The 72,089-nt window shown below is 42.8% G+C and overlaps 1 protein-coding gene and 1 non-coding gene across 2 annotated transcripts; one reads left to right on the top strand and one right to left on the bottom strand.

The window, feature by feature from the left end:
* The first annotated feature begins 11,882 nt into the window (after window positions 1–11,882).
* On the top strand, window positions 11,883–45,306 carry Zbtb10 (zinc finger and BTB domain containing 10). Its single transcript, XM_051158312.1, has 6 exons — window positions 11,883–12,857; window positions 26,958–27,840; window positions 36,858–36,956; window positions 40,923–41,099; window positions 41,295–41,467; window positions 41,720–45,306. The coding sequence occupies exons 1-6, from the start codon at window positions 11,883–11,885 to the stop codon at window positions 42,023–42,025; spliced, it is 2,613 nt and encodes an 870-aa protein (XP_051014269.1). The 3' UTR covers window positions 42,026–45,306.
* Window positions 45,307–51,055: 5,749 nt separating this feature from the next.
* Window positions 51,056–51,162, bottom strand: LOC127208111 (U6 spliceosomal RNA). Its single transcript, XR_007833063.1, has one exon. It is a non-coding gene; the product is annotated as a U6 spliceosomal RNA (small nuclear RNA).
* Window positions 51,163–72,089: the final 20,927 nt, after the last annotated feature.

The following is a 72,089-nucleotide window of genomic DNA, read 5'->3' as shown; positions in this document are numbered from 1 at the left end:
AACTCAAGAAATTGAGCTGGTGCATGCCTTTAATCCCATCACTTGGGAGGTAGGGCAGGTGCATTGCTGTGAAGGTTAGACGCCAGCCTTGTCTACAAAGTCCAGGACAGCCAAGGCTACACAGAGAAACCCTGTCTTGAAATAACAAAACAAAAACAAAACAGAAAAAAGAACTCAAGAAATTAAACACCAAAACCAAATATACTAATTTAAAAGTGGGGTACAAAGCTAAACAGAGAATTTTCTTTCTTTCTTTCTTTCCTTTTTTTTTTTTTTGGTTTTTCGAGACAAGGGTTTTCCTGTGTAGCCTTGGCTGTCCTGGACTCACTTGAACTCACAGCGATCTGCCTGCCTCTGCCTCCCGAGTGCTGGGATTAAAGGCATGCACCACCACCACCCAGCTAAACAAAGAATTTTCAACAGAGGAATCTCAAATGGCTGAGAAACACCTAAAGAAATGCCCAACATTCATCATCATCAGGGACATGCAAATAAAAACAGCCTTGAGATTCTATCTTACATATGTCAGAATGGCTAAGATCAAAAACTCAGGTAACAGCACATGCTGGCCAGGATGTGGAGAAAGGGGAACACTCCTCCATTGCTGGTAGGAGTGCAAACTTGTACAATCACTTTGGAAATCAATCTGGTGCTTTCTCAGAAATTTGGGAATAGTGCCACCTCAAGACCAAGTTATACCACTCATGGGCATGTACCCAAAAGATGTTCCACCACACAACAATGACATTTGTTCAACTATGTGCATAGCAGTTTTATTCGTAATAGCCAGAATCTGGAAACAACCTAGATATCCCTCAACCCAGCACCTGATGGAAACAGATGCAGAGACCCACAGCAAAATATTAAACAGAGCTCTAGGAGTCCTATGGAAGAGCCAGAGGAGCTACTGAGGGGGCCAGAGGGATCAAGGGCTCCATAAGAAGACCTACAGAGTCAATTAACCCGGGCCCCCAGAGGCTCACAGAGACTGAACAACCAACCAAAAAGCATGCATGGACTGGTCCTGGGGCCCCTGCACATACGTAGCAGATGTGTAGCTTGGTCTTCAGTCTTCATGTGGATGCCCCAGCAGCTTCTGACTCTGATGCCTCCCTTTGGATTCTGGTCCCCTAACTGGGCTGCCTTGTTTGACCTCAGTGGGAAAGGATGAGCCTAGTTCTATGCAACTTAGTGTGCTAGGGAGGGGCGGGGTAGGGGGAGGGTAGGTGAATAGGGTGACTAGGAGAAGAGGGGCTCTGCAATCAGGATGTAAAGTGAATAAATAAATACATTTAAAACATTTTAAAAAAAAACCAGCTATATGGCACAGACCTGTAATCCCAGCACTCTGGGAAGCAAAGGCAGGTGGATCTCTGTGAATTTGAGGCCAGCCTGGTCTACAAACTGAGTCAAGAACAGCCAAAGCTACAAAGAGAAACCCTGTCTCAAAAAACAAAAAGATAAAAACAAAAAAAACAAAAAAAACAAAAAACAAAAAACAAAACCAGCCAACCAACCAACAACAACAAAAATCCTAAAAGTAAATAAATAATACATATTGTAAAACAATTTACTTTTAAATACAGAGAAACTGAAATCATAGGATGTTTAGCTTAGCATTAATTTTTTTTTTTTTTTTTTTTAGATTTATGTGTATTCTTTGCCTGGATATATGTGTGCACATCGTGTACATGTCTATTGTCTGTGGTGGTTGGAAGAAGGTGTAGGATCCCCAGGAACTGGAGTTAACTTGGTTGAAAGCCCCCATGTGGGTGCTGGGATTTGAACTCAGGTCCTCTAGAAGAGCAGTCAGTGCTCTTAACCACTGAGCCATCTCTCTGGTCCCAGCATTAAATTTTTAACATTTTTTAATGTAGAATTTTTTCATTTTTTTAATTAAAAATTATTGTGTAGCTGGGCACGGCGGAGCGCACCTTTGATCCCAACACTTAGGGAGGCAGAGACAGGAGGATCTCAGAGTTTGAGGCCACCCTGATCTACAGAAATAGTTCCGGGACAGACAGCGCTACATAGAAAGACCTTGTCTCAAAAAACAAACAAAAAAGGTGCATGTATGGCAACATACTTGTGTCCCAGTGAATGCATCTGTAAGACCAGAGGGGGCGCCTTTCATCCCCAGCATTTGCAAGGCAGAGGCAGGTGGATCTCTGTGAATTCGCAGTCAGCCTGGTCTACAAAGCAAGTTCAGGACAGCCAGGGCTGTTACACAGAGAAATCCTGTCTCACAGCCAAAAACCAAACCAAACCAAACCAAAACCGGAAAACCAGAGCGGAAAGCATTTGGGAGCTGGTTCTCTCCTTTGACCTTTATAGGGGTCCTGGGAATTGAACTTAGTTCTTGGGCCATCAGATTTGTGGTAAGAGAGCTTTTATTTACCAAGCCATCCCATTGACCGCCCCCCCCCCCCCCCCCCCCCCCGCACACACACTTTCTAGTCCCCAAATTTAAACTGAAAACAAGAATTCACAGATAAGGTGCTGTCTGTGTATACAGGAGCCTTCTGTTGTCTTGAAACAGGGTCCCACAGTTGGCCATCCTCCTGCCTCAGCTTCCCAAAGGCTGGAATTACAGACGTGTGCTACCATGTCTGGCTCTTTCAAACATTTGGATATGCTGGCCACGGACAAGAATGGGAAACCTTGTAAGGTTTCCGGCCTGAAGGGATGAGGATCCCGGGTGGGTGGGTGGGGTGAGGGGAGCACATTTGCATTTTGAAAGATTGCTAGCTTCTGTAGAGAGTGGATTAAAAGGCAAGGGGCTGGAAGAGTACATTGTGGTGTTTCCCTGAAAAAAACGTGCATGAAGCTTAAGCTTTTGCGAGATAAGTAATGCTTTAAAGGAATAAAGAGTCCTCTCAGAAGAGAGACACTGCTGTGTTTGGTTTTGCCTCTTTTATGTATGTGTTCTTGTGAAGGGGAACAAGGTAAAACTGGTTCCAAACTAGTGGAGAAGAGGAAGGAACAGTATCCCCCCTCCCCCCCCCACCCCTCCCCTCATACCCCTCCCCCTCACACCCCTCCCCCTCACACCCCTCCCCCTCACACCCCTCCCCCCTCTGCATAAAAACCTTGGGGAATCACTAATTACTGCATTTAATTGTTATCTTTTTTTTTTTTTTTTTTTTTTGCCAAAAAATGAAGGTAGCTTTATCTTTACATAATGTACACTTGGTTATTATTTTACAATAGGGAGGTAATGTAGCTAGTTCTGTGGTACAGAGCTTGTCTAGCATAAGAGGCACTCTGTTCGACCCATCCCAGCCCAAAATATCTGTCTGTCTATCCATCCTTCCACACACTAGACTACAGAAAATACGTTTCTTGCTAGGCGGTGGTGGCATACGCCTTTCATGCCAGCACTTGGGAGGCAGAGGTAGGCTGATCGATTGCTGTGAGTTCGAGGTCAGCCTGGTCTACAAAGTGAGTCTAGGACAGCCAAGGCTACACAGAGAAACCCTGTCTCATAAAACAAAGCAAAACAACAACAACAAAAAAAAGAAAATACATTTCTTTGAAAAGCCAACTTCAAAGATGGAATCCCATCACCACTTTGGAATCTGAGGCAGGAGGATTGCGGACAGTTCAAAAAACCCATCAGGGCTACAGAATAAGACCATAAAAAAGTCTCCAAAACCCTCATAAATAAAAAAATAAACACCTGGGCATGGTGGCACACACCTTTAATCCAAACACTTGGGAAGCAGAGGCAGGTGGATCGCTGTGAGTTCGAGGCCAGCTGGATCTACAAAGTGAGTCCAGGCCAGTCAAGGCTAACACAGAGAAACCCTGTCTCAAAAAACAAAACAAAAAACCAAACAAAATATGAAAGACAAAACCAAATGTGATGATAGTGCCTGTAGTCCTAGCACTACATGGGGACCTGAGGCAGGAGGATAACTATATTGAGGCCCATTTGAGATATATAAATAAAATCTCTTAACTTGTGCTTAGATTCATAAATAGATTTATGTATGTGTTCTTCTAATAAAGGCAGTTTCTTTACTACATATTGCTCAAGAGGCAGAGGCTTTCTTTATTTTTATTTTTTTTCCTTGAGACAGGGTTTCTCTATGTAGCCTTGGCTGTCCAGGACCTGCTATGTAGACCAGGCTGATCTCAAACTCTTGATCTGCCTGCCTCTGCCTCCCAAGTGCTGGGATTACAGGCACGGGCCACCACTACCTACCTGCCTTTGTTTTACTATCTTTTGTTTTGTTTTGAGACAGGGTCTCTATGTCATTCTACTATCGCACTAGGTTGACCAAGATGACCTAAAACTGAAAGAACCTGCTGTCTCTAGCTCCCAAGCACAAGGATTAAAGCCCTGACACATAGCACCTGGCCTAACTTCTCTCTCTTCCTCACTTTGTAGCCCTGGCTGGCCTGGCATTCTTAAGGTGGACCAGAAACCCACAGAGATTCTTAGATTAAAGGTGTGTGCCAGTCACACCCACTCTGATTACTTTGATGGAATTTCCTGTAGCCCCGGATTGGCATAACTAAGATTGGCCTTGAATTCCTGATCATTCTAGGTGGCCTCCACTTCCCAAGTACTGAGGTTACAGGTTTGAACCTTCACATTTGACACTATTCTCTGCCTCTCATCTTTTTTGTGTTCTTGAGACAGGGTTTCTCTGGTAGCCCTGGCTGACCTGGAACTCGCTCTATTGACCAGGCTGGCCTTGACTTCAGAGACCCGCCTGCCTCGGCCTTCTGAGCGCTGGGAGCTCGGCTCGATACCAGTCTTTTTAAAAAGATATTTTAAGATTTATTTTACTTTGATTTTCTGTATTAATGTGTCTCACCTGAGTGCAGGTAGCCCATTGGAGCTGGAATTAATTACAGGCAGCTGTGAGCCACCTATAACGGGTATTGGGGGCTGAAATCTTGTCTTCCGGAAAAGTAGCAATACTGAGCCATCGCTCCTGCCTCACAAAGACATCACTTCTTTTTTGGCTGTCCTGGAACTCTCTTTGTAGACCAGGATGGCCTCAAATTCACAGAGATCCAACTGCCTCTGCCTCCCAAGTGTTGGGATTACAGGTGTGCCCAGGCCATAGTTAGTACTTATTTTAGTACTTATTTTTCTTTTTGGGTAACTGATACAATCCTTTGCGAGTTTTATTCTATTATATTTGTGTTTATTCTTTTTTTTTTTTTTTAATGAATTTTGTGCTTTTAGCTTGGCCTTGAATTTCCTCCTACCTGTGGCTTCCAGTGCTAAAGGGAGACCACTATGCCCGGCTTAATATTTGTGTTCTTAAAATTGACTTACAATGGTGCTTTGTAAATCAGTAAGCCAGCTTTTGTCATGTATATATGCAAGATTTCTTTTTCCTTTTTCCTCAGCTTTCAATAAAAACAAATCTTCCTTCAGGGAGCCGTGGAACTAGCTTAGTAAGTGATGCTTTGTTGGTTTTTATGGAGCAGACTGTGTTTGTTGTTGTTTGGAAACAGTCTTTTTAGCCTCTACTGGCCTTGAGAACTTCCAGCAAATTCTCCTGTCTCAGCCTCCCAGGTGTGGTGGATCACCAGAGGTGTGGTGGTGAGGGTGTGTTGGGATGTGCTTGCAATTCCTGTGCTGCAGCAGGCAAACCCTGGGACTTACTGGCCAGCCAGCCTACTCCACTTCATGAATTCCTGGCCTGTGAAAAGATCCTGTAAATAAATAATACAAAAACAAATAAAAACAGGGCCCCAAGGCCAGGCTCAATCATTTGGTGAAAAGAACCCACCCCAACAGGCTGCCCTTTGACTGCCACACACTTCCTGTGATACACATATGGGTATTAAACACAAAGCAGCAAGTGCACATCAACACACACACACACACACACACACACACACACAATCTCTTGATGGTGGAGGTAAGGAGGTAACATATGTGTGTGTGGTGTGGTGTATATGTGTTTTTTGTTTTGTTTTGTTTGCATTTTGTTGTTGTTGTTTTGAGACAGAGTTTCTCTGTGTAGCCTTGGCTGTCCTGGACTTTGTAGAGCAGGCTGGTCTTGAACACACAGAGATCTGCCTACCTCTGCCTCCCTTAGTGCTCGGATTACAGGCATGCGCCACCTCGCTCGACCCTTAACATTTATCTTAAGGAAACAGAACAGGGCCTTGGAATGTAGGTCATTTATTTGGTAGAGTCCTAGCATGTTGGAGCCCCTGGGCTCTATTCATAGCACCATGAAAATGAATGAATAAATAAAATACTATACACAGTGTTGTTCTTTCAAGGGCGTTCATTAAAGATAAGTGATTAAAATGACACTTAGGATATTTAATGATATTAAATGCATAGATTATTAAATATACAAACAAGATCCAACTCACAAATATCAAAACAAAAATGCTAAGTTCAGATATACCATTTTCATCATATTGCTTAAATCTTGGTACTAGAAATAGTGACTGAGACTTTCTTTTCCTCCTACAACTATATTTGAACAATAAAGTTTAAATTTTAATGTAGCAGAGCCTGGCATGGTGGTGCATGCCTTTAATCCCAGTACTCGGGAGGCAGAAGCAGGCAGATCTCTTGTGAGTTCGAGGCCAGCCTGGTCTACAAAAACGAGTCCAGGACAGCCAAGGCTACCCTGAGAAACCCTGTCTTGGAAAAAAAAAAACCCAAATAAATAAATAAATAATCTATAAAAGAAAAAACAATATGACTTATAACTCTATTTGTGTATAGTCCGGTTACAACAGTTGTGAGGAAAGATGTCTGTCGTAAGCATTTCTTAAAAGTGTTACTCTTTACTTGCTTTTGCCAGGCCCCTCTTTCTGGGACACAGAACAGGACATTGTTTCTGAATCCTAAACAGGCAGAGTGTCTAGTGGCAGAAGCCCTCTTCCTAGAAGACAGTCCAGTCTGTGCAAGGACCAGCTGAGCCACATCCAGGAGTTAATCCCACAGTCCTCTGGGGCAGCAAGAAGCATTGCCTCCTTACCGCTTACATAGCTTAGAGTGAAATTAGGGGGCAGATTGCTTGGGATTGCCCCATTCTTCAGGGGTTCCCCTGGTAAGCATCGGGGGGGATTCCCTTATATATGGTAGAACCCTAACAGTAAGTATGGGGGCTACAGGAGGGAACAGGTCCCTGCTTGTTACTGGGGGGAATTCCTAAAAACTCCTTTTACAGAGAGGGAGATCCCCTTCTTAGTCAAAGTTCCCTTGGCACTGGGTATTTGGAGGCAGAGACCTGATTCCTTCAAGGTTTCTGATCTCCTTTAGGTTTTAGAGAAAATAAAGTCGATAACACAAGCACATGCCACAGCTACTGTGCTCACCGCTACAGCCTAGCTAATTAGGTCTCATGGTCACAGAATTTAAAGCACTCACATGAATCTAGTATAATCATCATCAGCATCATCAGCATCGCCTTTCTCTTGAGACAGGAGCTCCTGAATGCTGGGCTGGCCTCAAACCTTATGTAGGTAAGGATGGCTTATGAGTCTCTTCCTCCATTTTCCAAGTGATGGGATCCCAGGTATGTGCTAGCATGCCTGGCTTATGAGGTCCTTGGCATCTAATCAGGGCATGGTTTGTGCTGGATAAGCCCTCCACGTTCACATACCCAGCCTTAGTATCTTCACTCTTTTAAAAATTATTTTTATGTGTGTGTTGGGGGCAGGTTGACTGTGGAGTAGAGAGGAGGGAACTGGACCCTCAGGAGATAGAGTTCTAGGCAATCAGCTGAGATGCTCAGTAGATCCCCCTCCCCAAATGTCACTCATTCTCAGTCAACTTGTATTTAAAGATGATTCCAGAAGGAAGACAATGTGGAAACTAATTTTTATTTTTGGTATTTTTTTTTGAAACAGGGTTTCTCTGTTGGCTGCCCTGGAACTCTCTCTGTAGACCAGGCTGGCCTTGAACTCACAGCGATCTGCCTGCCTCTGCCTCCTGCTCAGATTAAAGGCGTGCATCACCATGCCTGGCTTATTGTATTGAAGTATTTGTTCATACCTGGGTGGTGGTGGTGCACGCCTTTAATCCCAACACTTGGGAGGCAGAGGCAGGCGGATCATGTAGTTTGAGGCCAGCCTGGTCTACAAAGCAAGTTCAGGATAGTCAAGGCTACACAGAGAAACCCTGTCTCAAAAAACAAAAAAAGAAAAAAGAAAAAAAAGAAATATTTGTTCATTGATTTATTTTTTGAGACAGGATCTTGAGTTGCTTAGCCTAAAGCCTGTTATGTAACAGAACTAGCTTGAACTGATCCCCCTGCCTCAGCTTCTTCGGTCCTGGGATTGCAGTAATGTGTCACCATACCTGACGACAGTGGAGACTTTATAAAACATAAGGAAGGATGTGTGTGAGAGGAAAGGTACTCTGTAAGTGCCACTAAGGATTCAAACATTTTTTATTGACTGTTGCTTCTAGAAAGCAAATACTAGCATAACTAAATATAGCTCCTATTATATATACATTAAGTAGGGATACAAGATTGGGATAAAGTAAGATTTATTAGTTTTTGAGTAAAACAGACATACAGATGACATTTCTCAACATCTTAATCTTATAACTCATTGATGTCAATAACCACTTTTTAAAGGGAAAGTGGCCACGATGGTTAAGAGATAATGATGTATTTATTTGCAAAATGCCTAGAACTTAAAAAAAAAAACATGGCAAGCCAATCATGTCATTGTTGTTACGTTTTTCTACACTGCAGCAGCCACTGCAGGCAGGTTTCTCTTCTTACTCCAAGGTAAAGGAACATGCAGGCTGCAGTACTGTCTTAAAATCAACAACCAGAACTCAGCAATGGTACAGATCTGAGGACCTTTATCAGAGTAAGTGGCCTAGAGCACCTGATGGCCAGGTGACAGTGTGGGCGGGTAATGATGTGTGTATTGCTGGGAAGATAACTTGAAGTCCTATCAGTCTGCACAGTGAAATTGTGTTGCCTGTTATAGGTGATAGGCAAACGGATACAAGGAAACACAGCTCGCATTAGGATTAATGAATTTTATTTCATATACAAAACCTCAATACCCCAGGTACTATAGTCAAGGTGAGCTGAGTCAAAGTGGCTTTGAAAGATGTAGATCAACACATACATTTCAACATTCATGCTTGAGTTTAGTTCAACTGACAATGTTAAGGCGACTGGGCATAGTGGCTCTTACCTTTATTTATTTTTATTTATTTAATGGTTTTTCAAGACAGGGTTTCTCTGTGTAGGCTCTCACCTTTAATCCCAGCACTTGACTGAGGCAAAATTGCTGTGAGTTTGAAGGCAGCTACATGTATACAGTGAGTTCTAGGACATCCACAGATATAAAGTGAGACCCATCTAAGCAAAATAAGCAAACCAAAAATTCCATCGAAGTAGCTGGCACGGTGCAGAACAATGAACTCAAGGCCAGCCAGGCTGTGTAATAAAGCTGTCTAAAATATATATATATAAACAATTAGTAATTTATAGCGTTTGGGAAATTTTGCCTTAAATTACACACACACACACACACACACACTGTGTAAGCCAGGCAGTGGGGGCACATGCCTTTAATCCCAGTGTTTCGGAGACAGAGGCAGACAGACCTTTGTGAGTTCGAGGCCATCCTGGTCTACTGAGTGAGTTCCAAGACAGGCAAGGCTACACAGGGTAACCCTGTCTTGAAAAACCAAAGGAGGACGAGGAGGGGGAGGAAGAGAAAGAGGGGGAGAAATAAATAATAATAATAATTGTGTGCACAGGGTGTTGTTCCTGCACATAGGTCTGTACACCACGTGTGCCTGGGGCCTGGCAGCAAAAGCGGCTGACACAAACCCTGTAGCTGGACTTACAGGTCATGAGCTACCTACATAGGTCCTGGGAACTTAATTCTGGGTCCTCTGGATGAGCAGCCATCTATCCAGCCTCCAGCATCTTAATTTTAAAACTTGAAAGAGGAGAGACCCCCCTACTCAGAAGGGGAAAAGGAGCCAAGTACGGTGATGCATCCTTCTGGAAGCTTCAGGCGGATCAATGTCTGTGGGTTCCAGGCCTAGTGAATTCTGGGACAGTCAGGGGCTACACAGAGACTCTGCCTTTAAAAAAGAAAAACAAGTTAGGAAGAAAGGAAAAGGAAAGCCTGAAATAGGCTCAAATAAAGGATTTTATGATTTATCTTGTGGGACATGGTGGTGCACACCTGTGGGATGCTGAGGCAGGAGGATTGCTGAGTTCTGGATCAGCTTGGGGTAGATATTTCTTTATTTTGAGATTAAGGTGTGTGTGTGTGTGTGTAGGGGGAATAGAGGGTAAGTTTGAGGGCTCTTGATTGGCAAGCCTCTTTCGGGAAGGAAAAAAACCTAGATTAGTATGACTTCAGGAGGTTCATTTCCAGCTTAGACAGTTCTAATCACTGTAAATTCCATACACGATGCCAAGAGCTTTTCTCAAAGTCCCCAAAATTAATTCTCATCTGCACACGCTGTCTTCGGGGCGCTGCACTCCTTTCGAAGCCGCACGCAGCGCCCGCAGGAACTGGCTCCTCCCCGCTCGTGGGGAAAACCCTGCCTAATATTTATAACGCTATGACATACTGTAATACTCACAAGGTGGTTGTAGAAGTATAAACACGACTGGAGCCATCTGATTGGCTGCTGGTGATGTAACACCCATGTCAATACTTCCCAGTGAACGCACGTGTTCGACCTTTTATTTAAATTTCCATTTCATCACAGCAATAAGACACTCGGGGCGGTGCATTTTCTGTGAAACGATCGTTGCCCGGGGCCAGAGGTGCTGCCCGGCGCACACAATGCGCTCAAGGAGGTGTCCTCGCTAGGAGGGCACCGCCTGGTCCAGTCTTTTGTGAAGGAGCAAAATAAGTTCACTTCCTCGGGCACGGCCACCCGTGTCCCCCCCGCCCCAACACACACACCCAGCAGATGACAAGGCTGCTGCGCGTTCCCACCCACCGCAGTTACTCCTGGAGTCCCAGGTGGAGTCGTGGCGAGAGCAGGGCACCGTGCGCCCGGCGCGCGGCGGCTGCGGCCGGCCGGGCGGCCCCTGACACCCGCCAGCTGTTTGTCCTGGCCGAGCCGGCCCCGCCCTGAGACCCCGGCCCCGCGCCCCGCCCGCCACCCGCTTCCTTCCCGCGGCCGCACCCCCGCCCGCAGGCCCGAGCGGCCGGCCCCTTTCCCGGTCCCCGGGCGCCCCCGGCCCAGCCCAGCCCGGCCCAGCCCGCCCCCTCCCCCGGCCGGCCCCCACCCTCTCCCCCTCCAGCGGTTACTGCTACCCCGGTGCATTGTGGGCGCACGGTCCGTTGTTCATTTGCCATTCGACCTCCGCCAGGGCCTGGTCGGACGGAAACGCTCCGCCGGCTTTATTGTCGGCTCGCTATGTGGCGGAGCCCGGCGGCTTAGCGCGCTCCTCGCGTCTGCGCCTCGGCAGTCGGCGGCGGCGGCGGCGCGGCTCCCCGAAGACCGAGAGCTGTTGGCGGGCCGGTGTGCAGTCGCGCGGCGCTGAAGCGGGGCAGCGGAGGGGCGCCCGCACTCCTCCTCAACTTCGAAGGCCGCACGCCCCCCCCCCCAACCCCGCCGGCTCGCCGCTCCGCCGCCCGCCCACCGCTCCGCGCGGGACGCTGCCCGGAGCGCGGCGGGGCGGGGGTGGAGAGGACGCGGCCGGGACAGGGGCGGCAGCCGGCAGCGGCAGCGGCGGACGCGTGCGGCGGCGGCCAGGGAGCCAGCGCGAGGGTGAGGGTGAGGCCGGGCCGGCGGGAGCGCAGAGCAGCGCAACGCAGCGCCGGGGGCGGGGGCGAGTCGTTAGGGGAGCCGCGGCGGGCGGGCGGGCAGGCGAGCGCGCGGGACGCGACCCGAGGCCGGGCGCGAGCCGAGGCACCGGGCGGCGGCGGCTGCGCGCGCCATGTCGTTCAGTGAAATGAACCGCAGGACGCTGGCGTTCCGAGGAGGCGGGTTGGTCACCGGCGGCGGCGGCGGCGGCGGCGGCCCCACGAACAATAACGCCGGCGGGGAGGCCTCCGCCTGGCCTCCGCAGCCGCAGCCGCGACAGCCCGCGCCGCAGCAGCCCAATGGGCGCGGGGCCGACGAGGAAATGGAATCGGAGGGCCTGGAGCCCCAAGACTCGGAGGCCTCCGCCGGGGCGGCCGCTGCTGCCGCCGCCGAGGACGCCAAGGAGTTGCTGCTCCCTCAGGACGCGGGCGGCCCCGCCTCGCTGGGCGGCGGCGGCGGCGGCGCGGGGGGCCCCCTGTTAGCGGAAAGGAACCGTCGGACTCTGGCCTTCCGCGGGGGAGGCGGCGGGGGTCTCGGCAACAATGGCAGCAGCCGCGGCCGCCCGGAGACCTCGGCGTGGCCCCTCAGGCATTTCAATGGGCGAGGGCCGGCGGCCGTGGATCTGGAGCTGGACGCGCTGGAGGGGAAGGAGTTGATGCAGGACGGCGCGTCCCTGAGCGACAGCACCGAGGACGAGGAGGAGGGGGCGAGCCCGGGCGACGGCAGTGGGGCGGAAGGCGGCAGCTGCAGCAGCAGCAGGCGGTCGGGAGGCGATGGCGGGGACGAAGCGGAGGGCAGCGGTGTGGGAGCTGGCGAAGGAGAGGCTGTCCAACACTTCCCGCTCGCGAGGCCCAAGTCCCTCATGCAGAAGCTCCAGTGCTCCTTCCAGAGCTCTTGGCTCAAGGATTTCCCTTGGCTGCGGTATTCCAAGGATACTGGCCTTATGTTTTGCGGCTGGTGCCAAAAGACCCCCGAGGAGGGGGCCAGCGTGGACCTTCCCCAGGTGGGGCACGATGAGCTTTCGCGAGGGACCCGCAACTACAAGAAAACCCTGCTCCTGAGGCACCACGTCTCCGCTGAGCACAAACTCCACGAAGCCAACGCCCAGGTACAGTAGATCCGGCTCTTTGCTCTTCATTCTTTTTCGTCTTCTTTTTTTCTTTTTTCTTTTTTTTTTTGAGATCCTTTGGGAAAGGCTTATCAGTGGGAAAGACTAAAACTGAAGCAAAGAAAGAAAAATAAAAAAGGATCCGGGTGAAGGCCTCATTCCAATCAAGAGAGGTTCGGGGGAGCTTATGCGTAGGGGTTTAGAAAGCCTGGGAACAAAGTTTTCCGAAGTTGTGGATGTACTTGGGGAGGGGGTGGGACGACAGTTAGCTCTGGATTTATTTTATTTCTTATGAGTTTAAGGTTTGTCTGTGAGATTGAATCCGAAAGAGGTAGGAGATTTTAACCATAGAGATTGACTTTCAGTCAAAAAAGATCTTATTTATTTATTTAAACCAGCGGAGATTTTTAGAACAGCCTACTGCCTTGTTCTACCGCGAAGTGCTAGAAGTAGTCTGAAGAATGGATTAAACAGTTTCCTTAAAGCTAGGTCCTACTGGCTGCCTACTCTTTAAGTTCTCGTGTCTGGTCGAGATGATGTGAAAGGCACATGTAAATGTGGAGGAAGCTAGTTGAATAGCATGAATCATTTTTACTATGTCCATCTCTGTTGAGCTCCTATTTTGTAGTTTTAATTCCCCCTTTTAAAACAGTCCTATCCTCTGCACAGGAACCTAACCATTTTGATAGCCCTTTTCAAGTCAGACGGATGCTGCTCCGGTCCTCCTTTTTATGACTCAGACAACCTGTGGTGGTGGGTGGATTCATTCTTTTGTATTGCTCCGCCAGTCATTGATTTTAGAAAGTCAACACTCAGGTATTAGTACCTCACTGCGGTGTTTATGGGAGCGATCCTGCGGCTCAGCACACATACAAGTAACCCAGCTTAGCAGAGCTTTACTTTTAAAAGCATGGGGTTATTTTGTTTATTCCCAGAAGACAGGGAAATTAACCTTGTTTGGATTGATTCTGTTATATGCACAAGTTATCTTTGCCTAAATCTTACAAGGAAGGTCAACCTTCCCCCACCCCCACCCCTTTGTGAGACCGAGTATCTGGCTGTCTTGGAACTCAATGTTTACACCAGGCTGGCCTTGAACTCACAGATCTGCCTGCCTCTGCCTCCTGAGTGCTGGGATTAAGGGTGTGCACCACCACACCTGGCTGAAGGTCACATATTTTTAAGATACAAAACCCAAACAGTTTTAATGAGTTATCTTAAATCCTGGATGTAACCTGAGGTTAGTGTCTATAAAGAATGCTGTGATGGAGAAAATAATGAGTTTTGAGCAGATCCGGGTCCAGACCCGAGCTTTCTGCAGTACTACCTTTGGAGATTGTGTTGTAAATTTGGTAGGCCTAACCTTTTTCTTGTTTTGGGTGTGACAGACTCATTTACATTCTTCTGAAAAGTAATTTTGTTTTACACAAGAGGCATTTCAGGCATTGAAGAGTTAAGTAATAGATACCTGAAGGTATTTAGTAAGATGATAGAAGCTGTGGCTTGTGAAAACAGTGAAAAGCTGAATTTTCCAAGTATCATTAGGTTAGTATTTAGAAATATTCTATTAAAAAATTGCAATGAGTGAGTTTTCTTAGGGAATCTTCGGTGGACCAAATACTACTCTGTAGACAAACATGAATGGGACTGAAAATTATAATTAGCTGCTCAGTGATCCATAATTCAGAGGAAGAGAGGATTAGTTGGATAACCTTATGGTAGATTTAGTATGGGTGTATCCTGCAGGCATGTACCTGGATTTCAGAGTTCATTCCTAGGTAGAAACTTTTTTTTAAGGGCTGGAGAGAGAGCTCAGAGGTTAAGGGCAGTGATTGCTTATTCCAGAGGACCAGGATTCAAATCCTAGCACTCACATGGCTCCTCACAACTGTTGGTAACTCCAAGATCTGACACTTTCACATAGACATACATGCAGGCAAAACACACCAGTGCCCATAAAATAAAGGTAAATAATTAAAGAATTTGACCTCTGAAATACCCCTTCCCAAGCACTGATGACATTGCCTTTTAATGTGCCATCCACTTTGTTTTAAGGGCATTGTTCTGTTAAATCCTTAACTTCAACTAATGAGCCATCTCTCCAGGTCTTAAGGGGTTATGTATTTGTCTCCTTGATTGAATTTTAGGTGTTGCCATTTTGAACTGATTCTCACCATCTCTCTTTATTTGTGGCTAACTTTAGTTTGAGGGAGATCTTGTTCTTCCAAGAAACACCTGAAAAATCCCTTTTCCTTGTTAATATTAGTGACAGGTTCCTAGTACTCTGAGCATGATTTAATCGTTATTTTCTTTGTTGCCCCATAGCCTTTGATTAACCATGGGAGGCAGTGTAACAGTTTGTGAGAACTTCTTCGGCCCAGGGTCTAGGTCTTGGGTCCTGAACCTCTAACGTTTCTTATCTTCTTTCCCTCTTTCTTTCTTTCTTCCTTTCTTTCTCTCGCCTCTCTTTTCTTTCCAAGACAGGGTGTCTCTGTGTAGTCTTGGCTGTCCTGGAGTTGCTTTGTAGACCAGGCTGGCCTCAACTTCACAAAGATCTGCCTGCCCTCTGCCTCCCTGAATGCTGACATTACAGGCTTGTGCCACCATGCCTGGCTGTCAGACTTACTTTATTAGAGATTACTCTTAGAAAAAAAATTAATGTAGGTAGTGCCTTGTAGTCCTGGCTGGCTTGGTTGGCTTCAAACATTCTTTGCTCCTTTTACCTGTTTATTAAATGTTGGGACTATAGGCATACCCCCGTCCCCCAGCTGAATGTTTACATGTATCTAAGCAGTGCTGGTATCTAATCCAAGATCTTATGCTTACTAGGCCAGTGCTCTTACTGATGAGCTTCACTCCTCAGGACCAGGATTTGTTTGTTTATTTCCTGGTCCCTCATTCATTAATGTCATCCTTTACATTTTTAAAAAAATCTTATTGCAACAGAGTCTCCCTGTGGTACAGGTTAACCTTAAAGTCCCACTGTGTCATCAATTCTGAAGCCACCTTGTTATGGTATTGCTCTTGAATTAAGAGCCAACTATTTTCCCTTTTCATACTTCCTAAGACTAAGGCCCATCAGGCTGGGCATTCTGAACTTTTCTCATTATAAGTGTAATATTTTCGCTTCACAGAGTATCTTGTATTAGCTTCCTCATTTAAAAAAAATTCAGTGGAGGCTGAAGAGATGGCTCAGTGGTTAAAGAGTACTTGTTGCTTCTCAGAAGATGGGGTTTGATCGTCATCACCCATCAGCCATGTGATGGCTCACAACCATCTGTAACTCTAGTCCAGGGGATCCAACAAACATGAATGTGATAAACATGCATGCAAAAATGTTCATACACAAAACAAACTTTAGCCTATGCCTGTAGTCCCAGCACTTGAGAAGCTGAAACTTGAGGCTCAGTAGTTCAAGGTCATCTCAAGACAAATATTTGACACAGTCTTAAAAAATTGTATGTGATCGGGTGTGGTCGTGCACACCTTTAATCCCAGCACTCTGGAGGCAGAGGCAGGGGATCACTCTTGAGTTCCAGGCCAGCCTGGTCTACAAAGCGAGTCTAGGACAGCCAAGGCTACACAGAGAAACCCTGTCTTGGGGAGAAAAAAAACTATTGTGTGTGAATTCTAAAATTCAGGCAAGAATTGGGCATGGTGCCATAATCCCAGTGCAGTCCAGAGCTAGAGGCTGCAGGAGCTTAGGTTTAGCACACACCAGTTGCAGGCCTTCTAGGACTACAGAGAGAGATCCTGGAGTCTAGAAAGGATTTATTTCCTCTCATGCTCCCCCCCCCCTTTTTTTTTTAAAGATAGGATCTTACTTTGTAGCTTGGGCTGAACCACTGCAGACCAACCTGTTTCCTCATTTATTTTTCCTTCCTTTCCCTAGATAGGGTTTCTCTATGTATCCCTGGATGTCCTAGAACTCTGCACAAGGCTGGCCTCTAACTCAGATCCCTCTCAGATCTACCCTCTGTGTGCTTGGATTAAAGACGTGTGTAAACATACTCAGCTCTCATTCATTCATTTTATTTCTTTCACAGAGCTAAGGATCAAATCCGAGGTCTCATTTATTTATGCCACTGAGCTGAACCTGAAAGCCTCCGTTTTCTGTTAAACAACCCTTTGTTATGTCATAAATTTTTAGTTTTCATTTTTATTATGTGTAAGGCTGTGTGTGTTCTGTGTAGTAGGTACATATGGTTTGGGTGGTCAGAATGAAATTCCAGCCCTTTGGAAAAGAGCAGCAAGTGCTGAGCCATCTCTTCAGTCTGTTGTGTTGTTTTTAAAGACAGGATTTTACTGTGCTTTGTAGCCCAGCTTAGTGTCCAATAGAAGATCCCAGTAACCCAGTCTTAAAAGTGCTGGGATTTCCAGCTTGTAGCATGCTGGTTTTTTTGTTTTGTTTTGTTTTGATTTGATTGATTGTTTGCCAGGGTCTCATTGGGTAGCCCTGGCTAGCCGAAACAAGCTTTTTAGACTAGGCTGGCTTTGGATGCGCAGAGATCCACCTGCCTCTGCCTCAAGAGTTGTTGGGAGGTACTGTCACTCTCCTGGATTTTTGAAAGTCTAAGCAGGTATTTGTCCATTATTAAAGTTTGCTTTAATTTTTTGTTTTCTTTGGAGGTCAGGTACTGGAGTTGAATGAAGCTAGGGCCTCTCACAAGCCAGAGCTTTATTATTGAACTGTATCTTGAGTGTGCCCCCACTCCCTGCTTTTGCTTTTTGAGAGGGGCTTTCTCTGTGTAGTCCTAGCTGTCCTAAAACTTATTTTGTTAGAAGGCTAACCTCACTCTGCCTCCTAGTGCTGGGATTAAAGGTGTGTGCCGCCGCCTACCCCCAACCCCCCCCCCCTTTTTTTTTTTTTTACATATATACTTTTAAGAGAGGATGTTCCCAGGAGATGCCTAGGCTGGGCTGGAGCTCTTACCCTGTAAGCCCAGGTAGGCCTTATACTTGGGACAACTCTGCTTTAGCCTCCGGAGATGCTGGGATTACAGGCATGTTCCTTGCCAGGACCTTTTTCTCATGCTTTAGATATAAGCAAGACAAGACTGTCCATCTTGTCGTGTGCGTTGTGTGTGTGTGTTGTGGTTTTGGTTGTTCTGGTAATAAAAAACTTGAACACTTTAAAACTTTGGTTTTCTATTTTGGAGATAGGTTCTTGCAAGGTTGCTCAGGCTGCTTGAACCCCCAAGCCTCTGTTCATCTCCAGCCTCTGTCCCCCACCCCCATTGGGACTCTAGGAGTGTATCACTGCACTTAAATTCAGTATTGGTTTTTTATAAATTGGATCTTAGCTGTTGAGGACTGCTCCTAAGGAGAAGTGGTGGTGGTGGTGGTGGTGGTTTGAGGTTTTGTTGGTTTTGAGGCTAGGTTTCTCAGCTGGCCTCAAACTCTTTATTTTTATCATTATTTTAAAACTGTGTGTGTGTGTGTGTGTGTGTAGAGAAAGGCTGGAGGATAGCTTGATGGATGTTAGTCTCAGTTGTGGCCTTCCAAGGATTGCACTACTAGTTGCTAGGTTTGTGTGATAAGCACTCTTACCAGCTTGGTGATCTGTGGGCTCTGGCTTTATCTATTGCTGGGACTACAGGTGTTCTATCACCATGCCTGGGTTGGGGAGAACTCTCTTGTTTGCAGAGGCTGCTTTGGGGGGGGGGGATAGGGCTCCATGCATTTTAGCTAGTCAAGTGCCACTAACCTACACCCACAGCCCCTGCCTGGGAGGAATCCAAAAATCTTTGTGAATCTATGTTGAAGCTTACACGTTAAGAGTGACCCTTCACTTGAAAGTATTCACAAGACAACTTAACCAGTCTGGTGCTGGAGATCTGTATAGTTTTGAGAATTTTCAGAGTAAATTTCAAGAATTATTTCATTCAGAATTTGGCCATTTGGCCCAGGAAGATTTTTAAATTGCTTTAATTATAGTGATTACTGCTGTCTTTTGGTTCAGACCACTTTCTCCCCAATTGTGAAGTTCTCAGAGCCCAAATCACTCATTTTGTCAGTTCTCTGCAGTCTGCTAAGCCTACAACATGCACCCAAATTATTATTGTTGTAAGTTTAGTTAACTTTTCCAGAAATTAAACAGTGAATTCAGCCCAGTGATATGATTGAAATTACTGGTTGTAATATGTTGATGTCAGGTGGGGAAGAGGAGACGCAGGCCTGCCAACCTTTGCTTTGGAAACAGGAAGTCCCAAAGGTTGGCTGGTGTTTACTCTTACTTGGTTGGCTAGTTTTTAACAACTTAGGAAAAATTCTGAAAGTCTTTTTTTATTGTGTTCTGTGTGTACGTATGTGGCGAATATAGTAGTGGTGTGGGTTGATGTGTGCTCTACAGCATATGTATGGATGGAAGTCACACAGCTTTCCAGGAGCTGGATCTCCTCCTACAAGTGGGATCTAGCATCAAGCTTGTGGTCTTGGCTTCTGAGACGTCGTGCAAGTCCTGTCTTAGGACACAGTCTGTGTACCCTAAGCTGACCTCAGACTCTGTATAGCTGAGGATGACTCTTGTCTCCACCTCCAGAATACTGAGACTGTAGACCACAACTAGTGTATTCTGCACTGGGGGTTGAATGAACAATGGGCCTGGCATATGCTAAGCAAATGATCTATTTATACATCCTTAGCCTTTGAGAGTCTTCTGAGAGGGAAAGTTAGTGAAAGATTATCCATCAACTTACCGTTGTATAGTGTTGTAAATTCATTCGTAAAAGCTGGTTAATTTCCTTTGTGGTTTTCAATTTTTTGTAAGTATACATTATATATCTAAAAAGAACTTCTTTCTTTATAAGCCTACGTATATTAGGTAAGTTCAAGACACAAGATAAACCTGAAAGACATCCCTGCCCTCACAGAACAATCACAATGAAATGATATAGTGACCATGGTAGGTGTGAGTGTTGAAAGCAGTGAAGCCACTGCTGCTGAGTCCTGCTGCCTACAGAGGCTGAGAGACTGTTGTTGAACTGGCTCCGAGTGGTAATTAATTCTAACTGAGCTTTGATCAAGGAGGGAAGAAAGGGTGTCCTGCCGCTACTGATAGACCTCCAAGGGGAGTTTAATATTTGAGCAGGGTGAAAAATTAGGTTTTTACAGGTAGATTACTGGGTCTTGAAGGATCTCTTACAATGCTATAAAGATTACATTGTGGAGTTGGAGAGATGCTTAGTGCTAAGAGCGCAGAATGCTCTTCTACAAATTCCAGCACCCACACGGCAACTCGCAAATGTCTGTAAGTCCAGTTCCCGGGGATCCAACACCCTCACACAGACATGCCATACATGCAGGCAAAATACCAGTGCACACACACAAAATAAATCACTTTTTTTGTTTCAAAAAAGAAAATAAAGCAAGGTGCAGTGGAACACAACATGCCTATAATACTAGCCATTGCTTCAAGGAGGAAGATTGCTGGGTATTCAGAATGAGACCCTGTCTCAGCAAACCAAGTAAAAACAAAAAGATTGCATTGCATTCTGTTAGCAAATGGTCAACAACACCATTTTAAGTAGAGAAGAATCAAGCTTGTATGTATTCTTATTTATTTAAAGACACCAGCACAATGCATATATGGGTCTAGAATTTGAGGAAGAAGCTGGCAATAAAGATAAATATTTGATTACCAAACATGCCAGGATACTATGAACACCTGAAGTTCACTTCCTTCTCATTCCCAAAACACAGTCAGAATTTATGGTGAGTACGGTGGTGCATGTCCTAGTATCCCATCACTCTAGCACACACAGAGCAGTAGGGAGATTGAGTTGGTCTACATAGTGAATTCCAGGCCAGCCAGGGCTATGTGGTGAGACTCTGCCTTAAAGAAGAAGAATGAATCAACCAGAAGTAGAATCCAGGCGTAGTGTCTAAGCCACAAGAGAGAATGCCACCGTCATACAAGGGCACCGTAACCAGGACGATGGGCTGCAGAGGAGGGACAGCCTTGTCTTCTTCATCAATGCAAGATTGTGGTGATATTTGCCGTGGCCTTGTTTATCCTCACATTCTAGAAAATTGAGTTTTGTTTTTAAATTTGGAAGCAGAAATTATTTTCTCTCAATATACTTTTCCTAATGAGTTCTTGAAACAAAAGCAGTACTGATTTTTGGTTTTAGTACTTTAGGTTTACATATTGATACTTGTTGAAAATATCTTTTCTGTTGATTATCATAGATAATTCTGAGTGAGAAAGGAAATGCTTTCCCCCCCCCCCCCCACTAAGTAGTATTTTCCTATTGTTAATGGGTTAGTAGGCTTTGGTCAAGTTTGTATTACTTCTAAGGTTATATTTTTTTCTTCAATTTGGAGTATAGTTCTCAAGGTAGAATGGTAAAAAGACAGTTGTAATTCTTTGTTCTTTCTCCCTATTAGTTCATTACTTAAATTATGCTGATATAACTTTTTAGATACTTTTCAGGCTCTGTCTCATCTTTCGTTAGCATCCAATTTCTGTAATTGGATGTACTATAATCTGTAATTCTAAGTACTATATATCCCCTCCCCCCTCTAAAATAGGTAATGGCTCATGTAATATAGTAAAGGCTGGCCTCAGAGTATTTTTTTCTTAAGATTTAAAGGTTATCTTATGTGTATGACTATTTGCATATATGTATGTGCTTCACATGCATACCTAGTGTGTATGCTGAGTCCAGAAGAGGGCGTCAGGTTCCCTGGAACTGGAGTTACAGACCACTGTGAGACATGGTGTTGGTGCTAGGAACCGAATCCAGTTCTTGTTTAAATGCTCTTCACTGCTGAGCTATCTCTCCAGCCCCTGAACTCAATTCTTTTTGTCATTGAGGATGATTTTGTTTTTTTGTTTGTTTGTTTTGTTTTTGTTTGTTTTTTTTTTTTTTTGGTTTTTCGGGACAGGGTTTCTCTGTGTAGCCTTGGTCATCCTGGACTCACTTTGTAGACCAGGCTGGCCTCGAACTCACAGCGATCCGCCTGCCTCTGCCTCCCGAGTGCTGGGGTTAAAGGCGTGCGCCACCACGCCCGGCTTGAGGATGATTTTGAACTAAAGATCTTTCTGTCTCCACTGCTCCAGTGATGGAGTTGGAGATTATGCCACTGTGCCTGCTTTATGAAGTGTTGTGGATCAAACACAGGACTTGGTACATGCCAGACAAGCACTCTACCAATTGTACCAGTGTGCTAATACCATTAACAGTAGATTCCCAACTGTTCACAGTATTTCCTGTCTTAATTCTCTGATTTTGATCTCTCTTCACATTGCTGCCATAGTTAACTCTTCTGTCTGTCAACCAATCCAATAATACATCTATTTTTTAAGATCTGGGTTCCATAGCACAGTGCATGCTTATGCACATGTGCCCACACATGCCTGTTTTCCACACTTACAGTTAAAAGTTCTGAAAGGCATCTGTAACTCTTAGTGGCTCTTGCCCTTTTGAAAGATATGCTTTTACTTATTTATGTGGTCCCAGTTTGGGGTTGTTGTAGGCAAGTATTCCAGCTCTCTTAATGACTTTTTGGTTTAAGACAGTTTTGCCGGGCATGATGGCTTATGCCTTTAGTCCCAGCATTGGGAGGCAGAGGTAAATGTATTTTTCTGAGTTCTAGGACACCTGGTCTGCAAAGCAGGTTTCAGGACAGCCAGGGCTACACAGAGAAACCAAAGCACACAGGTCTTGGATTTGATGTCCTCCTGCCTTAGCTTCCCCAGCCACTGCCACCATTATAGGCCTTTGTCATCGGGCACAGCACTATTTAATTCATTTATTACAGTCTTTCTTTATATAGCCCAGGATGGCGTTGACCTTGTCATTCTCCTGTTCATATCCTAAGTGTTAGGATTACAGGCATGTGCCGTGATACCTAGACGTGCTGGCATTCACTTTTGGGAAGTGTGTTAAGTGCTTATTTGTGCTTTATGGACATTGGGGAGGACCTTACAGTTCTTTGCACAAATCTACATTTTCAAGGGTGCGATAGACCCTCTTGGTTATCTTTTAAAAATGGTATCGTTTGTTTAGAATGTTATCCTCCTACCCTAGTCTTAATCTCTTAAGGCTGTGCTCACATCTTCAAAGAATCCCTGTGCCCACAGAGAAATTGGAATAGACCCCTGCTATTAGATAACACTTTTGTGTATACTGTTAAGCACATTGAGGGTCTCTCCTACTAGAAATAGCTGGAAGCTTAGACCTGAATAATTTAAGATTTTTGCCTCTAACACAAGTTTTTTAAAATAGAGGTTTCTAGTTTGATTCAGCAACTAATGCCATTTTATTTGCTGTGTCTTTAGTTGTTTTGCAAAAGTCCTCACATCTCTTTGGAGAGTGCATATATTCATGGCTTTATTTTGAAGGGCGTTACAAATATTTATCTTATGTGTACACATGTTTTGCTTGCATGTATGCTTAGTATGTGAGGAGGCCAGAGGAGAGTGAACACCTTGGACCTGGAATTATACCCAGTAAGATCCCCATCCAAAAAGAAAAATAAAAGCCACAATTGAAGGTAGTTATAGCTAATTGCAGCCATCTTAAAGCTACATCACGAGGTCCTAGATTTTCTGGACCAATTTATGTAAGGTTTGCTGTATTTGTCGCACAAAATGTCCTTATTTTTTGTTTATTTTTTAATATTTTATTAATTTATTCATATTACGTCTCAATTGTTATCCCATCCCATGCATCCTCCCATTCCTCCCTCCCTCCCTCCCGCTTTCCCCCTCCCCCCCTCCCCTATGACTGTGACTGAGGGCAACATATGCTCATAGGGAATCAAGTCTCTTCTTGGTAGCCTGCTATCCTTCCTCTGAGTGCCACCAGGCCTCTCCCCTTCCAGGGGCCTTGGTCAAATATAGGGCACCAGAGTTAGTGTGAAAGTCAGTCCCCACTCTCCACTCATCTGTGGAGAATGTCCTATCCATTGGCTAGATCTGGGTAGGAGTTTGAAGTTTACTACATATATTGTCCTTGGCTGGTGCCATAGTTTGAGCAGGACCCCTGGGCCTAGATCCGCCCACCATAATGTTCTACTTGCAGGTTTCTAGGACTCTCTGGATCCTTCTATTTCCTCATTCTCCCATGCTTCTCTCACCTAAAGTCCCAAGGGGATGTCCTCCCCTCTGTCCCACTTTCTTGCTAAGTGAAGACTTTCATGGGACATGCCCCTTGGGCTAGTGTCCAGATATAAGTGAGTATATACCATTTGACTCTTTCTGCTTCTGGGTAAACTCACTCATTATGATCATTTCTAGGTCAGTCCATTTGTCCATATATTTCAGGAATTCCTTGTTTTTAATAGCTGAGTAGTATTCCATAGTGTATATGTACCACAGTTTCTTTATCTATTCTTCTACTGAGGGACACTTAGGCTGTCTCCAGGTTCTGGCTATTATGAACAAGGCTGCTATGAACATGGTAGAGCAAATGCCCTTGTGTACTGGAGCATCTTCTGGGTAAATTCTAAGGAGTGGAACAGCTGGGTCTTGAAAACCCTATTCCCAGTTTTCTGAGATAGCACCAGATAGACTTGGCTCCCCTAAGTCTGTGATTACAGGTCTTCCCATCACACATACTACTCTTTATTTAAACTTTAGGTAGTTGTTTACTTTTAAATGCTAAGTCACTGCTTCCACAGACACTTCATAGAAGTGCTGCCAAGTTTTGTCAGAGTTTTGCTTCTTCCAAGGACCTGTACCTTTACTGCAATATCTACTAGATAGAACTTGGAACCAAACAAATGAAGCTGCTGGTTAGCCAGGTATACACAGCATGCATAACCAAGTTTAAAGCTGGGTCGGTGCCAAAGAAAAGTTCTCTTTCATGTTTTCTACTGTCTTTGAAGAGCTTTGGCAAGTTAATAAATTTTTATTCATGTCTGTTTTTAAAAGGACTCAGGTTTTATTAGGTCAGTGCAATTGGTTCTTTCATAGAAAGTTACATTGTAACTGGAATTTTTAGAATGGTCTTATCCTTGCATTTATATAAATCAAATAGTTTTACTCCTTTTTGGTAATACATATTTTGAAATTTTGTAATGTGGTTATATACAAGATCTATGTTTTAAAAAACAGCCACTTAGGCCAGGTGTGGTGGCCCACGCCTTTAATCCAGCACTCGGGAGGCAGATGTAGAGGGATCTAAGTTGGAGGTCAGCCTGGTCTAAGCAGCCAGGATAGGCAAGGCTACATAGAGAAAGAAACCTTGTCTTGAAAAAACAAAAACAAGAAAACAGCTTCTTAGAACTGGGGTGGACCTCATGCATATTCCTTGAAGGGGGGGAAGGAGAGACAGACACAGTGGAGAATGGATAGTTTTGTTTTGCCTGTTTATTCTTGACTGCTAGAGTTTTGAAGATGATTGCTGTAGTAGAGGAGAAACAACTACTCTAGAGCGTGGAGTATTCTGGGATGTTAGGATGGGCTGGGGAGGTTCGCTACAGTAGAATGGCTTCAGGAAATCAAGACACTAAGATCAGTGGAAGACAAGGCTGTCAAGGCCTACTGCAATTCAGTTTCTACTATATTTCACACTCTTGATTCTACAGAAGTTATTTATACCACAGGTTTATAAGTGCTCCATACTGTTCCATAGTCCTGTGAAGCCCTGATGAGTCCTAGAATACTAATTGTTCCTTGTTGTTTTTCTTCACTTGACAGTTAACAACTAGAAAGAGTACAGAAATAATGCAAAGCAGTATTGAAGGTGGTTGGGATATAACCCTCTGCCTGGAGGGTTTATCCACATAGTCACTGAGTGAAACCACAAAGTTATTAATTACTGTCATTTAAAGCACTACAGATAGTGAGTTGCCAGAGGATAAGAATTTTGAAATTAGATTATACTCTTATTTATATCATTTAATTTTCTTTCTTTCTTTCTTTCTTTCTTTCTTTTTTTTTTTTTTTTTTTGAGACGTGGCTTCTCTGTGTAGCCTTGGCTGTCCTGGACTAGCTTTTTTGACTAGGCTGACTTTGAACTCACAGAGATCCTCCTGCCTTTGCTTCCTGACTGCTGGGATTATAGGAGTGTGTCACCATACCCTGCTCATGTAATTTTTTTTAAAAGATTGATTTTATTATTTGTGTGTTGTGTTGGGGGCGGTGGTGCAGTTGCCCTGCACCCAGAAGATGGTGCTAGATCCCCCGGAAATGGAGTTAACAGATGAATGCGAGCCAGCATATCATCCTGGGAACTGAACCCAGATCCTCTATGTTATCTCTCCAACCCTCTGCCATGTAATGTTTTGTTTTTCTTGTGGTGCTAGGGATTGAACCAGAAGGCCTCAACCTCCTTCCCCCTCCCTCACCTCCCAACCACCCACCCTGCCACCACTGAAAATGCTCTAGAGTAGGGTGGTCGGGCTACAGGTGTGAGCTACAACGTCTAGCTTATACCTTACTTAAAGCGACTGTGTGTGCCTGATGAAGAGCAAAGTTTACACATATTAAACCCTCTTGAGTTCAGGAGGTGTTAATTTGTGATCCTAAAGAGAAGGCATTTTGAAAGCTGACTATAAAATTATATCTGGATATGCTCATAGTGGAAACAAATATTTTCTTGCCTGTCCTAACATCACTAGTAGTTTATATTTAATTAGCATCATTGACCTAAACTCTTTTATGTCAGTGTTTGCCTGGACTGAAAATTTGCCTTTCCAATAGTGCTAGATAAGGTGATAATGCCTGCTTACTATGACTTGGGCATTTCATAAAGTGTTTATCAAGTGAGAAGAGGGCTCTGCTTTCCTAGGAGATAAAGCAGACTAATTTGATTCACATAAATAAGTGAATGAAAGTTTCTTAAAATAATTGTTATTTTCATTTAAAATTTTAAAATTCATCTCCTTAGCTTATATTTGAAAAGAACCAATGAAATCCTGCTAATCTTCAGTAAGATGTGTCTTTCTTAATAGGAAGCTGCACCAGACTCTGTTCATTCCTTTCATGTTTAATATGGTGAACATGTCTATCTCAATATATAATTATTCATGGATTGATATACTTGAGTTTTTTTTTTTTTTATGATTTGACAGTTACATTTGTTTTCTTTGCACTGGGGGCTTTAAAATGTAAGTAAATTTAATGTTAATGTTTTCCTCCAATTACAGGCATCAGAAATACCATCAGAGGAGGGGTACTGTGACTTTAATAGTAGGCCAAATGAGAACTCTTATTGCTATCAGCTTCTTCGACAACTAGATGAACAGAGAAAGAAAGATATTCTTTGTGACGTCAGCATTGTGGTGAGCGGGAAAATCTTTAAAGCTCACAAGAATATCCTGGTTGCAGGCAGCCGTTTCTTTAAGACTTTATATTGTGTTTCAAACAAAGAAAGCCCTAACCAAAACAACACTACCCACTTAGATATTGCTGCAGTTCAAGGTTTTTCGGTCATCTTGGACTTCCTCTATTCTGGGAACCTGGTGCTCACAAGCCAAAATGCCATTGAAGTAATGACAGTGGCCAGCTACCTTCAAATGAGTGAAGTTGTTCAGACTTGCAGAAATTTCATTAAAGATGCCTTAAATATAAGCATTAAATCAGAAGCTCCAGAGTCTGTAGTTGTGGACTATAATAATAGAAAACCAGTTAGTAGAGACGGTCTGCCTTCGTCACGGGATCAAAAAATTGCCAGCTTCTGGGCGACACGGAATCTTACCAATTTGGCAAGTAATATAAAAGTTGAAAATGATGGTTGTAATGTCGACGAGGGCCAAATAGAAAACTACCAAATGAACGACAGTAACTGGGTCCAGGAAGGTTCTCCTGAATTGGCTGAAAGTGAACCTCAAGGTAAAGCAAAAGTGTTTATTTGGAATAATATGAGCTCCCAAGAGACTGGCAAAGCAAGGAGGAAAAACCAAACCACAAAGAGATTTGTTTATAATATACCACCTAATAATGAAACAAATCTAGAAGACTGCTCAGTGACACAGCCGCCTGTTGCCTATCCAGAAGAAAACAAGGCCCTACTCATCAAGGAAGAACCAGGTAAATATCGGGCATGCAAAGCTTTTTACTCTAATTATAGCTGCATATAGTTTAATTTTCTTAATTTTTTTGGTTTTTTGAGACAGGGTTTCTCTGTGTAACCTTGGCTGTCCTGGACTCACTTTGTAGACCAGGCTGGCCTTGAACTCACAGCGATCCACCTGCCTCTGCCTCCCCTGTGCTGGGATTAAAGGCCTGCGCCACCAGGCCCAGCTAGAAATTTATTTTTAATTGGAAAATTTTCATTATAAAAGTATAGAACAGGGACACTTGAGTTTTGGTATTTTTTGTATATATGTGAATTTCAGTTTTAAATTGGGTAATAGTTAAAGTACTATCTTCCAAAAGCCGTAATAACTACATAACAGATGCTTTTGAACTTAAGGTTACATATCATAAAGGCAAACATATTGTAAGTTGAAGCTATCTCTAGGTCAGAAATGTATTTAATGTATTTAATATACTCAGCCAGTTGAACACCACAGTTTGGCAAATCATCCAACAGGAGTTCTCTCTATCTTATAATAAGTGATAAATGTCTTATAAACTTATTAGACATTAACTGAAAGTAAAATAAAGTGGTTGTAAAGTTTGCTTTTGTTTCATACCAATGTGGGAAATTTTTAAATTGAACTCTTAATTGGAGACCCTTCAGTATTAAAGAGTATGACTCCTGCTGGCAGCCTCTGCACTGTTTCATGAGGAGACGTTTAGTTATAGTATGTTGTAAATCACTTTGCCTATTTTGAAGTATTTGTAGGCTCTAGTTAGCATTTTTATTTAAACATTTTATTGCTACAGAATTTTACTAAATTCAAGATTGCTCTTGTTTACACTGCTCTGCTTAGCACAGGTCTCCAGAAGCAGGAATGTTTTTCTTTCTTTTTGGTGTTTTCAAGACACGGTCTCTCAGTGTAGCCTTGGCTGTCCTGGACTCGCTTTGTAGACCAGGCTGGCCTTAAACTTACAGCGATCCACCTGCCTCTGCCTCCCGAGTGCTGGGATTAAAGGTGTGTGCCACCACCACCCTAGGAATGTTTTTCTTCTCTTTTTGGTTTTTCAAGTCAGGTTTCTCTATGTAGCCCTGACTGTCCTGGACTTGCTTTGTAGACTAGGCTGGCCTCGAAGAAATGGTTTTCTTAATGTCACCTGAGTCTTTTCCACAGCTGAGGAGGAAAGACTATAAGGCTTGATATCCGGAGTGGGCTTGTTTGTTTGGGGGGAATTGCAGTTTTCCTTTCCAAACATAGGCCAGGCAGCGAGGATCTTTGTTTTGAGTATATTCTAAGTGTATGGAAGAATTTTAGCATGTCACATTTGTGGTAAAGACCTTTTAAAAGAACATGGAGTGAAAGACTGCTAAAGAACAGAACTAGAGCCGGGCATGGTGGCTCACGCCTTTAACCCCAGCACCCAGGAGGCAGGAGCAGGTGATCGCTGTGGCCAACCCAAGGCTACACAGAGAAACCCTGTCTTGAAAAACAAAAACAAACAAACAAAAAAACAACAACAAAAAGAGACATCTCAGGGGCTTTGAGATTTCCTATCCATATTTTAGATTTATGCACTAGTAATTATGTAATTCAATCCCTGTTTACCTGAAAAATTGGGCTGGGCAAGGTTGCACCCCAGCATTTTCAAGAAAGAGACAGGCAGATCTCAGAGCTCAAGGCCAGCGTGCTCTACATACCATGTTCCACTACATCTTGGGCTGTCTCAAAAACAAAATACCTATTCAGTGTCTGATTTACAGACGCTATCATCTTCTGGCCTTGCCAGTGGGTGTCCCTGTAAGTTAGAAGTGACTTGCACTGTCTACAGTTCACAACTGCACACAAGGCAGTTCCTGTAGTCAAAGTGCTTTTTCCAAAGCTGCCTAGGATGGAAAACAAGAATGGAAGACTATGGAGCCCACTCATAATTTTCTGTAGTATTCATCTAGTAAAAATAAATTCAAAACATGAAGCTGACTCTTAAAAACCATGTAGCAGATAGCAGCACTGACCTGTAGTCTTGTTTTTGCTAGTAAGCAAATTATACTATCTGTTTAAAAAAGACCATAATTATTTATACGATGCCTTCCAACATACTTTTTCCTACTTTGCCCCAGAATAATCCAAACTCCCAATATATTTTTTTTTAATGTAGAAACATTTCTTTTATTTTTGTTTTATTTTTCAAGACAAGAGTTTTCTGTGTAGCCATGGCCATCCTGAAACTTGCTCTATAGACCAAGTTAGCCTCAAACTCAGATCTGCCTGCTCCTGCCTCTCAAGTGTTGGAATTAAAGGCGTGCACCTGGCTTTCTTGTAACTTAGGAATGCAACCATACCATGCCTCTTATATAAGAAAAATCAAAATAAATTCTCAAAGGAGGTTGGGGTGGGGGTAGTTAAGACACTGGCTATTCTTCCAGGGGACGTAAGTTAAATTCTCAGTACCCACATGGCAGCTCACAACAGCCATAACTCCAGTTCCTGGGAATCTGACACCCTCTGGGGGCACAGGCACAAAAGTGAAAAGGTGTGCACATACATGCAGGTAAAATAATAAACAAACATGTTACTAATAATAAGCTGGAAGGAAAAATAGGCTGTCTCTGACATGGACTCTGAAATCACTTCACCCTAGGGGGGCCGCCTTGCCAGGCCACAGAGGAAAAGGATGCACCAGGTAGTCCTAATGAGACTTGATGGCCTGGGGTCAGATGGTAGGGGAGGAGGGCTCCCCTTTCTGAGGACTAGGGGAGGGAAATGGGGGTGGGGAGAGGGAGGGTGAGAACAGGAGGAGATAAAGGAGAGGAGTTAACAATCAGGATGTAAAATGAATAAATTATTAAAAAATTAATTTAAGGGGTAGAGAGCTGGCTTAGAGGTTAAGAGCACTGGTTGTTCTTCCAAAAGTCCTGAGTTCAGTTCCCAGCAACCACATGGTGGCTCATAACTATCTGTCATGAGATCTGGTTGGTACCGTCTTCTGATGTATAGGCCCATACAGGCAGAATACTGTATAAATAAATAAATCTAAATATATATTTAAATTTAAAAAGCAAAGTGCCTTATGGTCAGAAAGTAATAGTATGAGATGGAGCACGAGGTTGATTTGGGTTTTTTGTTTGTTTTTTAGACAGGTTCTCACCATGTAGCTTTACCTGACCTGGACCAGCTCCCCATGTAGACCAGGCTGGTCTCAAACTCAAAGATCCTTTGCCTTCCCAGGGCTGGGATTACAGGTGTGCATGCCATGCCCAGCTGTGCTTTTAATGTAGAGGGCCAAACTATAAGCACGGGCAGTGTTGACCAAAAAGCTATACTTCGTGGTTTGTATGAGTAAAAGGATTATATAGGCCATGTGTACACAGGAACTGTTTCCTGTGAAGTTTGTCTAGTTCTTGTCAAAAAGGGTTTTAATCTTAGCTACGGATTGGAAACCTTGAGCATGACAGATCAGGATAGCTGGGGTTTCTTGGGGATTCTTGTTGAAGTTCTACAGGTGATTTTAGTTGGGTCAGTGGAGGGAATAACAGCGCAGACTCAGACATTGAAAACCAACTCCCCACTTTATGACTGTAATGGTTATGATTAAGCTCAGCTTGTGGGTATCTCTGTTCTTTAAAATACAGTGCTCTTTACAGGGTTATATGAAATTAAATGACAGTAATAAAAATAGTAAAATCACAAGATCTACCATGATCCCTTAAAGTTAGGAAAGACTATTGAAGTTATTTTTAACAGTTTTCCAGTGCTGTGTACTGACTGCCAAATGCTAGATAGATGGTCTTACATAGTTTGGCTTGTTTGAATACTGACAAAGATTGACCTTAAGCCTGTGGATGCAATGGCTGATATTAGAGGTTACCTTTATTTTGAGCCAAAATTAACTTCTGTAATGCCCTATTCTGCCATTTTTTAGTAGAATTTGAACATAGATTAGGAGTTTAAACCATACCTTTGAATCTGTGTTTCCTTCTATTTTGTTGCACGTGGATGACCGGCCTTTAACTTTGCAGGGAAGCACTGACCAATATAACAGATGTGGAGTTTATTAAGGGAAGGCCTCCCCAACAGTATTTCCTTAGTAAAAATGGACTTCAAAATCAAGTCTCATGTTAAAAACCCTTTTTAAATTTTAGTTCTGAACTTTAAAATGTGTTAATAAACTTGTACTTAAATTTTCGCTTTTTAAGAAAAATGAAAAACAGCAAAATAAATGCTTTTGCATTGATTTAAAGCTCTATTACAAACATCTGAAAATGCTAGTGAATATTTTGAAATCTAAAAATCAATGCTTGGGCATATTTGTATTTGAATACCTTAAAAGGAAATGTGACTTCTACAGCTCTGAAAATGTGTGCTTTACTCCCACTACAATGTTAAAGCTGGGGTTGTGCCTCAAAAATTTTCTGTATGTTTTATTGAGATGGCGCATTTTGAATCTTTAACCTAAGCATATCTTGTTTGATTTACTACTGGACTGGCTCGATCATATGTATGTGATATATCTATACACAGGAACACCTGAAGGGGAAACCTGGAAGATTCCTGTGTATAGATAGAAAATTTTTGTCTTTTCACATTGGGTTTATAGAATTAAAAACTGAAAAAATAAAATAAAAAAATAAAATAAAATAAAAACATGGCAATCAAATAAAGGAAAAATTATGTTAAAATTCTAATGATGTTTTTAAAAAGTCAAATCCTTGTCTCAAGTGATTTGCTGCTTTAACATTTGAATTTTAAGCCAGGGGTGATGGCCTTTAATCCCAGCACTTGGGAGGCAGAGGCAGGCGGATCACTGTGAGTTTAAGGCCAGCCTGGTGTACAAAAGCAAGTCCAGGATAGCCAGGATGGTTACACAGAGAAACCCTGTCTAGAAAAACCTAAAAAAAGATTTTCTTTTTGAAATTTACTTACTAATTTATTTTTCAATATTTGGGTTTAAACAGAGCCCTGTTCGTGGAAGGCAGGACCTTTGCTGCTGAGGAATACATTTATCTGTTTGTGACATGCACATTTACCCACCTACCTACCCATGGCAGGGCTTCTCCCAGTTCCTTAGACCAGGCTGGCTTCTAACTCATAGAGAGCTGGGATTAAAGCCATTCACCACCACTGCCTGGCTTAACCCTTAATTTTTTACTTATTTTTTTAAAATTTTGATATATGTCTTAGTAAGATATGTCCTGGCTTTCATTGAACTTCACATACAGCTCAGGAAGAAGACTTTGAATTTGTGATGCTCCTGCCTCTGTTTTCAAAACATTTCGGTAGTTGGCATGTGCCACCACAACCCCTTTCTTCCTTCCGAATTTATTTATTATTTACACAGTATTCTGCCAGCATGTGTGGCTGCATGCCAGAAGAGGGCACCAGATCTCATAGATGGTTGTGAGCCACAATGTGGTTGCTGGGAATTAAACTCAGGACCTTCGGAAGAAAAGCCAGTGCACTTAACCTCTGAGCCATCTTTTTTAAATTACAATTTCTTTTATTGTGCACGTGCACACATACAAGGTTACCACATGTGCATTTGGAAATCAGAGGACCTCATGGGTCCTGGAGAACCAACTCAGGACAACAGACCTGGCAGTAAGTTCCTTATTTACTGAGACATCTTACTCTAACCTCACATTTTTAATTTGTATATTTGCCTTTTAGTGAAATTGCATATGATTTGGTATTTATAAAAGTTTTGAGGAAACTGCTTAAGCTATATACCATTAAGGAATCCTAATAAAGCCTGTATCTAAAAATAATTAATAATTCAATTACAGGATACTTTCAGAGTTATAGCTAGCCAGCATTTCTGTCCTCTTCTTATATTTGTGATGATAATTGTTGTTCGTTATTACTTTGAGCATTGCTCACCCCGCCCCCACCAGGATAGCCTTATCTTGACTATGCTGGACTTGCTTTGTAGACTAGGCTGACCTTGAACGCAGAGATGTCCTCCCTGCCTCCGCCTCCCTGGGTGCTGGGATTATAGGTGTGCGCCACTGCCCCAGCTAAGACACAAACTTTTAAGGAAAATTAAATTTGGGAATAAAAAGTTACTCTGTATATTTTCAGTATTTTTTCTTAAATGTGAATGTTCTCTTTTGTCCTAGAGATATTTCTGTTGCTGAGGCAGGGTCTGGTTATGTAGCTCAGCACAGCCTCTTCTTGCTGCAGCTTCCCAAGTGCTGGCGTGTAGACCTGAGCCACCACCTCTGCTCTGTGTGTTGTACCCATTGCACTGGCTATACCCAGTGGGGTGGTGTTGAACTTAATGTGCATTTTCCATTTATGGACTTAGGCAGGATTGATTCCAGATGTTTAGGTAAAACCCTTTGGAGTTTTTTGTGAAAAATGAGCCAAGCTGGTTTTTTAAAAATCACTTTCATTAGAAGCAAGGCTTACTGCTTACTTAAATTGGGCCGTAGAGTCTTATTAAGCACAAAAATTTAAATACTTTTAAAGAGATGGTAACTATAAAAATTGCCTGCCACCTTTTTTCTTTTCCTTCTTCATGAATTTTGGTTTTGAGATCCCCCCCCCTTGTGTATTTTTATTTTGGGGTACTGTCTTGGCAGTTGAGGCTGGCTTTGAACTGATGCCTCTGCCTCCTAAGTGCAAGCTTGGGTGGGCTATAGGTCTTTGCCACATACATTTTACTGCTCTTAATGCTGATTTCCTTTCCTTTTTGCCTTATTTGGCTGCCTAGGGCTTATTCTCTGTAAGTTAGACATGTCAGGGAACAGAAGTGAGGCTAGATGATCATGGACGCTGAAGGAGCCTTGTGTGAGTCACTCCATTGTGTGCTGTGTGCATTTTTTTTTTCTGGGTCTCCTCCCCCACCAGACAGGTTTTCTCTGTGTAGCCTTGGTTGGTCTGGACTCACTCTGCCTCGAACTCACAGAGATCCACCTGCCTCTGCCTCCCCAGTGCTGGGATTAAAGGCGTGTGCCACTATGCCTGGCTGCTGCGTGTATTATATTATCTGAACCCTATTAATGTGGACCTCTTAAGTTTGGAGAAGAGGTGTAGTGTTTGGTTTGGTTTGGTTTGGTCTGGCAGTGCTAGGCATGAACTGGGGGCCTTTGCATCTGTCACTGGGCCATCACCCAACCCCTTGAAAGCTTATGTAATACGAATATTTGCTTTCTGACAGCAGTATATATTAGAAAGAAGACCAGAATGACTTAAATTTATCTTTCTTTAAAATTCTGCATTGAGTGCTTTTGCCTGCATGCCTTTCTGTCTGTTATGCTCTTTGCTGGAGGTGTCCCTGGAAGCTGGACAAGCACGGACATTTAAAGATGTGGGTGCCTGGAAGTGAATCCAGGTCCTCTGGAAGAGCAGTCAGTGTTAACCACTGAGCCATCCCTCTTGTTTTGAATATCTATGTATGTAGACAGGTGTGCACATCTACCATTTTCATCTCTTTTTACGACTCATCTCACTTATCTGGGTCAGTCTCTACTTTCTCAGCACTGGTTGTAAGTGCTTGGGTTGTTGTTGTTTTGTTTTTAAGTTCTTAAACCTGGGTTCTGGAGATCAAAACCATGTCCTTGCTTTGCTGAGTTAACACTTTCTAGCCACAGTAGTGATATCTCTGTGCCCAAACACTACAGTGTCACAGGATCGTGGACACACTCTAGATTTTGACTTGTGTCCTCAGTTTGCACAGACTCAGATCATTGTCCTGTGTTCCTTTTCCCTAGTGTTGAGATCACTGACACAAGCCCAGCACACACAGCACTCTTATCTTGAATATTCATGCATGCAGGCCCGAAGTCCTGGAATCTTAAATATAATTTCTCTCTGTTCATATTTGTTCAACATTCTCAACATCTTCAGACGACTTCTGGCACCTTTTAAAGATGTTCACTTTTACTACCTTAAAATAATTCTTCTGTTTCTCACTTCCATTGTACAGTCAAATTTCTTAAAACATTTTCCCATCCGTTTATCTCCAACACAGGTCATTTCCCCCACCCCCCCCCCCACCCCAATGACAGGGATTCTCTGTGTAGCCTTGGCTGTCCTGGACTTGGCTTTGTAGACCAGGCTGGCCTCGAACCCACAGAGGTCCACCTGCCTCTGCCTCCTGAGTGCTGGGATTACAGGTGTGTGCACCACCTGTATGTAAAGAATGGCTTTACAGACAGTGCTTTCCACTTGCCCTGTCAACCTTCCAAATGTTGTCCTACCCTGGCACCTTGGTTCTTTAAGGCCCATTCCTACTCAGTTGTACATGTTTTTGTTGTTGAAACTGTTTTAATGTGCTAAAAAGATATCTCAGTGGTTAAGAGCACTGGCTGTTCCCACAGAGTTCCCAGGTTTGATTCTCAGCACCCCACATAGTAAGTAGCTCGTAACCATTCATAACTCCAGTTAGAAGATCAAGCAGGCATGTGCATGTGCACACACATACATTCTGGCAAAACATTCATACACAAAAGTAAAGTCTTCATTGTTTTAGGTATATTTGTCTATCTCATGCGATGCTGTTTTAAAGAGGGTGGCTTACCAAGAATGCTTAGATGTTCAGGGCCTTGGCTTCAATCCTCAACCTCACACAAAACATTTAAAATAAACATTTAATCAAAGGCGTTTTCACATATTAGCACAGTTTTCACAATTAACACCACGTTAGAAATACCAGGGCTGGTGAGATGACTTGTAAAAGTCTGTTACACAACACGGCACCCGTAGTAGGAGAGAACTGAGTCTGCAAGCTCATACTCTTCCCACGCGTTGGACACATACAGTATTACATTAATTTAGCAAATAGTTGGAGGGCATTCATTTTAGGCAGCAGGAAGACCAAAGATGAATAGGCCATGTCATGGTCCTTGCTTCACCTGGAGTTTAGATTTGTTTGTACTGATGGAGTTTTGCCTGTGGCTTATATAAAGTGTGCAGCCTGTGGCGGATACCTAATGGTGGAAGGCCTCTAGTTTGGCCTGCATCATACATTAAGATCAACCAGGAAGAAAGTGCGGTTTGCAAATAAACTTACTGTGTCATTTTCAGATTTGGATGGTGCACTACTCTCAGGGCCTGATGGAGATAGGACCATGAATGCAAGCTTATTGGCCGAAGCCTGCAGTGTTCAAGATGCAGGGGATGCTGGTAGGTACAGCAAGATTTTTTTGGGGGGGGTCAAGATGCATCTGAGAGGTTCTGAAGATTGTGGAGTGCTAGTGTATGTGTTCACTGGTGTCTGCTGTAGATTCCTGGCTAGTTGTGTGTAAATGCTTCCTATTATTGACCATTCTGAGGTTAGCTAAGGTAGTGATGTTTTAGAAACTTGGGAAATATAAATTGAAATTTTTGGTCCTGTTTGAGGGGACCTAAAATTGGTATTTTATACTTTTAAGTGTTGGTGGTTTAATGCAGCTTATAGATTCCTGCCAGCATATTGATGAAATAGAAAGGCTAATTATCACAGTAGTTGGTAATAGTTGGCCTTTAGAAGCACCTGCATTCATGTCATGCATATATACACAATTAAAAACATAAAAATAAATGTAGTCTTAAATAGTAATATTCAAATCATTCAGTTATACTTTGGGGAAACTTTGGCTATGAAGGCAAAAATCACATGGCTCTATTTAAATAAAATTGAATAAAAAAGAAAAAATATTCCTTTACTAAAGTGTCAAGAATAGGTTGATAGAGTTGGACAGAAGCCTTTTGTTGTTGTTTTGCTTTGGTTTGGCTTGGTTTCTGAGACAGGGTTTCTCTGTGTAGCCTTGGCTGTCCTGGACTCACTTTGTAGACCAGGTTGGCTTAGAACTCACAGAGATAATGCCCACCTCTGCCTCTCCAAGCTGGAATTACAGGTGTGTGCAACCATACCAGGCCCAGGAACTTATTTTTTAACCCTTATAAATAATAATTATCCATAAATATCTTTTTTATTATTACTACATTTTGTGTTTGTGCATACCTGTCTTCCCAAGAAGGAAGAGTATCTATATACTCCAGAGATCTGAGGAGCATTAATAGAACCACTGTTTAGGATTACTATCATTGATAACAACTTCGTAAAACGAAGTGAACCCATTGATGTGATGCACTTGTTAGCACACAGCATTACTTACGTAGTGTTTTATTTTATTGGAATTAATCTGTGAGGAGAAAATTCAGAATTGCATCAGGCAGTCCAGTCCAAGCCCTAATGGCTGGAAAGACAAACACAAGGGAACCACTAGATAAAAGATGGAACTCAGCGCACTATGGGTCTTGATTTTGTGAACGGTTAGAAATACGGAATATTATTCAATTTTAAATGTGTGTATTACAGTTTCGTAGGAGAATGTTCTAGAATGTATACACACATTTATGCATATATATATACACACATACATGTAAACTGCATTTAGACATAAAGCAAAAGGTACAGGTTACAGTAGTGTATAAAATGGGAAATTGTGGCAAAATTAACATTTAAAGGTAAAAGGATGTAGCTGCTCATCTTTTTGTAAGTGAAGCTATGTTTGAAATTGATGATGGAAGAACAGCACTCCTTGTACAAAACTGTTAGTGGCTCTTGCTGCTCCCTTTGGGTGCTGGAAATCAAACCTAGGGCCTGGAATATGCCAGCCAAGCCCTGTGCTTCTGAGGTACAGCTGGGCCGGTTTTGTTTTGTTTTGCTCAGAGTCATACTGTGTATGTAGCCCTGGATGCCCTGGAGCTCACAGCGATGTGCCTATCTCTCCCAAGTGCTGGAACTAAAGGCCTGTGCTACTGTGCCCAGCATACATACATGCCTGTGGGTTTTTTTTTTTTTTTTACTACTGTCTTAAGGGTATTTAATAGAACCACTTTTTGATCCAAGAATAAAACTGTAAAATAATATACATAAACAAACAGCTTTCTGTAGAGAATGAGCCATGTTATTTAATTTTTAAGAGTCCACCTTTAAATTTAGTCAGAGGACATCTATGAAATTTGGGGTGAAGGTTTGTTTTAAAAAACTTATTTATACTGCATTATTTTTTGTATTTATATATTTTATAATACACTTTATTTTATTTATACTAAGTTTTATTTTATATGTACATGCTCTGGCAGTGAGATTAGAAAACCCCACATGGGAGTTGCCGTTTCCACCCTGTGGGTCCCAGGGACCCCAGGCAGACGATCAGGCTTGGCAGCAAGCACTTTGACCTACGGAGCCTTCTCACTGGCTGCTTGCGTTTCTTGACTAGTACTGTGAGCGGTGTATGCAGAGGGGCATGGAGTTTGAAGTTTTTTCTTAATCTTAACTTTAAATCTTGTATTGTTGGTTTATTAATTATTTTAAATGTATTTAGTCTACATTATGTAGAGAGTACTATTTATTGAATATATTAGCAGATTTAAATGACTTCTGAGGTCAGATTTTGAAATAATTTTGAACAAGTGAAAATATCCTAAATTAGAAGTACAGATCTTGCGGTCCTATAGAGTAACTTAATTTTTATACAGTTCCTTAAAAAATATGAATCCTAAAACCCCAACTCCATTTAGAAATGTGAAGTGGACATTGATAGGTTGGTTGACTTGACGCAGGTTGCCACCCTCATCCCTGCCCCCTTTTCACATGTTTGGAAATATTTTCACTTTCTTATTTTGAAAACTAGTTCGAGATAGGGTTTCTCTGTGTAGCCTTGGCTATCATGGGCTCACTTTGTAGACCAGGCTGGTCTCAAACTCACAGAGATCTGCCTGCCTCTGCCTCCCAAGTGCTGGGGTTAAAGGCGTGCACCACCACGCCTGGCTCCTTGTATATTCTTTCATCAAGGAAAATCTTAGTTTTTTTAAAAATGAAATCCAGCGGTTTATAGGAAGAAAAGTTTTTTACAGCTGTACCCTTTCTCAGAAGTGCTTTGGGACTAGATGCTATTGAAAAGTTGGAGTCTTTCAGATTTTGGAATATTTTGTGGGGCCTTTACTAATAGAAGGAGTAATAGAGGTTGACATTTCTCATCTAAAAACTTGAAAGATAGAGGCAGGCTGCCTTGGGTTACAGAGTGAATTCCAGGACAGCCAAGGCTACACAGAAGGAAAAAAGGAAAAACTTGAGGCTGGAAGGTTTTGAGCACCAACATGCAAGCATTTGAGAGTATGGCTTTTTAGATTGGAGATGTCCTGCCTTTATTACTACATGAACGAGCTCTGCGCATACCTATACTAGAAAGCAATGTAGACAAGTCCAAGTTAAAAGTGCCGTGCAATGGGAGCCTACTCACCATTGAAGTGTGAATGATCCTTGATTTTTGCAGCCGGACAGGGTCTGAATTAGTTTGTTTTGCATTTGGTCTTATTTTTGAAACAGGCTCTTATTCTAACCTAGTCTGGCTTTGTATCACCGTTGCCTCAGCCACCCCCCACCCCCCATTGTGATTTTATTGTCTGAAAAAAAATATGGCAGGTATGGTGGTGTAGTTGGGAGGTGGGGGCAAGAGGGTCCCAAGTTGAAGGTCATTCTCAGCTATACAGCAAGTTCGAAGCCAGCCTGGACTGAATGAGACCATGTCTTAAAGGGGGGATGCAATTGCTGTGGGTGGGAACTGGGAAATAAGTTGACAGCCACTGAGAAAGAACCCACATGCTAGAATTGATGGTTGATTGGATCTAGAGCCAAAAACTGAAGATTCTTTGACCCAATACATTATATATAAATTTAAAATGGACTTAAAATCAAGAAAGAGATGATTCCTGACTGTTTCTGTCACTATAAACTAGGTTTCTGTTGTTGTTCTGTGGTTTTTAGTTATTAAGCCCACACTTTTGGAGGCCCAAGACATTGTTTTGTTTAGGTTTTGTAGGGAAGACAAGGTGGGAGGCAGTTGGGTAGTTGACAGGGCTGTCTTTGTGGCTACAGGTGGCTCCTAATTTACAGTGTATCCTAGGTTGACGCTGAGTTCCTCTGCTTGTCTCCCTCCCAAGTACTGGGAGCACAGGTAGCAGCCGTACATGCCGCTGTATTTAGTTTATATTAAGATAGACGTCACTGCTATGATTGTAGTTCATCTTCTTGGGCTCTGGTTAAGAGATAATAGACTTTTACCCAACCACTACCTCAAGATCACTTTTCAATTGTACTAGGAGCATCACATGATTTCAAGTATGGTTTGATGCCTGGCACTTCAAGTGATTTCAAGTATGGGCTGCTACCAAGTGCTTCAAATGACTTCAAATACGGACTGCTACCAGGTGCTTCAAGTGATTTCAAGTATGGATTATTGCCAGAATCTTGGCCCAAACAAGAAACGTGGGAAAATGGCAAGTACTGGTCAACTAAACAAATTCAAAATTCTAAAATTTTAATGTTTAAAATACTCTGTATTCGTAGTTTTTAAAAATAAGTAGTAGTTTTGTTAACAGTTGCTATTTTTATGGCCGGACATAGCATTGATAGAAGGCTTCTGATTAATAATGTACTTATATTTATCAGTACTTTTTTTTTTCCTCTTTAAGGTGATTCATCTCTAATCATGAACAAGTTAAAATGCCCTCATTGTAGCTATGTAGCCAAATACAGACGAACACTAAAAAGGCACTTGCTCATTCATACTGGAGTAAGATCATTTAGCTGTGACATTTGTGGAAAGCTGTTTACTAGGAGAGAACATGTAAAAAGACATTCCCTGGTAAGTGACTCCACACCCAGCTGACCATGGAGCTAAGTGTTTTTATGCCAGTGATGTCTCAAACATTTTACCTGCAAACTTGAGGAAGGATAATAAGTTGCTTTAAACAGAATTATTTTTGAGCTGATGTTTTACTTCATCTAGAAATATAATAATTATCTGTCCATTACTAAATGTATGGCTTAATTTGAATGGCTCAAATACAGTCTATATCTGTACTATCCTTATGTTGAATTTTCCCCCTTCAATTAGGTGCATAAAAAGGATAAAAAATACAAGTGCATGGTGTGTAAGAAGATCTTCATGTTAGCAGCCAGTGTTGGAATAAGACATGGATCTCGGCGCTATGGAGTGTGTATGGACTGTGCAGATAAGTCACAGCCAGGAGGGCAAGAAAGTGTAGACCAGGGACAGGACACAGAGTTCCCTCGAGATGAAGAGTATGAGGAGAATGAAGGAGGAGAGCCCGAGGAAGAGCTGGCTGAGAATGGAGACGACCAGAACGACGCGTCTCGATGGGACGAATCAAGAGATGTTTATATGTCTCTGGATGATTAACTGACCTAATATATTCCTCAAGAATGCTGCATTTGGACATACTATGAATCGACAATTTGGATTGTTGGACTTGAAGGCTTGCAAAATATGGTACATGCTGGATGGTAGTTACATTGCTGTGAAAAACTGTAGGGTTTAAAGCCTTATAGCAAAAAAAAATTTATATTTGCACAGGACTGTACAGCAGACAACCATGTGGTTGGATATACAGAGTCCCCACATATTCAGTCAGTTATCAAAGTAAACTATTTTTTATTTATAGGATATACAGTTAACTACTTGGGTTCTATGAAAATATAGTACTTGTCCTTTATAGAGCTTACATTCATGTGCCACTTTAACATGAATGAAGAAAGTCCATTTATGGAAGTAAAGTGACAGTTGACCCAGTTACTCTGTCAATCAAACCACTCAGGCTAGTTTGTACTAGTAGAGTTTTGTTCCTATTTTTATTTTATTAATTTTATTTTTTTTAATACAGATTTTTCAGTGAGGGGCCTTTTCAACCCCATTGGTTCTATTTTCTTGTATTTTTTCATCTTATTTACTTCATAACTTAAACCAAGTCTCTTCTAGTCTTAGATATTATTTCTTAATTTTGTGCTGATAGGCATGTTTATAAGAACTGGAGAGGTAATTTATTGGAATGAACTAACTGACTCCCCTATCCTCCCTTCCTTTTTTGACATGAATTTTACTACTTCACAAATGAAGAATGACGTTACAAGTTACCGTGGTGAAGCTGAAAAATACCACTAAAATGATTATGACTTAGAAGTACCTTTCTCCTGCTGCTCTAATCAGATAAATGGTTACTATATGATGTTTTCTGTCATGGTTTTTGGTTTTGGGTATCTGTTACTTTGGCACTATTCTTGTTTGCCTCTTATATTTTTTTGCCAGTGTACTATACCTCAGCCTTATTTGAAACACAGAAGTATAATTGAAGAAAAGTCATAGAAAAATAAGTAAAATGATTTGTTTTATAATTTATCCTCCATGTCCAGTTTGGTTTAGCTTGTTATGCAATATAAGTGAAATATCAGGTTTTTCTCCTGTGCCCTTTTTTATCATTAAAATTAACACAAAATGTGCATTCTCTTTTGTTTCATACTTACCGGGATGAGTGTTTTTAGATTGTGGCTGATAATTTATTTTTCCATTGCTTAAAGTCACCACACCATGATGAAATCTTTATAGTCACCATGATTCAACAATCTGCAAAAATATTACAAATAAAATGTTGAGAGCCATTTATTGTTCCATTACCTAAATTCTTCAGGAGTTAAAGAGCGATTCGTGTAATTGAAACTGTTAGGTTTATTTAGCTTGGTGACAGATGAATTAGCGGATAGTGGAACTCTCACCAGCCTTTAACAGGCTAACATGTAAACATATATCAGGAGCATATTATATATTATATAAGATTGAGAGACATCATATTTTCAACTTTCTTTTAAATACAAATTGAGTATATTTTCCTATTTTATATCAAGTAACTAAATTATGCCAGTTGTGTGGAAGAAACCAACAGAGCAGCTTTGACAGATAAAATATTTTGGTGCTCCATCTGGTCAAAGTTGAAAAGTTGATTTTCTTTTAAAGAGACAAGCTTCATCATTGCCTCCAATTTCAGTAGAATAATGGTTTGATTTGGACAGCGGCTTTCTGTGTGGATAAATCAGAGATGAAATATTAGTGACGCCTGGTGAGATGCACCCCTGGCCCTCTAAGCTGTATGGTGGTCTCTGCATACCTGGAGGCTGGCAGAAGAGTAGTTTTGTTTTGATTTTTGTTTGAAATGAAGAATGCAACTTATTCTCTGTGTTTGAAACAAATGAGTAAAATGTAATCCTAATAAAGTCCAAAGTAGACACAGCTGGGCAGAGATATAATGAAGGACAGAGTATTTTAAATGTAAAATGTTCTGCTTTGTGAATATGTAAGTATAGCATAAAGATTTCTTTCATCCCATTTATCCCCTTCCTTTAAACCATAGTTTACAATTGGTAGATCTGTCTATATATAAATATATATTAAAGAGCAAATATATATATTTAAAAAATCACCGAAATCTGCTTTATTAGACAGTAGTTCACTTATTGCATAGAAACTGGACTTGGCTTTACATTCTTAATGTACTTTATTTTACTCAAAAATATGACCTTATCTTGAAACAGAATTTCTTTTATTACTTAAATCATTTATGTATATCTGGTAAATTATGACCAAATTTTTGTTAGATTGCATACAGTAAATTGAAATACACATTTGGTACACTACAGGATTTGTTGTGCTTTTGTTTGGTTTTAGTTGGAAACAGGTTTGATGTAGATGACTTGTTACTGTTAATTTAAAATACTCTATTCTATAATTGTCCATTGCCTTTTATGTCGTGTTGTGACAGATTTGGCTATATTTTTAGTCATCTGAAATATACTTTTAAAAGTTTGTTTTTAGGTAATCCAAAGGAAAAATGTTTATACTCTTGAATATATATTTGCCTCAGCCTATATAAAAGTTTCTTTGAAGTAAACACTTTACCAGAAACAGAATTGACAGGTTTTTCTACTTACTGACTGCCTAAGTTATTTTGTTTCATGGTCTTGAGGGATTGCCTTTTCCCTTCTAGATCTTTTTAAAAAATAGTTTAGTACTAAGGTATACTACTGGACGTTTCTATTTTTTTAAGTATATTCTTTTTCTGACAAAACAACTTCAGGAAGTTGATAAATCTCTTAAGTACTTTTGATTGGTCTCAGAAAGGTAATGGATTGAATATTCATAATTTTGTCTGGAAGTCTGGCAGAGTTATGTTGTACATTTGGTGAAGTTTTTTTGTAATTTATATTTTAAATAAAATATTTTTAGAGTTTTTAATTTTAATGAAGGGGAAGAGCATACACTTTCATATTACACAGTGGTAATCCTTTGTCATAAATTCAAATCACATTACTTCTCCCACACAGTTAACCTCCCTATGGTCCCTCATTTGTCATGGTTCTTGTCTATCTGTCTCTCTCTCTCCCTCTCCAGACAAATTGCTAAAATTTGACACCCCAGTGATCAAGAGCTTGTGGGGTGCAATATTGGAAGAGGAAACTGGACAATAACCAGTAGCCTTGAATTGGGCAAAAAAACATTATGTGGCTTACATTGAGCTATCCTAATGAAGAGTGAGTTAATGCATTATTAGTTCATAGAATACTCAAGCCCTCTAAGTACATAGTGTCTATTAGTTGGTGATTTGAACCAAAAGGAAAAAGGAAGAACTGGTAGGAAGGGAAAAATCGGAGAAATAAGGAACCGTGACTTGCAAAGCGTCTGAGGACGGAGGGATGTGGTGGGATGTCATGCCAGGAAGCCCTAAGAACTTAGAACCATCCGCTCTGTAGTTTGAGCATTCTCTGAACATAGCATATAAGGTCCAGTCATTCCTCTGCTTTATGACTCCCACTTTTTGGTATTTGCACACTTCTGTGTTGTCTGCCTTATTTTTTCTAACCTCTATAAGGTAGGTGCTATTCTATTTTACAAATAAAAGGCTCAGAAAAACTCAGACACTTGCCTAATTCCCACAGCTTTCTAGAGCTGGGTTTGATCAGGTCTGGTTCTGAAGCCCCGACTCTTTTTAGGAGGTTCTATTGGTGCCTCACAAAACAACTCTTTTTGTAAGTTTATATTCTCCCTATAAAACAGCTAAGTTAGGGAATTTTGTATCCCTTCTGCCCCCAGTAAACATCTCACCACACTTCTTCTGTACCGTTGTTCCTGTCACCGACTTAAACACAGCTCATTGCAGTCGATGCCATTAGTGGGCTGTGACACGTTCACTTTTAAAAAGGGTGGTTTTTTAAATGTGGAGAACTAGATATACGCCCCAGTTTTTGTGCCGTTCGGTCACCCGGATCCTTAAGCTTTACTATGGTACCTAAATCTACACAGTTAGAACTAACAGGTGTTTTCTTAGCCAATTTAGGATTTAAAAATAGGAATGTTTATTTTGTTTCTTCCTTCCCTGCTGTATCCCAGTCTTCAAGTGAAGTTGAACAAGGTAGTTTAAAACACGTTAGGGATAAGCACATTTTCAAAGATGTTTTCTAGCCCAGAATTTTAGGACATTGGGCACTAAATTTGGAATACACTTAACGGATTGAGAAAAAAATTGGGGGTTTAAGAAAGGGATGATTGGGGCCATTATGGTATGGGAGAACCAGCATCTTAAACACTGTAAACAGAATACTTCTGCCTGCTGTTTGTAAAAGCTCTCTGGGAAGATCTTTTACAAAGACCAATTTTTTTTTTTAAAGCTGTAATTTACCTACCTAATATAAGTGTCCTGAGACATGTATGTAACCCTCCAAAACCTGTTATCTGTGTATTTAGAAAATACACGAGAGTCTTTATCAAACTTAAAATACAAACTTGTGAGCACTAAACTGCTTCTGGCTTTGTGAATTTTATTAATATTTAATTGTGATTTATTTGCAGGTGTGCTAGCTTAGACTCTGGGTAAGGGGGAAAACACCTTTGTAAACTTGGGCGTTCAAATACCTCTGTACTATCAATTTACAAGTTGGAATTGTCAAGTCTGATGAGGTTTTTGTCTTTTTTTTTAAATATGGAAGTGCATAAGTAATGCCACCTCCCAGCTCTCCTTGCTCCTCTCATTAGTAGATAGCAGTGGTGTGCGTTTATTGAAGACATCCAAGAGTTCCCTGTAAGTCACATTTGTGAATTCTCTTGGAAATGGGGTTGAAAATCAAAGGCGAAACATTATCCCATTGTGTACTGTATATTAGACAAATGGATTACAAGTAAATATATAAGATTACAAATTTCAAGTCTTTGAAAATTTATTTATATGGAGAGCACAGACAGCAGTTTAAGTTGCCTCGTTTCCTTCTTGGTAGGTGGACCTTGCTGTGTAGCACAGACTACAAACCTCAAACAAAAAAAGGAAAAAGATCCTTGTGTCCCAGCCTCTGAATGCCAGGATTATTAATGCCACCTGCTACACCCAATGTTTTGAGTTAGTAATAGAACAGAGGAACTCAAACAGCCAGATAGGTCCAATTTACTAGGGAAATGGATTTTTAGGTTGCTGGACAAAGGAAGGTGGGCTTGGTGGTGATGGGGGCACGGAGCACATGTCATAGTGAACTGTCAGATATACAATGAAGACATGTTCTGTGTGGCTTCCAGAGGGAGTGATTAGGAACACTTAATAAAAAGGCAGTTTCGAGTTTTCCAAAGTTGAGATGGGGCTGCTTGCCAGTGGAGAGATACCACCACTGTTATGTTTTAGATGCATAAAAGATTAGTTGACAGTCATCTTGGCTAAAGCAGCATTAGCCATTTTTTGGTGGTGGTGGTGGGTTTTGGTTTTTTTGTTTGTTTTTATTTTTGAGACAGGGTTTGGTTTTTTTTGTTTTTGTTTTTAGTAGCCTTGGCTGTTCTGGACTGGCTCTGTAGACCAGGCTGGCCTTGAACTCGGAGATGTGCCTGCCTCTGCCTCCCTAATGCTGCCACCATGCCTGGGTGCCAAATATTTTTGTTTCAGTGATTCTTGTCACTTTTTAAAGAACTGAGACCATCACAGTTTCCAACTACTTATTTCCTTGTTTAGTACATGAAATAAAATAAAATTTTGTCCTATGCATGTGCAAAGATTTAAAGAAGCTCATTTTGACACTAACAGGCAATTTAGAAGTCAAGTTTAGCCTTATGGGAAAAAGTGCTGTCTAATTGTCATGATAAAGCATTGTCATAGACCAGGGTTTGGGAGCTGGCAAAGAAAATTATTGGGTTTATGACTAAATGATTTTAGAACTGAGCCTGGAATGGTGTCTCTTAACCCCAGCACTCCTAGAAACAGAAACAGGAAGATCTCTGTGAGGTTGATCTCTGTTTCTCTCCCCCCACCCCCACCCCCGACAGGGCTTCTCTGTGTAGTCTTGGCTGTGCTGGACTTACTTTGTAGACCAGGCTGGCCTCGAACTCACAGAGACTCTGCCTGCCGAGTGCTGGGATTAAAGGCATGGGCCACCACTACCCTTCTCTCTGTACCTGGTCTAAATAGTAGGTTCCAGGACATCCAAGACTATAGGGACAAGTTTTCTTTGAGACAAGGCTTCTCTGTGTAGCCTTGGCTGTCCTGACCTCACTTTGTAGACCAGGCTGGTCTCGAACTCCCAGATCTGCCTGCCTCTCCCTTTAAAAGACTTTTAAAAGGTGTTTCATGCGATGGAGAAGGGAATCGCCAGCAGCACATGCCACTGCGGCACCTGGCAGAATCCTTTAAGAGTTTAGTCTTTAGCATGTTTCCCATTCTAATGTTAATAAGTCCTAGAGTTGCTAAAATGAACTGGATGAAATTGAAAGCAAAAATATTAGGCTGGAAGCTGGTGGTGGTAGAAGACATAAATCTCTAACCCAGTACTCAGGTGAAGGGTCACTCGTGTGTGACATGGCAACACCCATCTCAAGGTCACATTGGCTCCCAACAGCCTGATGTCTTCTTACCATAGAGTTTCCTACCAACGAGACATAGTTCAGCTTCTTCACAATATGGCCTGGAGTTGGTAATAAATATTTTCCACGTGTAATTCCATGTCTGATCTTAGGGACAGAAGACTGATTTCTTGGCACACATCACAGCAGTTGCTGAGAGAACAGTATGAGAACCAAGTTGAAAGGGAACAGAGTTTATTGCAGTGATATCAAAGACAACTTTAGGGCCCAGGACTTTTGACACCACATTTTGGTATTTGTGTCAAACTTGTTTCCTTTGGACATGTTGCCAGTGGTGATGGCTTGAGCCTTAGCCCATCCCTTTTCCTAACAAGTATAGGTCATGGAGGACCATGCTTCAAGGTAAAGGACCAAATGACCCTCAGTAAACAGCTGTGCTTTGTATGTTCACATGCAGCATCCTTCAACATTTAGAATGCTTAACAGGACTAGCCATTTGCTACAAAACCATTTGACCAGGTTTTCTAGTTACCAGTGTTTCTTTATATTTGTGAACAGATCTATTGGACACTGTCGATGAGTTATAACATGTGAAAGTTAACATGGAGCTTTGTATTCCTGTCAGTTTGTTCTGGTGGTTTTAATTGTGTATGTATGGGCACGAATGATGCTGCAGTCCATATGCAAGTTAGGAAATGGAGTCAGTTCTTTGCCTGCTTTTATGTGGGTTCCAGGGGTTCAAAAAGACCTTTGCCCACTGAGTCAACTCCCAGCACTGTTGGGACCCTGCTTTTGAGACAGGGCCTTGCTTTGTAGCTGCTGCGAGTAGGGTGCTCAGGCTGGCCTGGGATTCATGGTGACCCTCCATAGTGCTAGGATTGTAGGTGGGCACCACCATACTCACTTTGTGCTGTTGTGCCTCTTGGTATCAAATATTTAATTCTAATCATCAGTGTGTGCCTGTATGTAAGTAGGTATTTTGCCTTTTAGTCGGGATTCTGATCTGTATAGGAACTGGAAGGCTTATTTTAAAGAAACAGATAAATGTGTCCATAAGACAACTCCAACTAGCAGGGCAGACACAACCTTAAACAGTGAGTCAGCTGCTTAGATTTGTTCTAATGCTGACCAGCCTAAGCATCAGGTCGATAGGTATTCCGTACATTGAAGAATGCCATACATTCTTAATACCAATGAATTCCTTCCTTCCTAGAACTGGAAGTCGGCGGAGGCAAAGGGTGGCACTGCCTCAGCTGACAAGCATGGACGAAGCTGTGACAGCTTACTAGGAATCCCATGGTTCCGAAGAGAAAAATCACAAATACATTGAGTTAAAAAAGTTCACTGAGACTTTTACTTGCTGATTAAAACCAGGGACCTTTCTAATATAGAAGGTCTTGTCACATCGTATCTAATAGATAATTAGGATGGGGTCCTAAAAGCACAGGGACTTTAGCACAGGCTGGCCTGGAACTCCCTGTGTAGTTAGCAATCCTTCTGCCCCAGCCTCCTGAATGCTAGAATTACAAGTGTGAACCAACACACCTGGCTAAAAAGGCGCACGTGCTTGTGTAGGAGTAGAAACCGGAAGTGCTTTCCTCTGTTGCTTGAGACAGGGTCTCTTGCTAAAGTAGGCTATGCTGCTGGCCAGCACAAGCTCCAGAAACCTGTCTTGACCTCCCCAGTGCTGGGGGTGCCTGTGCACCTAAGGCCTTTACGTGGATATTAGGGATCCGAACTACCCTAAGAGTACTAGCTAGCCAGTACTCTTAACTGCTGAGCCATCTCTCCAGCCTCGGCAATAGAACTTTTTAATAAAACCTTTAGGGCTATAGTCATAACCCCTAAATTTAAAGGGATAAAAGATTACAGAATCTGAAAAACCAGTACTGGCTACTCTTCCGCAGGACCCAGGTTCAATTCCCAGCACCCACATGGCAGCTCACAACCCTAACTCCTGTTCCAGGGGGTCTGACACACAGACAGACAGACAGACAAAACACCAATGTACCTTTAAGAAAAAAAAAGAAAAGTTCTGTTGCTCTTCCATCTAATGAGACCTCTCCCAGGAGTGTCAAATGTAGTCAGCAAAGGCATGGGGAAGTTCTGCTGGGAACACAACCACTGAGCCATGGTGGAGGTTGCCATCTGGGTATCATACATTGCTCAGAGCATCACAAACTAGATTCTGGTGTCACTTGTTAAGTGACATTATCCTTGAAGAAGCTTCTAGATGACAATTGCCAAGCCTATCCATCCATTCTGCATTATTGAGCGTCACTAATGATTACATTCGTCAGCACTCCTTTGTTTGACCCCGTAGAATTGGCAGGCCCATCTTGGCGCAGTGGTGCACACCTGTAATCCCAGGTGCTTCAGGGGCTCGTTCAGGAACTTGAGTTTGAAGCCAGTGAGTCTGAATACAAAAGTTGGACCTGTCTGCTAGTCTTTCCTGCTGTGGGCTTTTTCAGATTCAATGACCACAGTGGTTAATCTCTGGCTTCTCCCTAACTTAGCTCGTTTTTCTTTCTTTCTTCTTTCTCTTTTAAAAAAAAAAAAAATATGGAACGTTTCACGAATTTGCGTGTCATCCTTGCACAGGGGCCATGCTAATCCTCTCTGTATTGTTCCAATTTTAGTATATGTGCTGCCGAAGCGAGCACTTGTCTTTGCTCTTAAGAGCTCATAAACACTCAGGTGACACCACATGTTGTCATTTGGTGCACACAGGAAGCCGAGGCATGACTCTCATTTAGGTGACAGTTCCTTAGTTTCTGTTGGGTGTTGTCACAGGCTTACATTTTACTCCTTTACAATGGACTGATAATTGCATGGCAAAGTCACTTTTAGAAAAAGTAGCCACCTTTGACTAGGGAATGTAGCTCAGTTGCTGAATGCTTGCCCAGCACGCACAAAGCCCTGGGTTTGGTCCCAGCACCGGATAAAACCAGGCATGGTTGTGCACAGCTGTAATGCCAGCACTGAAACTGAAGGCAGGGGGACCTGACGTGTTCAAGGGGCTGTGTAGCAAATTCAAAGCCATTCTGGTGTGCCCAGCTGAATCAACATGTGTCTCTTGCAACTATCATTGGAAACTGCTCCCTTGGCTGAGCAGCCACGCCTCTCTTGAAACGCGTGCTTGCCTCTTCATGAGTGCCTCACACCACAGCATTTTAGCTGAGCGTCTTCAGCAGGTCTCCCTTGAACTAAGTCTAGTACAAATCTGCCATCTTAGAACTCCCACCCAACAATCCTTCCCTCCATTTCTGGAAGTCTCCATTGGAGGGGATGTCTTACTATTTTAACAGTACAATCAGGAAAGAGGGAGGGAGGTGCCGAGTACTTGAGGCATGCTTAGGGTTAGCAGTTCACCTTGCCTAGGACAGAGCCCTCTTTCTGTTTGAGAACCCCATGCTTGCCTGTCCACAGAGCCTAAGAATTGAATAGTTAATATAAAAGCTAGTGTCCCCAAGAAAGCAGAAAAATGTCAAGAGCGATCGCTTGTGAAACAGCATGTTAAGTTGCTGCACTAGGAGAAGCCAGCTTAATCTCACTTTAAGTTTGCAATTTGCAGCTGGGAGGTGGTGGTGCATTCCTTTAATCCCAGCACTCAGATAGGAAGAGGCAGGCAGATCACTGTGAGTTTGAGGCCAGCTTGGTCTACAAAGTGAGTCCAGGACAGCAAAGGCTACACAGAGAAGCCCTATCTCAAAAGCAAAATAATAATAATAATAATAATAATAACAACAACAACAACAAATTGCAGCCAGAATGTATGTGTGTATATATATGTGCTTTAAGAATTTCAGAATGTCGCTTAGTGCAGCATAATTTTAATACAAATTTAAATACTAAATTCCTCCTAGAAGGTAAATTACAGAAAATAAGAGGCTTTTAAAGTTGCATTTCAGTTCATATTCTAAAAGAAGTGAAAATATATTTATGAAATCAAATCTCAAAACCTAAAGCTTCTGTCTCGTTTGTTTGTTTGTTTTGTTTGTTTGCTTTCTTGCTTGCTTTGTTTTTTGAGACAAGTCTCTATGTAGCTATCCCTGACTATTCTGGGACTCACTATGTAGACCAAGCCAGCCTCAAACTTACAGAGATCTGCCTGTCTCTGCCTTCGAAGTACTGGTATTAAAGGCTGCTATGCCTGGGCCTCAAGCCATTTCTAATCATTCTTCATTTGTTCTTTTTATACAGTGTGTGTGTGTGTGTGTGTGTGTGTGTGTGTGTGTGTGTGTGTGTGTGTGTGATATACACATGGACATGACAGTATGCCTGGAAGTACCTGTTGTATGTGGCATCAGTGGCCTGCTCTATCACTTTCCACTTTATTCATTCTCTCTCTCTCCCTCCCTCTCCTCCCTTCCTTTCTCTCTCTCTCTCTCTCTCTCTCTCTCTCTCTCTCTCTCTCTCTCTCTCTCTCTCTCTCTGTCAGTTTTTCAGGACAGGGTCTCTCTGTGTAGCTTTGGCTGTCCTGGACTCACTTTGTCGACCAGGTTGGTCTGGAACTCACAGCGATCCACCTGCCTCTGCCTCCTGAGTTCCTGAGTTCTGGGATTACAGGTGTGTGCCACCAATGCCCTGCTTCCACCTTATTCTCTAGAGACAGGGGCTCCCCCCAAACCTAGACCAAGGCTGTCAGCCCCAAGTGGGACTGGGATTACAGGTACAAAGAAAGACCCATGCCTGGCTTTTTTTGTGGTTTGGGGGATTCAAATTTAGGTTCACCCAATTAGCATATTCCCAGCCACTTCTTTTTTTTTTTTTTTCTTTTCTTTCTTTTTATTTATGTAGTTATTTGTTTACTTATATATTTATTTATCTATTTGTTTAGAGAAGATCTCAGAGGTAAGGCTTGCCTTGAAGTTGCTATGTAGCTGAAGAATTTTATATGGGTCTCTATGGGCTTGAGTTTTTGTGTGTTTTTTCTTGAGTTCCGGGCACTTCCTGTGTTTAAGTTCTGAGTAAGCCATTTCTTCAGAATAGGCTTGCGTTTTGTTTGCTCTCTTTTATGGCTGTGAGAAGGATTCAGGCTATGCTCCAGCATGCTGGACAGGCAGTGCAGACGGGGGGGGGGGGGGGGGGGGGGCCTTGCATTAGCATAGTGACTGCAGGCCTCAAAATGGTTATTGGGGAAAATGAGCCCAAATTATATATAGGCAGGCATAAAATGAATGACTATGCATTAATTTGATTTACCACTGAAGATTCCTACATACATACTGAAAGTAACTTGAAAAAATCAGATCTGATGATATTTCAATTATATATTAATATATATAGTCGTATATTAACGTACTGCCTTTTAAGAAAGCCTTTGTAAGCTGCCATGGAACTCAGTGCTAGCCCAGGATGTACTCAGGCTACACTTAGTCTCCTGAGTAATTAATAGTTGTTGCCCCAACACCTAATTTATGTCCTGATTTTGTATGTGTTGGGGCATGGGGGATAGGAACGGACGGGACTGAGGCTCAAACCTAAAGCCTTTTGCAGACTGGGAGAGTTCTCAATACCCTGATGTCTTTTTTCGGCCCCTACTACTGTTAGGTCTACTTCTGTTAGCCTTGTAACCATCCCTCTCTAGAATTTTTACTCATTCGTTACTGTGTGTGCTTGGGTTTGCATGTGCCATGGTACATGGAGGGCAGCCTGTCAGCCTTGAAGGCAACTCTCTCCTTCCACCTTCATGTGGGTCGAAACTCAGGTTGACAGGCTATGAGATACCTCACCGTCCAACCAACTCTCTTTTGAGGGTAAGAGCCAAGGGCTTCCAGAAGAGGGACAGCTGGGAGGGCATGGTGAATGTGGCATGCACTAACGCAATCATCTTGATTCTGAGGTGTCCTGTGTACGTTGGCATCACCGGGGTGGGTTACGGGGTATGGCTGAGAAGGCATGAGGCATTCTCTTTCCTCGGGGAATTGAGACCAGCTGGATCTTGTGTTTCATGGCTCCTGCTGGAATCGTGCACATTGATAAATGGCTTTGGCTGGAGAGTTTTCTGGGGCCACTCCATTTGTCATGGTTTCAAAAATGACCCATGAACCCCTGGGGAGTGCCCATGGGTCCCTCCATGCTGAGCATTAGACCCACAGCCTTGCTCACATTAGATATTGTACCACTGAGTTAGACCCCAACCCCTGGGTTCTGCTGTTGTTTGGTTTACTTTGGTTTAGTTTGGGTTTTTTGAGACAGGGTTTCTCTGTGTACCCTTGGCTGCCCTAGAACTTGCTTTGTAGAACAGTCTGGCCTTGAACTCAGAGATGTACCTGCCTCTGTCTCCCTAGTACTGAGATTAAAAACATGTGCCACTACGCTTGACTCCTCTTTTTATATATATATATATTTCATTTTTGGGAGATGCCTAACAGAGCAACATCATGATATCAGTATCTAGCATTTGAGAGTGTTTATTTTTATTTTATGGGATATTTCCTGTATGTATATCTGACCCTGTGCATTCTTCAGTGCTCAAAGACACCAGCAGAGTAATGAGTCAGATGCCCCGGAACTGGAGAACAGTTGTGAGATGCCATGTGGGTGCTGGAAACCAAACCCAGGCCCTTTAGAAGAACAGCCAGTGTTCTTACTGGCTGAGCCCTCTCTCTAGCTCCATCATCTGCCATTTTAGATGTCTGAACAAGATCATCAGTTTTATTTTTTAACCACAAGCATGGAGTGATAGGTATTTGCCACCAACAAAATGAACCAATTCAAGCCAAATTAAAGTACAAAGGCAGGTTTATTTGGAGGCAGCTCTCTGGTGTGTTCACTGTCCCAAAGAACAGGGCCTGAAAAATTGCCAGGCAGACTGGGAGACAGGGAAGGGGTGGGGCATGCCAGCCATGCCTTGTAACAGGTAGAGACTGAAAGATGCTGGGAGTACCTAGAGGCCAGGTCTGCATATATGTTAACTAGGCACCTAAGCCACTTGTCTGAAACCCAACACAAAGAGCAAAAGTTTTAACTGTCTATTAAAGAAAACATTTTAAGCAATTGAAACTAATTTTAAGGTATTTCACCCTGGGATTAATAATTAGAATGTAACATATGTTTAAGGCTTTTCTTGTTCATGGCCGACGACGATCAAAAGATTTCTAAGAAGTAATGGTTTCATGAATGTGGCTCTCCCATTCCCTGGAAGAGAACATGTCATAATCTATGGAGGCACACTATGAAAAGGAGAGTCAAAGACAAAAGTTTCTCACTTGTAAATGTGACGTGGAAGGTTTCAAAATAGGCCACAGTCAGATGTGAGCTGGCTTTGCTTGTGCAGAGCAGGTCCATTTGTGCCTGGAGAAGGTGTTCCTTCGTTGTCCGGACTGTTTAGTAGACTGTGAGAATACTATTACTAAAAGTTGTATTTCTTTAGCTCTGATAGGAACATTTTATTTTTCATCAGTAAATATTGATTTAAAATAATGTGTATGGACATTGTCTTTTACAGTGTCTGTACAAGTAATTTCTGTAAGTAATCTGCATAAGGTATTTGTAATGAGACTCTTGTTTGAACAGGGTCTCACTAGGTAGCTTTGGCTGGCCTGAAACAAGCAGTCTTCTTGTTTCCATGGTGTAGAATTTCCAGCAAGAAATACCAAACCTGCTTGGAGGCTTCAGTTTTGGGAGGCAAGTGTTTGGTTTGGTTTGGTCTTGTTGTGTCTTTAAGACAGAGTGGTACAAATCTCACACAGGCTTCAAACTAGCCAAAGATGACCTTGAACTCTTGACCTTCCTGCTACGGCCTTCCACATGCTGGGATCACAAGCCTGTGCCACTGCACCCAGCAACTTTCCTCCCCTTAGATTCAAACATGACTTCTATTCCCTGCATTTTTTTTTCACTTTGGCTCTCTGGCTAACTCTTGGACTTGATCCTGGGTGATTGTTTGTTTGTTTGTCTAAGTATTTGAGAGAGACCAGTTCTTACTGTGTAGCCCTGGTTTTGACTTTGTAAGTCAAGATGTCCTGGAACTACTCTCAGAGACCCACCTGCCTCTGCCTCCCACCTTAACCCAGCTTTTTTTCTTTCTTTCTTTCTTTCTTTTTTTTCTTTTTCTTTTTTTTTTTTTTTTTTTTTTTTTTGGTCTTTCCAGACAGGGTTTCTCTGTGTAGCCTTGGCTGTCCTGGTCTTGCACTGTAGATCAATGATCAGGCTGGCCTCGAACTCACAGGGATCCACCTGCCTCTGCCTCCCAAAGGTGTGTGCCACCACCGGCCGGCAAAAGCATAAAGTGAACTTTAATTCAAACATACTGGCCCAAACTTGATGTATACATTTTATTCTAGCGTTTGCCATGAACTATCTGCGCTCTCAGCAACAGCCTCCTTGTGGCACATTTTCTCAGCCTTACCCTCGGCTAGCTTGCCCTGCCCCTGACCTTCTCCTTTAAGTGAGACTGGCTAAGGAATGCAGAGCAAACCTAAAGAGAAGAGCCTTGTTTCTATTCTAAATAGCCTTCCATGGGGTTTTCAAGTGGCTCTTTGAAGATCCCTCCAGCCTGGCTGCGGGTGGGGCTAGCTGGAGCCCAGCAGGAGGGGCCTGGGTTCCAGCCTCAGCTACCACAGCCTTCCTTTTGCCTCTTAGGCTTTCAGCTTGCGTTCTTTTTTTTTCTTTAAAGCTAGGCATGGTGACCTGCAATCCCTCACCTGGCAGGAAGGTTGGCGTGAGTCCCAAGCCATGCTGAGCTATGTGGTTCAAAAGACAAAGTCACTAATTTAAGAGCACTGGTGTGTAATATATTAACAGGAGTAATATTATAGTGGCCTTATAGGTATCATGCTCCGGCTTCTACTTTCCATATTCTTTATTTTTCTTTATAATGTATATACCTATATCTCCCATACGTATACATACATGTATACATATGAGATGTAGGTATATACACATATATATGAGAGCTGGGTTTCTCTATGTAGCCCTAGCTGTCCTGGAACTCACTCTAGACCAGGCTGGTCTTGAATTCAGAGTTCCACCTTCCTCTGCCTCCCAAGTGCTGGGATTAAAGGCCTGCGCCACTGCAGTCTGGCTGAGTGTTAATTTTTGTTTTGTTTTGTCTTTTGCTTGTTTGTTTGTTTGAGATAGGATTTCTATGTAGCCTTGGCTGTCCTGGACTCGCTTTGTAGACCAGGATGGCCTCAAACTCACAGAGATCTGCCTGCCTCTGCCTCCCAAAGTGCTGAGGTTACAGGTTTGCACCACTGTGGCCGGCTTTGAATTTTAATTCTTAAAAGACTCAGTATGATTAAGTATTTCTTCTCTGCCCGTTTTGCAAATGATCATCAAAGCCAGGGATGGGCAGGCTTGCTCTGGTGTTTCTGTTCATTAGCCTGACCTGCCTCAGCTGAAGGGTGCACCTGGCTCTCCTGGATTTCCTTAGATCTTGATTGGCACAGCAAAGGGTCTGGCGCAGGGTGCTGAGGAGTGCATGCCCAATCTGCTGGTGTTGGCCTGAAGATGAGGTCTGTGTATCTCAAGCTCTAACGTGCCACACCTGTGGTCCTGTACGTCTCATTAGGAAGTGCCACCCATTCCAAAAGTGTTGCCAAGCGCTGGTTTTAGTGTTGACAGTGCAAAACCACCAAAGCCACAGCTGAATCCTCCATGTAGTTTTTTGTGATAATCTTATTTGTGGTCCACAAAATAAAACTCCCTAACTATATCATTATCTGACAAACCTCCGTACAGGAATTTTATTTTTTATATTTGTAACATATGCATTGGTATGCTGATAGCTGAAAATACCTTACAGTGTCAGAACAACAGTTGTTTTGTAATTTTGTTTGTTTGTGGTGGAATAAAGACCTAAAATGATATAAATGCTGAGACTTCGTATTTCAGACATGGTGGGAGGTGGGAGGGCGTGGAAGGAAAGACAGAGAACTTCCGCGTGGCTGAGGCAGGAGATTCCATCATCCAGACTTCAGTGGTTGGACTAACCTTCATAATTTCCACTACCTGGATGCTGTGCCCAGGAATGGCACAGCCATGGGGCGGGGAAAATGGCTAAACATTTTGAAAAGGGCCACACCCAAACCCCAGCTGATTGTCAGCAGCACTTGCCAGCAGTTCCCCAGCTGTGTGCGTTCTTACCAGCAAAAGCTAGGTCCGATTAAGGTTTTTCCTGTTAGGTGCAAGACTTTACATGACTCATGGCAGTTACTGCTCCAGACACTCAAAGAGGCCCAAGGCTGTATTTAGGAACTTGCTGTGAAATTGCCCGTCAGTTCCACCCAATTTTTCCAATTTAATATGTAAGGAGTACTAACAAGTAGTTTGTCATTTTAAATACATTTTTTAAGCAATCATTTCACTTTTGTTATTGTTGAAAACCATCATTAAAGTTTAGGTTTTCTTAAATGGTGACATTCCTCTCTTCTGTAGGACTTACCAGTGTACACGTTACCTCATATGACCGTTGCCATGGAATCCTTTAAATTCTTGTTCATAAAAATGTTGGAATGTGTCTTAAAATGTTCTCTGTGTGAATAAAAAGCTTCTTCCTAAAAGCGATTTCCAATGCATTTTCTTTGCAGTTGTTTGTAAAATTAGAAATGGCTGGCCCGTGCTAACAGGAGTGAATTAGAGGGATGAAGGCAGTGAGTGACCCTTGGACAGCGCTCCGAGTTTGGAGACTCATGTCCTGCTGACTAGTGCCTGCCTGGGAAGTCCTGTGTTGCTGGTAAGGTAAACTCCGGGCCTCTCAGCAGGTAGGAGAAAACTAGACTGTCTTGTTCTTAGCTCACTGTGGAAGGCCAGCAGAGCCATGCGTTCTATTACACAGTGCTTTAATGGGGACTGGAAGCCCAAATAGAGAAGAGATAGAAATCCAATGGAGAGATTGCTAATGAATGCGGACCTCCGTGTTTTCCATGAGTATAAACAGGAAAGATAGGGCCAGGGTTACAATAAGCTGTGACTGGTAGCAGCTAAGGGCTGGTAAGAAAATAAGGTCGCATGTGCTGTTTTAACGCCATTATGCTAAGTTTTTCTTTTTCTTTTTCCTTTTGAAACGGGGTCTTATTATGCAGATTTGGCTAGCCTAGAACTCTATGCTACCGACCTGCCAAAGACTTACACTATATCTACCTTACTAGGCCTGGCTCAGCGCCCCAAATCCTCAGAATAAAGGCATGCTCCGGTGCTGGAGAGATGGCACTTGTTCTTACAGAGGACTGGGGTTCAATTCCCAGTACCACATGGTTCAAAACCATCTGTAACTCCAGTTCCAGGATGCATCTGATATGTAGATCAAGCTGTCTGTCTGTCTGTCTGTCTATCTATCTATCTATCTGCAAAACATTCATAACATTTAAAAAAAAAAAAAAAAAAAAAAAAAAACCTCTTGCAGGGTGCAGTGCCACACACCTGTAATCTCAGCCCTTGGAAGGCAGAGACAGGCAGATCTCTGTGAGTTCAAGGCCAGCCTGGTCTATAAAGTGAGTCCAGGCCAACCAAGGCTACATGGAAAAGCTCTGTCTCAAAAATCCAAAATAAAAAATAAAAATAAAATTAACGCACCATCATGTCTGGCTTTTTTGCTTACTTTTTTTCTTTTTTTGGTTTTACAAGACAGGGTTTCTCTGTGTAGCCTTGGCTGTCCTAGACTCACTTTGTAGACCAGGCTTGCCTCGAATTCACAGAGTTCTGCCTGCCTCTGCCTCCCGAGTGCTGAGATTAAAGGTGTGCGCCACCACGCCCGGCTTGCTTACTTTTCTTTGCTGAGGTGCTGGTGAAGACGCCATGACCTACGGATGCTAGGCAGCTGCTGCATCTAGTTTTTTGTTTTGAGACAGTGTCTCTCAAAATTACCGCCCAGTCTGGCTTTAAACTCACTCTGTCATCTAGAGTTCAAGGATATAGATAGACCACTAGACTTGGTTTGCTCTAGTGTCACTAGACTTATATTGCTAAGTCACAGTTCCTTGAAGCATCCAAGTCTAAATATTAAAAGTTCTGCTGGTGGTATTGATTTAAGACAGGTAGGTTCTCATTGGTTAGCCCTGGCTAGCCTGAAACTCACTATGTAGACCAGGCTGGCCTCAAACTCACCGAGACCCACCCAATGAGCTTCCCAATGGCTGTAGTTGAATGTACTGTCACACCTGGACAAAAAGTCATGATTTTTGAAAAAAAAAAAAAAAGCATACTCTGTGTGCTTCCCTGATGCCACTATATAGTAACAGTGTGAAAAGATACTTCATAGAAACAGAAATATCCTTCTGGAAATAAAATTACAGATGTGTGGCAAATCTCATAATCTGTAAATGGAACATAACTCTCCCCCCTCTCTGTGTATGTCTCTCTCTCTCTCTCTCTCTCTCTCTCTCTCTCTCTCTCTCTCTCTCTCTCTCTCTCTCTCTCTCTCAGGTTTTTTTGAGAAAGGGTTTTTCTGTGTAACATCCCTGGCTGTCCTAGATTCACTTTGTAGACCAGGCTGTCCTTGAACTAACTCACAGAGATCCTCCTGCCTCTGTCTCTGGAGTGCTGGGATTGAAGGCGTGTGCTACCACGCCCAGCTCAGGTTTCAGCTTTCAAAGAACATCCTGGGGTCGGCTAAACACATTCCTCCTGGTCCTCTCTAAATCTACTGGGTCAGATTCCCTGAGGCTCAGAGAATCTATAGTTTAAAATATACTCTGCACCACTGTGCCCGGCTCTGTTTTTTCTCTTAAGGATTCAGCATATGGTACTGATGTAAGAAAGATGAGTACTAAAGCCTGCCACCTTTACCAACTGCGATTAGTACAGCAGCATGAAAGTAGGGTACGAGGATGCAGGGATGTCCCGACTGTGTAGGGCAAAGACGAGAGCCAGCCAACCTAAGGGGTGAGTTAGAGCAAAATGGAGTGGCACATATGGATGAAAATGCCAGAGCCAGACCATTACAGAGTATATGAACTTAAAAAATTAATAACTGTAGCTAGGCAGTGGTAGCCCACGCCCCCCTACCCCCACCCCGGCACTCTGGAGGCAGAGGCAGGCAGATCTATATGGAGGCCAGCCTGGCCTATAGAGCTACTTCTGGGACAGCCAAGACTACACAAAGAAACCCTATCTCAAAACAAAACCAATCAAGCAAGCCATCAAACAAAAACCTTTAAAACACATACATAAAAAGAAGAAAAATAGGCTTTGGGGGGCGGGGCTTGGTGACACACAATGTCATCCCAGTCTGCATTAAGAGTGAGTGATCAAGGCCTACCTGGGTAGCAGATGGAGTCCCTATTACAAACAAACAATACTGCCTGATGAGAATAGTCCCGTCATGCAGATTGATAAAAGCCATCCTGAGTGGAGAGGTGATAGGGATAGTGTTCTTGCTTGAAAACCTGTTTGAAAATGTTAAACTTACTAGCGCCCGTAATGTGCTGCGTAACACTCATGAGCACAGTTGTGGGGAGTGTGGAGGCCCATGAGAAATGGCAAGTGACGTGCCAGCAGCTCCTGAGGCTCCTCCAACAGTCCTGATCCCCTGCACACAGTGTGGATCTAGTAAGAACTTTTAGCTCACTAGCCAAGTCTCAAAACGCTTTCCCCTTCTTTACTGAAGGTCTCCTGAGGTGACCTTGCCCCCACATTTCCTTATAGCTACACCAACCTGATTGATTGCTCTTGGCACTTGAGGCTAGTGTGGGAGGGCCTGGGTCTGAATGACCCTTCAATCATATAAAGGCTTTTACACTGCACAGTAAAGTTAGATCTGCCCCCCTTCCCCCCGGTTCCTGATCCCCACACAAAATGAAACTATATCACTTGTCCTCAAAATGCAATTTACATGCAAATAACAAAAATGCAGGGTGAATATTCTCAGAGATTAAGACTAGAAGATGCAGTGTGCTGTTTTTCACAGCTCTAACTGGCAATTGTGAGGAAAAATAGAGATAGTCAGCAGAGACTGGAAAAGGCAGTTGATAATTATCTCTCAAGTCCTCAAATGTACAGGCAGAAAGCTTTCCCAAGGTGGAGGGTTCTGTGGTGCAGGATATTTGATCATACTGAACGTGAAGATTATGTTGTTCACCGGGAAAAAAACCTGTTTTTAGTTGTGATGTGGCTCAGCCCTAGCACATGCCTTTAATCCAAGAGCTTTCTGCCTAAACAGGATTAAATAAAGTCAACCATAGGTCAAGAGGTGGAGCAACCAGTTAAGAGGGAATGAGCATAGGGAAAAACCATAGAGAGGAAGAGGAAGTCGGGAGGGTGGATAAAGAGATGCACAGGAAGTAGAAGGAGGGAACATTCCTTCTTTTGGGATGTCAACTGAGGAAGAAGGTCAGCTGGGTGTTTTCTCTGCCTCCCTGAGCTAGCAGGCTTTCACCCCAACATCTGGCTCTCTAGTCTTTTTTGGTAAAATCAAACATTTTAGATTTTGCTTTGGTTTTGTTTTAATATTTTTATTTAGTTTTAATTTATGTGCATTGGTGTGAGGGTGTCAGATCTTGGAGTTACAAACAGTTGTGAGCTGCCATGTGGGTGCTGGGAATTGAACCCGGGTCCCTTGGAAGAGCAGGCAGTGCTCTTAACCACTGAGCCATCTCTCCAGCCCTTAGATTTTGTTAAAAATAACAATCCTATACAAAATTTTTCTTCAAAGTGTTGCTTATGAGAGAAAACATTTTTTTTTGAGAAAACATTTTTAATCCCATGTGTATATGTGTTTTGTCTGCATGTATGTCCATCTGCCACATGTGCACGGTGCCCTAAGAGAGACCAGAAGAGGATGCTGGGTCCCCTGAATGCCATATGCATGCCTCAGACTCACTAAGTAGCTAGATAGCCTTGAACTCTGGCCCTCCTGTCTCTGCCTCATGAATACCAGAATTACAAGTATAAATGCATCACCATGTCTAGCTCAGCCATATCTGTTTATGATAATAAACTTGTGAGTCCATCTGGGCATGGTGAGGCACACCTGTAACCCTAGCACTCAGGAGCCAGAGACAGGCGCACCAGGAGTTCCAGGCTCACCTGAGCTGCACAGTGAGTGAGCCAACCTGACGTCACTCAGCTAGTAGCTGCAGGACCTGGATTTAGACCCAGGTTGAAGTCGTCCAAGGTAGTGCTCTAAAGCAGTGCACCCTTCACCCCTGTGGCTTACCTGCTTTCTGGATGAAGCAATTTCTGGTTCAGTGAAAACCTCCTTAGAGGCTATTTTGTATGTCATTGCAAGGCCTTGTCTTTGCAGTGTTTATGCCCCACCAAAAACCAGACAAAGGTTGAGTAAAGCTCAACCAACTAGTTACACTCAAGGAACCTTCAGGTGCCTGAGGTTGTAGTTCCCTGTAATATAATGCATATGCAAAAAACACTGCTTAATATTGTTTGTGGCTTTTGGGGGTATAGGTATTTTTACATACTCAAGCCATTTTGTTTTCTTTGTGATTTATGCTCCTGATGTCTCATAGAAAGTATATCCAGCTGGGCGGTGGTGGCACATGCCTTTAATCCCAGCACTCAGGAGGCAGAGCCAGGTGGATCTCTGTGAGTTCAAGGCCAGCCTGGTCTACAAAGCAAGTCCAGGACAGCCAAGGCTACACAGAGAAACCCTGTCTCGAAAAACCAAAAAAAAAAAAAAAAAAAAAAAGAAAGAAAGAAAGAAAGTATATTCCCCAATCCAAAATGATTGGAATAGCTATCCGCCTTCTTTTCGGTGTTTTTCTTTAGGTGACTCTGGGAGCCGTTTGTAGGACACGTCAGTAGTTTATCTGGGGGCGATCCATGTGAGCGGAGCAAGCTTAAGCTGCTTCTGCCTTCCTGTGAGTACCGGAAGTTAGATGGCAATGTTGTCATGACATCTGAGTTGATCGTGGTCAATTTTTATTCTGCTTCTCAACAATTCGGTTACCTGGGGGTGGGGGGCGGGGATGGGGGTGGGGCGGGGATGGGGGTGGGGGCAGAGGAGCTGTTTGTCCTTTGTTACTGAAGAGGAGCATGGACAGGGAGGCTCTGTCCATGTATTGCCACACATTCACCTCAGATCACCATCTAAGCAGCCAGCTAATCCCACAGATGATGTCTTAACCACGCTCTCGTGAACACCCAGGAGAGATGCAATGTAACACAGAAACGGCCTGTTGCGGAGCTTTCCTGTGTGCTGGGACCCACTAATGGATGACCCCCGCCCCCAGGCTGGGCCTTCAGTCTCTGAAGATCCACTGAGTTGGTTATCTGTTCACGTGTTTGAGATTTATAGTTTGTGCACTCCACCAAATGATTTCGATTACTTCATAGCTGCATGCTGGCCCTTAAAACTCCATTTTTTTTTTTCCTATGTGATCCAAAGGTACTTTGGTCTACAACCTTCCTTTTTGGCTCAAAGTGAAGTGCTTCTAAGTAGCCAGTTTAAAAAAAATTAATTTAGCCACGAGTGGTGGTGCATGCCCTTTTAACCCTAACACTTGGGGAGGCAGAGGCAGGCAGATCTCTGTGAGTTCGAGGCCAGCCTTGTCCACAAAGCGGGTTCAAGACAGCCACGGCTACACAGAGAAACCCTGTCTCAAACAAACAAACAAACAAACAAATCAATTCCATTCACCCTTCCTGTGGGAAATGCAGGGGAATTGTCACTTATGCCCCACTCCTGACACTTAAAACAGGGGACATTATTTGACATACTTAACGGTGACTTTATTTCTCAGTTAAAAAAAAAAAAAACTTAATAATGAATTGACAGCCAAATACTCAAAAAAAAAAAAAATCATCAAGCCATTTTCTTATTTCCCATGGATGACTCTCCAGGAGGCGGGCAGGAAGCTGACAGGCAACTGAGAAGAGGTGAGAAGATGGTTCTGAGGACTGTTCATACCCATCTCCTTTCTAGAAAGAGAGTGAGGAAGAGGAAAAGTGTACACACCAAGAGGTTCCCTCTTGGCATCAGTGACATGTGAGGTTGTGTGACTGTGAGCGTTGCCGTTGAGCTGTGTGTGTCTGGGGGAGATGAGATGGCTGCCCCTGAGTGGGGTTACTTCCAGCCTGAAATAAGCTTCACAGACCTCCTAGGATGGCATTTGGTTCCGGGACCTTGATGGTAGTTATATAGATGAATCCATGTGCTCATCAAGTGCTATATTTAAAATGCTTATGCTTGTCTGTATGTGCTGCAATTCAATTTTTTAAAAAGTAAACTTGAATAAAGGAAGGAACGAAGGAAGGAAGGAAGGAAGGAAGGAACGAAAAAAGGAAAGAGCCATCCTATTGTTTCCACCTTTCTGCTACATTCTGTGGCCACCATGGATTCCAGACTAATTCCTTCCAACTCTGGTCTGGCTAGTCATAGCTCTTTTATCCCTAGAGCTCAGCAACTGTGGGTGTGTCTTAGGGAGGGCCAATCAGAGTCCTTGTGTGGGGGTCACAAAGAAGGGAGGAAAGAGTTGGTGTTACTATGTTAATCCCTGTATACACTTAAAAAAAAAAATCTTGGCTGCTTACAGATTTAAAAATCTGCAGACTCAGGAAGTCATTCTTGACGGTCAGATCTTGTCAGCCTTTGGTGTGGTGTAAGCCAGGTGACAGCTGTGTCCTCAGCCTGTCATGAGCTGTTCTGATAACTCTTCTTCTCGGTTAAATACCTCAAGCTTTTTAGCCTGAGCAAGGGAAATGTCCCTAGTTTCCTCTTCTTTCACAGCACTACAGATCCTTGGAAAGGTCAATTCTTAGCCTTATATAAATTGGAAGATTTTTAAAAACTTTTATTTAGAAAGCTTTTATGATTCCATTACCGATTACTCAGATGACAAAACAGTATTCTCTCTGTATGTCCTCTGCATTGGAGAGTAGTAAGTCTGGGTCATTTCATAAGCCTGAATCTCTGGAGTCTGTTTGGTGGTGTGCCTGAGCATTCCTCATGAAAGGGATGCTCATGCCATGGATAACCGAGATGGCACTCTCTGTGGGCCTGAAAATGAATGAAATGTGGGCTCATCTATGTCGGTCTTGTGTGACTTCCTGAATCCATCTCAATGTGTTCACTCTATTAAAAAAATAAAAAATAAAAAAATCAACACACTTTTCAGTTTTTAGGGCCTTGACCAGAAGGAAGAGAGAGAGAGAGAGAGAGAGAGAGAGAGAGAGAGAGAGAGAGAGAGAGAATGGACACAGTGCTGGAGTATGTGTGTCTGTGTGAGGGGGGGGGAGGAGAGAGAGAGAGTTATTTGTACAAGCTATGGGGCTGCATTCCCCAGTCATCAGTTGTATTTAATATTATTTTTCCTTTACATAGTATTGTGATGGTTTGAATAGGTTTGGCCCCCCACAGACTCATGAATTTGTATGCTTGGTCCACAGGGAGTGACACATTAGGAAGTGTGGCCTTGTTGGAGGAAGTGTGTCTCTATGGGGAGGGGCTTTGGGGTCTCCTACACTCAAACTGTGCCTACCCACTGTGGTACACAGTCTCCTAGTTGCCCGTGGATCAAGATGTAGAACTCTATGCTTTGTGATATGACAATAGTGCCCTAGACCCCTGAAGCCATAAACCAGCCCCTATTAGATGTTTCCCTTTATAAGAGTTGAAACCTAAGACAGGTATACTGTTGGCAGTGCGTGCCTGTAATCCCAGAAAGATCAGAAATCCAAGGTCAGTCTGGACTACAGAGACAAGGAAGGAGAGAAGACAGACAGGAGGACAGGCAAGGCATTGTACCTGACTTGGGAAGGCGATCATAAAGCACTTGGGTTTTGTTTGCACTGGCTTCTGCGGTGTGGTGGCTGGAATCGTTTTGTTCTGCTCTGTGATTTTGCTGGTTCCCGGGAAGAGGACTTACAATGGAAATGCCATGTCCCAGAGCATAGCAGGATGGCGTTAGGGAAAGGACCTCTGAGAGAAATTGGGTGCTGATTCATGGCCAGACTGCACCTCAGCCAGTAGGTCCAGTGTCTTTACAAGGCAGCCCTGAGAGCCACCTTGCTTTTCCCACCTGGGCACACAATTAGAAGGTGCCCTCTGGACTGAAAACCAGAGCCAGGTGTGGTGGCTCACACCTGTAATCTCAGCTTTTGGGAGAATCAGGAGTTCAAAGCCATCATCAGCTGTAAGATAAATACCAGCCTGGACTATATGAGACCCTGTCTCAAAATAGCTGCCCCTAGTCCCATCTGGCAGCAATAAAAACAGCCCCAGATTCTGGGGCCTTGATTTTGAACATCTGAACCACCAGAATAAATTTCTGTTGTTTATAAATGACTTAATTTATAGCATTCTTTTTACATCAGCCAGGATGAGATAAGGCAGTATGTAATATTTTGCTTAAGTATTTAAATGGCCTGATCTCTGGCAAAAAAATGTGACAAACTATCCAGATTTTGAGGGCTGCATGTGGTGGTACATGCCTTTAATCCCAGTACTTGGAAGAGGTAGATACAGAAGGATCTCTGTGAGTTCCAGGCCATCCTGCTCTGTACACTGAGTTCCAAACCAGCCAGGGCTACAAAAACAAATGCCAACCTTGTGTTAAAAACAACAACAACAACAACAAAAACCCATGATGGCACACATCTTTATAATCCCAGCACTCAGGAGGCAGAGGCAGGAGGATTGCTGTGAGTTCCAGGCCACCCTAGTCTACAGAGTAAGTTTTAGGGCAGCCAGAGCTATACAGAGAAACCATGTCTCAACAAACAAAGAAGCAAAAACCAAAACTTGAAATTTCTTTTAAAAATGAAGAATTGTGATGACCCATATTTATATATTGCTAATCTAAACATTAAATATTCAGTTCACTAACTAAAGCTGGGCGAATTTTTGTGAGTTTGAGGCCAGTTTATTCTATATAGAGAGACCCTGTATCAAAAGAAAAAATAGTTTGTGAGTGGCTTTCTTCATTTCTGAGTTTTTATATTTTATATAGCTTTTTATATCTACATATCCACCCCACCATAGTGAGGACACATACATCTAAATGCATTTTTTCTCCAACACTATCAGGAATGTGTGCTTGGATGATTTTAGAGAATTTGATGTTTTTCAGACCACATCCATCATAAGCCTCTGACTATGAAGGAGACATCATGAAAAATTAGGTAAAAAGCCAAAACTTGCCAATTTATCATACCTAAGAATTTTGGCTGTGGTTTTGGTATATACATAATCCTTAATTGATAAATGAAAAGAATAGAAATATAAAACGTAATTGTGGGCTGGAGAGATGGCTCAGTGGTTAAGAGCACTGCCTGCTCTTCCAGAGGTCCTGAATTCAATTCCCAGCAACCACATGGTGGCTCACAACCATCTGTAATGAGATCTGATGCCCTCTTCTGCAGATAAAACATCATATGCAATAAATAAAATAAATAACTCTTTTTAAAAACATAGTTGTAGGCCATATAAACTGGTAGGTAACCAAAGCAATACAAACATCTGCTCACTATGTGCAATTACAACTTTATTAGCAGTTACAGAACTGCCACATAGTAGAACAGTGGGACCCAGCCAGTGTGGTGGCTCACATATTTAATCCTAGCACTCAGGAGGAAGAGACAGGCAGAACTTTGTGAGATCAAGGTTAGTCTGGTCTACTATGGCGTTCTAAGCCAGCTGGGGCTACACAGTAAGACCGAGTCTCAAAACAGCAACAACAAAAAACAAAAACAAAAACCAATGGAATCAATATTTAATATTTTCTTGTAAAAGCTACTGTATATATGGAGGATGCTGAGAAGCAAGCACTCCCATATGCCATCAACACACTGATAGGCTGAGTGCTGAGATTTTCAGGAAGGCAGTCTGACTAGGAGTATCAGATTTATACCTTTGACTTTTTTGTTGTTGTTAGCAAATTATCTCTCATTCTCATTCTCTCTCTCTCTCTCTCTCTCTCTCTCTCTCTCTCTCTCTCTCTCTCTCTCTGTGTGTGTGTGTGTGTGTGTGTGTGTGTGTGTGTGTGTGTGTGTGTATTTTAATAACAAGGCTTCTCAGGGTAGGTGAGACAGTTTCTCTGTGTAGCCCTTGCTGTCCAGGAACTTGTTCTGTAGATTAGGCTGGCATTGAACCAAAATAACATGACTTTTAATGACAGTGATTTCTTGGATCCAAAACAAGAGCTGTGTATTTCTTTGAAAGCATCTTTTTTTTTTTTTTTTTTAAACCATCCTTTTGCTGCCATGAGATGTTTTGCCTCCTCACTCCAATGGCTTTTCCTGGGAGCTTGCATTTCTGTGCCACTTTCTCCAAGTTGTTTTCACACGTTTCATCTGATGAGCCCGACACAAACAGGACAGGATCCTTTATGCGAAAGAGATCTGGGATGTGAGATGGGATGCCAGGGCCATCAAATGAGGAGGACTCCTGTCTCCTGGTGTGCCCCACATGTAAGAATTACTCCACGTGCCATGTTCTTGCTAGGTATCAAGCAATGTCATTCGCTAATTGATTTCCAACTGGTATTTTAACTCAACCTCTGTATGACTCATTTTCACTGTTGAATAATAAGCATCAAGCTCATTACATCCAAGAAGCAAAGAGTGACTGCCAGTACCCAACCGCCCCCTGTTTCTCTTCTCACAGTGAGCCCTTGATGTTCTGCCTCAAGGAATGTCTCCTACTGAGTCTAGGTAGATGCAGACATCGCTCACAATGTGGTGCATGATAGTGTAGAACAGAAGCACTTCCGCTCTCCAACAGTCACAACAAGGGACATTGAGGCTGTGTCTTTACACAGTTTCCAAACTCAATGCAAATGAGGTGTAGAACTGACTTCAGCTCTGTCTCTGCCACCCTGGATGGTCCTTATGACCCTTAGATTTGTCTTTTTTTGCCCCCTGAAATTGTCCCAACACATCTCGAGGATCCCAGAACCCAGAACTAGGACTTAGTTTCTAGTTTGTTTTGGTTTTGTCTGTGCAGCTTTCAGGCTTCCAGCCTGGGAAAGCCTGGCCACTCTGGATCCGAGTTAAGATTTTTCTTATTAAAATTGATTTATTCCTGGGGCTGGAGAAATGGTTCATTGGTTAAGAGCACTGGATTTTCTCCAGTTCCCAGCACCTACAGGGTAACCCTGTGTAACTCCAGTTTTGGGGCATCTGACACCTTGTGAACACTAAGTCTCACTGAGCATCAAACATTACCCCCTCCAGGACCCCTACACACCCCTCTGACCCATTTAAAACCAATAGTGATGGGCCATTGAAGAAACTGAAAACCAGCTGGGTGTGGTGGCGCACGCCTTTAATCCCAGCACTCGGGAGGCAGAGGCAGGTGGATTGCTGTGAGTTCGAGGCCAGCCTGGTCTACAAAGCGAGTCCAGGACAGCCAAGACTACACAGAGAAACCCCGTCTCAAAAAAAAAAAAAAAAAAAAAAAAAAAAAGAAAAGAAACTGAAAACTTTGCCTGGGGTACCTCTGCCAAATCTTCTAAAAGGGGAGGGGCAATAGCAAATGCATCTCTCCACTGATAGAGCTTTGCACAGGCTGGCCTGGCAGCTCTCGAATGGCTTTCTTAGTTATTTGTTATCTGAGTTGGTTGCAGCATCCGAAGAAGTGAAGCCAGATAAATATTTTCATTAGACGGCAGCTAGCACCCACTGTAGACGTGTATTGAATTGTTACACTATACCCCAGTGTACTGGTTTGCGACCTGTGGCTCTTGGCCCCTTTGACAATCTCCAAAAATATTTATGTTACAACTCATAACAGTAGCAAATTTACTGCTATGAAGTAGCAACAAAAATAATTTTATGGTTGGGAGTCACCACAGCATGAGGAACTGTACCTAAGGGTCTCAGCATGAGGGAGTCCAGGATCACTTCCCTAGCGTGTTACAATTTTTGTATAAATATAGAAAAGTCCTGGGCAGCTGAGATGGCTCAGTAGGGTAGGTAAATGTGTTCATCTCACAAGCCCAATGACCCGAGTGCAATTCCTGGAACCCCCAGTGGAAGGAAAAAACTATGTCACAAAAATTGTCTGACTTTCCTATGTATGTATGCCATTGCACTTGTGTGCCTGCACACAAGTGTACACACACATAATAGTAATAAATCAAAAACTTAAAAATAACTACCCTAATTAGTGAGTTCCAGAGTGGGTCAGGGTTCCTGGAAACTTGTTTAAAATCCAGGTTCTTAGCCTGCTGCAGTGGCACCTATAATCCCAGCACTCAGAAAGATAAAGGCGGGCAGATCTCTGTGAGTTCTCTACAGTGCGAGTTCAGGACAGCCAAGACTACACAGAGAAACCCTGTCTTGAAAAATAAAGAAAGAAAAAAATCCAGCTTCTTAGGTTCCACCCAAGCCTTTTGGATCCGTTAGCATGGAGGGCAAGCACAGTTGTCTTTCTGCACCAGGCACGCAGTGGGTGCTGTGTACAGCGTCTGAGGGCTGCTGCCCTGTGTCTGCCAGGTATGTCTCTTCACACTCGGCTGTACTGTACTCAGTCTGAATCATAAACTGAACTGTTAAGGAAGTAGAGGAAGGGGGAGTTGTTTTGGTTGGTTTCATTTTGTTGGTTTTAGACAGGGTTGTCACACTCTGGCATAACCTGGCCCTGGAAATCTGACTCGGGTAACAAAAGAATGGAGAAAGCGCGGCCACACAGACAGACGTGTGTGCAATGAGGCTGGGATTGGGTGCATTATGTGCACTCTGATGGAGG

This window comes from Acomys russatus, chromosome 2 (assembly GCF_903995435.1).
Source record: "Acomys russatus chromosome 2, mAcoRus1.1, whole genome shotgun sequence".
Taxonomy (NCBI): Eukaryota; Metazoa; Chordata; class Mammalia; order Rodentia; family Muridae; genus Acomys; species Acomys russatus.
The sequence above is the reverse complement of the archived record's forward strand: the minus strand, read 5'-3'. Positions and strand labels throughout refer to the sequence as shown.

Bases quoted from the DNA above. Each gene is read 5' to 3' on its own strand.
- Zbtb10 (XM_051158312.1), top strand. From the start codon at position 11,883: ATGTCGTTCAGTGAAATGAACCGCAGGACGCTGGCGTTCCGAGGAGGC. The intron at 27,841-36,857 runs GTAAATATCGGG...TGTCATTTTCAG, and splicing joins ACTCATCAAGGAAGAACCAG to ATTTGGATGGTGCACTACTC. The intron at 36,957-40,922 runs GTAGGTACAGCA...CAATTGTACTAG, and splicing joins TCAAGATGCAGGGGATGCTG to GAGCATCACATGATTTCAAG.